This window comes from Populus alba, chromosome 14, assembly GCF_005239225.2.
Source record: "Populus alba chromosome 14, ASM523922v2, whole genome shotgun sequence".
NCBI classification, from domain to species: Eukaryota; Viridiplantae; Streptophyta; class Magnoliopsida; order Malpighiales; family Salicaceae; genus Populus; species Populus alba.
Genome location: NC_133297.1, coordinates 21,078,616 through 21,150,704, shown reverse-complemented (window position 1 = coordinate 21,150,704; position 72,089 = coordinate 21,078,616). Strand labels below are relative to the sequence as shown.

Here is a 72,089-nt window from a genome sequence, read left to right as displayed (position 1 = left end):
AAAGATGTTAATCCAAAATCACAATAATTTTCCTTCTAATTTATCAATTTTCAATAAGAATCACCTTATTTAACACTTATTTATAGATTTCTGGGTCAAGGGTTTATACTCGGTACTCGCACTTTGCCGCGAGGCCAAACTATTTTTCTGTGTGTAAAAGATAATGTTTAGGTTCTGAAATGGGGTAAAGAAAGATAATAAAAAACCAGTCATCACAAACTTGTAACCATGCTAATTAGGGCTGAGCCAACTCGGGAAATCCCGCCAAACCTATAGCCCATATCATGTAATTGAAATAACCCAATAAAAAATAAAGAGAATTATAAAGCCCTTTTTTTTTTGTCAAAAATTCATTGAATCACCTAATTTGGAAAAACCATAAAGTCTAATTCTCAATCAATTATATTTTAAAGGATGAAATTGAGAAAACAATTTCAATTATAGAAAAATGATTTAAAAAATAACAATTAAAAGAATGAGAATCAAAATTAAAATAAAAAATAAATTTATATTTTATTGAAGGGTGAAATTGAAAAAAAAATTTAGTAAAAGGATAAAAACAATAAAAAGAATGAGACTCAAAATTGACCTAGAAAACTAAACAATATTGTAATTAAAGGGTGGAATTGAAAAGAATAATGAATTTTACAATAGGGCCATGAAAGAAATTAGAAATCCAAAGAATGAGGACTAAATTAAAAAATATAATTTTGGTAAATTGGGATTCAAGGATGAAATTAAAAACAAATAAAACTTTTACAAAAAAACCAAGACCGAAAATGAGAAATCAAAAGAATATGGAGTGAAGTTGAAATACCAATAACCATGAATATCTAAGACGATCAATAATAGCTTGGGGTTATTCTCGTTCATCCACAAAATATGCCATCATCTTTTCAATAGCTTGCTCCCCTGTACCCCCTATGCATTGTAGCTCCATTTCCCTAAAGAAACCAAATAAAATAGAGTGGATGAAAGCACACAATGCACCCCTATCATTCTAAGGAGCGGGTCTCATCATCATAAGGAACATTCCTATGTAGGGTTGTCTAGGATCGATCTCCACTCATCAACAAGCAAGGCCATAAGCCTTTATTATTGACCTTGTTCTCCATCAGAATCCTATTCCAGTAGTTTAAAGCCAAAAAAGTCAAGGATGAAAGGGAATTAAAATGATAGAAATGTTGTACATTAGATAAACGATTCTTCATTATGTAAAAGTGTGTTAAATACGCATCTCCCCAAAGATTTTGTAGTCACAAAGATGAACTTGGATAATTATGATGGTCTATCTGATCCGAGGGAGTACATTTAGTGTGCTAGAAGTAGTCTTGAATTGACTATTCAATACACCAATGCCATGTGAAAAATTATCCCCACCACTTTTAATGGGTTCGATTGAGCCTGGTACCATAGTTTAGAACCATGTTTCATACTTATATTTGTTGACTATATTGTAAACTAATTGCTCATTTTAGCACTAACAAACTTGTGTAAAAGAACTCCACAAGACTTTTTGCCATCACCCAACTAGAAAGAGAGCACCAAGGCATATTTAAAATGATTCAATAAAAAAGATATTGAATGTGGAGAACTTACTAGAACATGTGGTAACAAAGGTTATCATTAGTGGGGCATATAATTTCTCCATATAGGAATGACTATGCTTTAGTTGATAAGAGTCTCTTTATTGTGAAGCAAACGAAAGAAAATTATATTTGCATAGACAAAGTTAGTGTGCCTAGAAATGGGCATCCACACTTTCATAAATAAAGGGAAAAGTCTCAAAAACATTATAGACATCCCTTTAATGATGCACAAATATTTAAAAGTAATCCCAAAGATCTTGTATGCAGCAAATTAATGCATCCAAAATTGATGAAGATTCTAGTGAATGTGACCAAAACAAAGGCTTTATCTATAATAGAAGGAAGAAATTGTGTGCAATACTAACCACCAATGAAAGGAAACACAAGAAAGAGAGACCTAAAAAAGTATTGCATATTAGCGTGCATAGAAATAGGCATTTGTGCTTTCATAAATGAAGAAAAGAGTCTCCAAAACATGATAAATGTTCCCCTTATAATGCATAAGTATTTAAAAGTAATCCTAAAGATCTTGTACATAATAAATTAATGTATCTAGAATTGATGATGACTTTGGTGAATGCAACCAGAGCAAAGGCTTTAACCACAATAAAGAAAAAAGATTATATGCAATACCCAATACCAATGAAGGGAAAAACAAGAAAGAGAGACTAAAAAAGTATTGCATATTTCACAAAGATAAAGGGCACGATAAAGAAGAGTGTTATGCTTTAAAAAAATAATGAGGTTCATAACTAAAAGTTATCTTTAACAACATAAGAAAAGAAGACAATAGCATAAGAAATAATGAGAAGAATATGATGCTCCCTACAAGTCTCTCCAAGAAATCAATATGATTTTGGAAGGAATCTCAATAAGTAGAGATTCTAATGGAAGTAAAAAAGCTTATGGATGGTAGTACTCTTATCAAGGATATAAAACCCTTGGCATTGTGTTCACTCTTGAGGACCCGTGAGTTAAATTTCCTTATAAAGGCATCCTAGTTATCTCCATCATTATTTTTAACTACTAGGTACATAAAATGTTTATTGATGATGAAAGTATTGTGAACATCCTTTTGATGGATGTTATGGTGAAAATGAGCTTGGACACATCTAAGTTGATTCTAGTGAAGACTGATTTGATAGTTATTAAGGAGAAATTAGTGCCAATGGAAGGTGTCTTGGATCTTCTAGTGATAATTGACATGTACCTTAAGTGTTGTATGCTTTAAGAAACATTCATGGTGATCAAATTGAACCTAGCATTTAATGTCATCCTAGGTAGGCCCCTTTTCCTTAAGATCAATATGGTGATCATTACTAAGTACCTCACCATAAAGTTCCCTATAGATAAAGAACTAGCTATATTAAAAGGAAGCCAAATGATCTTCAGAAAATGTACCTCAACATGTTTGAAGGAGGAAAACACCTTATAGGTAAACCAAACATCGCTTGTTAAGAAGAAGGTTAAAGTGAGAATAAAGGTCATCAAAAGCTTGAAAGAAGTTAATCTTTATACAAATGTATTCACTAAGATCGGTTCCACTTTAGATTCAAAGAAATAAAAAACTCTAATAGAGCTTTCTCATATCTAGAAGCATAAATTTGCCTTTGCAACATCTAATATGCCAAGCATCAACCTATAAGTTGTCTGCCATTACCTTAGTATGAGTCCATTTTTCTCCCTAGTTTTTTTTTTAAAAAAACTATGGAGAGAAAGATAAAAAAAAAAAAAAAAACTATTTCAAAAGAATTAGATAAATTATTAAAAGCTAGGTTTATCCAATAGGTTATGTACCCCAAGTGATTGGGCAATGTAATTATGGTTGAAACTTTTTCCTGGAAAGTTGCGCTCTTGTTGAATTGGACCCTTTGTCGTTTCTAATATTTTTCGTTATGATGCAGTTGAAATTACAAGTTTAGAAACCAACAAAGTACTCAAGATCAATGGGCATCGCTTGAAACCTTTCTATGGAGGTTGGACGGTAGAACTCATCGCTTCTACGAAGTTAGCTGAACCAATCTATGAAGAATGAACATGCAACATGTCAAGCCAATCACTTAAAACAAAAGCCCTTACTGGGAGGCAACCCAGGACAAAAAGAAAAAAAGTATAGATTTGCTTTCTTTTTCCCTTATCTTTTATTTTTCACATTTTACTTTATTTTTGTCATTCTCCTATATTCCTTTTCTTTTATTTCAACATTGAGGACAATTTTGTATTTTAAGTGTGGGGGGTATTGGGAAAATATTGGTTTTCTTATTATGATTTTCTTTGTTGTTCAAAAAAAAAAAAAAAACAAAAACAAATTTTTATGTTTGATCTTTTGAACTCCTATTGATTTATGAGAATGTAAGTATTACATATGAGAATTAATTGAGATAGATGAAGATATAAATCGAATGAAGGAGTGTGCATGCAAGTTTTAAGGTTTAATTGGTTTAGGGATTGACTTTGAGAATATGCCATGTTGACTTTATAGTGTTATACTAGTGCAAGCTTTTGAGCCTTCAACATTATATTCTTTGATTATGCATTTTTTCAATGATATGTATCTCTAAAACTTGCTTCATATCTTGTTGAGATGACATTCACAATACATATTACATGAAGATGATAAAGGCATTAGAAATTTTAACCATTTGAGCTAAAAAAGCAACGTAAAGCATATTATCCTTAGTGAGCCCCTTTTGAGCTTGTTTATACTTTCTTTGCTCTATCCATGTAAAAGCCTTAACTTTATATATGTTTTCCTTTTCCCCTAGCCAAGGATTAGTAGAGCATATACTTTTGATATCTCATGGATTTATGGTTGGAAATTATGTGAAAAGAAAGAAGTGATGCTTGATGAAAAGATGGGCAAAATTGCCAGAGTTAATCACCAATGCTTAACTTTATATATTTTTTTTATATATAAAATGCCTTGATATTCTTTGTTTTATGTTTTGAAGGCACTTTTGGATGAAAGATGCAAAAAGGAGTAAATTGGAGGTAATTGACAGATTTGATCTTCAGTCGATGTTTTGTGCAAAGTGTGAGCTTTAGAGGTTGAAATGAAGTGATTTTAGTGGCATTAAAAAGCTAACATCTATACCTTTTTAAACATCTAAGGCAAGAAAATAAAATAAGGAATAGCATGGAAATCACAGCCCTCAAAGTCAAATCTCGCAATCTGCTAGTGTTGACCTTTGGTCATTCTGACTTGAATATCTAGAGCTACAGAAGTCTAATTGATGCAAACTCATTTTTTTTGGATTTATGACTCATAGGCCTATCAACGTTCAAAATTGCAACCAAACACGATGTCATATGAGGGAGATATGATTTTTTAAAGATGACAATTGAATTTTGCTAGCAAACAGGTTTTGTGAAGAAACGAGTCCAAATTACGTTCCGAAGCATCTAAACCGATATCCAAGTTTTTATTTACTCCTAGAACTACTTTTGTTGTGATGAAGAAATTTCTCCAACCAGTTTTTGTCTTTGCATTATATATGTTCTAGTTCTGCTCTATTTTGTACTTGTTCTAAGAAATTTTACTTAGATGAATCTCTTATGTGCCATTATGCCTCCAAGTTATCTATCTTCATGATTAGGTCTACCTAACTCCAAGTTTTCTTAATTATCTCAAAATCATTTTCTTCAAGTTTGTGTCTATGATTGATTTTAAGTCTCTATATCTCCATGATTATTATGATTAATTTTCAAGTGTGTTTATCTCCATGTTATTTTACATTTTACTAACAATATCAAATTTAAATTCAAGACAAAGCGATACAAAGTATTTTATCTCATTGAAAAAAGGTATACAGGGCGATGAACATACAAGCACTACAACCTTATCCCACGAGGTGAAAACAACAACATCAACATAACCAGATACAAGCAAGAAAAACTAAAAGCTAATTTGCTCCTCTAGTGGAAGGTATTTCTTGTGGATTGCAACTTCATCACAATTAGGGAAATTCTCATTGTAGTTAGGAATAATACTAAGATAAAATGCATATAAGAGGTTCATAGTGTTTCTTTTGGACCTATTATTAAAATGAACATCTCTCATTAAAAGCAACAACTCATCATCTACATTATCAAGAAATCTTCATCAATCATCTTTAGGGGTACTCATTTGCAGAACCAAGATAAACCCCAAACAGATTTGCATGATGTGTCAATCCTTGCCATAAAGTGCCTCCTCCTTTAGAAGCCACCCTCACTCCTGCTTGCCTCGACGCTAAGGGGTCTCACCCTTGCAATGCTGTGGAAGGGTTTGGTCTTAAAAGAGCTATTTATGGCTCTCTCGCTCCAGCTCATGTGTTGGTTAAGGATTGCTTTAAGGATGAAGTTTTTTAATACAACCAAGTTGATTACTCTGGTTCAAATGATGGGTTTGAATTTGGCTCAAGATTCTTTCATTCTCCTGCTTTAACCTCAGCTCAGAGACCACCGATTACCAGACTTGTTAGTGTTATTGAGACGTTTGATGTCAACCCACCTCCAACTGAGTCGAGATCTAAAGGTGATGGGCTAAATACTAGCAATATATGAGTTCTCAACTCTGCTGAGGGTGATCCCTCCTCTGATTGTAGAGTTTGTGGAACAAACTTAGCTGAACTAGTGGTATCCCTAATTCAGGTATTCGTCAACCAATTATTGGCAAATGAAGGGATTTGTTTTCTTTGAATCGTAAAACTGAGAAGTGTTCTCCACTTGTGCATTTTCCTATGTTCAATAATGCGAGCAATTGTCCCATATTAGAGGAAGATTTGGGTTGTCATTATGATAGATGGAAATTATATGTTGTTGGTTATATTGCTAGGAAATTCCCTAGCTATAAAGCATTGACTAATCTTTCTACTACAACTTGGAAATATGTTTCTTCTTTAACCATACATGATTCCGGACGGCTGATAACACAACCAAAAGATTGATGTCTTATCCTAAGTGCAGGAGTGTCGAAGTAATAAATAACTTAGCAAGACCGGGGTCGAACCATAGAGAGGTTAACTATATAAATTATAAATAATAGTAGTAACAACAACAACAATAACAATAATGATGGTGGTGGTGGTGGTGGTGAGTTAAAGAGGACTTTGAGATGTAAGATTAATGTGAAGATTAAACAATGATAAAAATAATTGTCAATGTTATAGGATCCACTAATGGTATTTCAAATAAGTATAATATAAACTCTTTTTATTACTCAACTAGAAACCACACAAAATTGAGGTTCCAATCGGATGGTTTGTCATTAATAGCTCATTATAAATTATTAACATGATTATATTAATTATCTTATTTAAGTAACACTAAATTTTTAAATATTGTCAAGAACTTAGATGCTAACTTATGTTAACAACAAATCAAAATCCTTTCATAGCACAGATGTAGGTTATACCATATGGTTGGCTATGAAAGTGCCTAGCATTTGTTATACTGAGTGTTATACAACACAAATTTAGATTAACCATTTAACATGCAAGGTAATAAGAATTAATAAGATAAAAATGATAAGACATGTTAATAGCAAGTTGTTTATGATATAATCATTGAAGTACATATTGAGTTTATATTATATTTATCCTAACTCCATTAGTGAAACTTTTTCACCTTGACATAATAAACTTAGCTAAACATAATTAAGAAGAGAAACATAAATAAACAAGAGGAGAACATGATTATATAAGTATAGTAAAGCAAATGAAAAACATAAACAAGAGATTAAGGAAAATATTACATGGAAAAAAACTTGAACATTACAAAATACAAAGAAAAAGAGCAACAACAAGATCTTTATCTGAACAACCAAGATGCTTAAATGCATGGCAAATTCCTCCTTTTATGGGCTAAAATGTGGAACTATTGATTTGATGACTAATTGTTGAGTGGGTGGCCACATCTTAACTTGGTGACAATCCTTATCTTCTTGTCTGAACAAAATATCATTGCTAACATCAGAATTTGAATAGATTTACATCGTGAAAGTTTTAGGACATTGTCTCAGCTTTCCAAAAAAAAAAATCGGTGTATTTGGACTTCTACAACTCGAGATATGGGATGAACACTTAATAGTGTCTGGGTTTTAGGACAAATTCAGACTTCTCTGTTGTTGCTACAATTTGAATTTGAAAATGGCATTTTTAAATCTTAGACTCCCATGAAAGTTTTAGGCCTATGTCTTATCTTTCCATCCATATAGAGCACACCTAAATCCAAGTTCTACAGCTCTAGTTATGATCCAATAACCGAATGGTTTTTGGACTGAACTAGCATCTCTTTTTTAAGCTTAGCCCTCTCTTTGTCTTCTCAATTTCAGTAGTTAAACTCATCAATCAATCCCTTGATTTATGTGATAGGCCTGCATTTAATATGAACATTTACCATAAATTAAATGTATCTTATATTATTAGACATGTTATTATAAAACATGCTCTAGCTAAAGAGTTATTGATACTTCAAGTGCAAAATGATGATATAAAACCTTAATAAAATTGCACTTTTAAGTACTAATCACACCTCTCAACCAACTTATTACTAGTCCCTAGTAATCGAAGCATTAAAATAGAAAAATAATTTGCAAGTTCCACAAAGTAAGGCATTCATCATTCAACTTTCATTAATCTATCCAAATAAACAAACTCTCATTAAATTTATATATCTGCTTCATACTGTTGAAACAAGATATTAATAAACCTTCTTTTTATGTGCTCAATGTATGAAAACATAGATGATGGGGCTTTTATTGGAAGAAAACAATATTATGTTCTAATGTTTTTCTAATGTTAAAATTTCTTGGGCTGGGATTATTATATTTTTTTCTTTTTTTTTTAATATGTATACATATAACTTAAAAAACAATGTATATTTAACCCATGTAATGAGCTTTTAGCTGATGACTCCCAGACCAATTAGTCTTAGGGCATTGGCTGTTAAGACACCCCTACGAGCTTAGTAACTCGGGTTGCAGATATTGATACATAGATAGTGCAATGTTTGATTCCCTTAAGCTTTTCTCCTTAACCCATGTAACAAGCAATAGGCCACTAGCTCCCAAGTTAGTTGACTTTAGGGTATTAGGTGTTAAAACACCCCTTCGGGCTTAATTACTTAGGTTAGGGAGGCTACAAAACCAAACTTATCTACGTTTTTATTATCATCATTTTTTTTTTTTTGCAAATTATATACTATCACTTTCCCTTAGCTGTTACATTTAACAAAATAACATAAATAATGTAATAATTCAATGTGCAACCCACAATCATATGTTAAAGTGTGTGTGTGTGAAAATGAAGGATTAAGAATACTTGTTAAATGAGTATATGAGTAGAATTAATTGACAATAATGCGAGAATTTGTAAACTTGAATATTTCAAGAAGTATTCTGATAGACCTTGCTAAGAATATTTACTACAATGCGTCTTAAGAGTCACTTTAACAAAAGAATTCCTTTACTCTATAATCCTAGTAACAATAGTTTTGCAAATGGTTTATGAAATAGAAACCACAGTTAGTTAAATTTGTTTTTTTTTTCAATATCAACAATTACCTTTTTCCCTCAACTAAAATGAGACATTATCCTCAATCTCATAACCTACAAAAATAGAGTTTAGAAGACATCACCTGAAACAACGAATACTGACAAACCTGAAACACACTTAAACAAATATAAGAAATAACAAAATAAAATAATTTGTTATTAATAAAACCAAAAGATACAAGGTTTCACAAACAAAGGCTTAAAGCCAATCTAAGCTTTTTACAGCTTTCCTTAGTTGACTAATTTATGTGATTCATGGAGGGATCAATTATAGGGATGAAAGACTATAGTTGGTCAATCAATTGTTCAGCAGTAGCAGTAGAGATTATGATTTGCCATGCTGAAGATGTTAGAAATTTCTGTTCCATGGCATGATCAGGAAAAGATAACAAATTATCATAAAAACCATTAACATTTAACAAACCTATGGGTTTATGGTGAATGTGCAGTTGGGCCTAAGAGGAAATATGAAAGATATCTTCCAATGTGCATCAATATGGTTAAACATTGCATTCATTCGATCTGACATTGTGGAGACTTGTAGTTCGTCTCCAATTGTTTTTCCAATTATGTCCCCTTTTACTAAAGCTTTGGGGACGACCCTCAAAACTTGATTACCTCCTAAAAAAGTAGTTGTTGACACACTCTCCATTAACCCAAGGCTGCCTCTCCCATACACTAAATGAATCTTTCTCTCAGCTAGTACCTGACCAAGATGATTTGCTGATTCTAAAAACTCTATTTTCTTCTCAGGACTAGATACATCGAAAACATAAAAATTTCTTATGTGATGACTTGAGGAGCCTGCCATTTCTACACACTTCTATATCTGTTGAACGTATGGGTTGAGTAGAAATGAAGGGAAGGGAGATAAGATTTTATAAATGAGAAATTGAAAATGTAATCATATCACCTATATGTAGGCCAGTTGGAGTCTCACACTCTCTCTCTCTTTATTAATTTATTTATTTTGAAAAAGCATGTGTATGTACAGGTATTTGTGATTGTGGCTCACATCTTCCTTTGGTTTTACGTCCAAGAACAGCTTAAATGCCTTTTATAGTTCGGGGATAGGCTTCCCATCTAGTTTTCGTAAAAAATGGCAAACAGGGTTGTTTTTAGTCAGATTCCCAAGACTATGTTGAGCATGTTCTTTATGGAATTGTGGCCATAAATCATGAATTGCACGATGCACATCTCCATAAGGGTGTGTCTCAAGAGTCAATAGAAGATTATCTAAAGGCCGCTTGCTTAGGCCATCCTTAATGAATTGTATTTTATCTTAATGGTTTACAGATACCATTCCTAAAGAATGACATGTTGCATTACAAGTCCATCTGGCATATCTGTGACAGACTTTCAGTCATTTTGCACGATGTTTCTTCGCAAAAGTGCTTTTACTTGTTACATGCATGTATGAAATGAAAGAATTGGGGGACTCACCTGATAATCAGACCTTTACTTCAATCAGCTAGCGAATATCTTCAAGAATTCCATGATTCATTAACAACCTCAATCATTCACACCTAGCACGGTAAATTTTTGCAATCGCATTTGGAGGCAAAGCGGGAAAATATTTTTTCAATTTTTCAAGAGTGGTGTCCATTTTCAAATGAGAATTGGAGAAGAGGTGAAAAAAAAAGAGAAACATCAAAGAATTTCACAAATATATACACATATATTAGTTATCATAGGAAACTGAAAGAACCGACTTAATAGTCACGGAGTACCGTTATCCGCCATTTGACAAGGGTGAGAGACTAGCAAAACAAAAGTCACAAAAAAGAAACAGAAAAACAATGTGAGAAAAAGAATCAATTTTTATATACAAGATCACCCAATTCAATAGAGTCATTTTCAACTGAAAAATTATCAAACTTTTAAACGATGTCCATTTACCTTGAAAACATCACCATTATTTGGATTCTCGATATCATAGGCCCCATATGGATACACATGTTTCACAATAAAAGGACGACTCCATCTTGAACTTAGTTTTCTAGGAAATAAATGGAGTCGAGAATTATAAAGCAAGATTTTTTAACCAACATTGAATGTTTTTCTCAGTATTTTCTTGTCATGAAGCTCTTTGATTCTTGCTTTATGAATTCTTGAATTTTAATATGATCATTTCTCATTTCCTCAAGCTCATTTATTTGTAATTTTCGCAACTGACTAGCATCATCAAGGTTTGAATTGAAAGCTTTAATAGCCCAATAAGCTTTACGTTCAAGTTCCACAGCCAAGTGCCAAGGTTTTTCATAAACTAGTCTATAAGGTGACATACATAATGATGTTTTATAAGCAGTTCGATAAGCCCAAAGTTCATCATTAAGTTTTAAAGACCAGTCTTTCCTATTAGGGTTCACTGTTTTCTCCAAGATCTGTTTGATCTCCCTATTAGCAAGTTCTACTTGTCCACTTGTCTGAGGGTGATAAGGGGTGGCAACTATATGTGTGATTCCATATTTCTTCATTAAAGACTCAAATGACTTGTTGCAAAAATGTGTTCCATCATCACTTATCATGGCTCGAGCGATTCCAAATCAACTTAAAATATTTTCTTTCAAAAACTTTATCACTGTTTTATCATCATTGTTTCAACTTGGAATTTCCTCTATCCATTTTGAAACATAATCTATTATGACTATTATGTACAAGAAACCAAATGATGGAGAGCTCTCAGTCAAATATAGCTAGAGAGAGAAACTAGAGAGAGATGTTCTCTTTCATTTTGAAATTTTCTCCTCTTGATGGTACGTTGTAGCTCTAGAGTTCCCGATTGCAGCCTTTTTCTTCATTGACCACTTACGTGGCCACCTATAGAAAGCACTATGAGTCTCTCCTCTATTCGATTCAATTGACACAACCATAAAGAGTCTGTTCATGAGGGGTCTCGCTTTAAACTAAATTTCTTAGGTACAATCTTGGTATCACCTCCTCCTACCCTAGCTTCAGAGTGTTTAGATTCTTCATATCCAGTGTCCCCATCATCTCTAGTGGCTGCCGATCCTGATGAGTCCAGTGTTGACTCCTTTGGCGGTGAAGAGTTCTTTTCTAATGTCGCTTCCGTGATCTCCTCTGTCACTATAGATACAATCAGTTGGGTTTTCAACTTTATTGCTGGTGTTCAAGGTCTATCTACTTCTCTCCCCTTTGCCTTAGGGTACTGGACTAGCATTGTAGCTTCGATTCTTGGTTTATTTATTTGGGCTTTTCTGATGATGCAAGGCGACGGGGTTGGGCATCTCTTACCCCGTTTCCTTAGTTTTATCCCTCTCTGATGCTATATCAAAAGGCTCTATGCCCTCTGACCACCATGAGGCTCTTCCCCTCATGTAGTTTGTATGTTGACGCTATCGTGATGCTTGGCTGGTTGTTGATCTTTTGGTTGCTGTTACTGTTCCCTTTGTTTTGTCTCTGGTTCCCCTTCTATTGTTTGGGTTGCTGGAGTGGATGATCTTTTGCAGTTGCTATATCTATGTTTTATTGCATGGAGTTTTCTTGTACTAGATCCTCGTGTCCAATTTCTGGTTTGTTATCTATTTGCATGCTGCTATTTGTCACTGCTCTGATGCTTGTCTTCCGAGACATGGGATATGCTTAGTGGACCTGTGAGCACTATATTGGGATGTTGGTAAGCTGCTGTTTGGTTTTTTCATCCTTTGTTCCTACTGATTGATTTCGGTATAGTCTACTTTGCTTGCCATTATAGTCTCTGGTTGATGCCCATCTGGTTGGTTTGAATTGCTGAAGCTATGGCTGCTCTGCTCATGTACAGTAGTGGGTGAGACTTTGGATATGTGTGGAGTCCCGCTACATGATGGATCCCTATGCCTGCTATGTAGTTCTTTTTTGGAGAGGTTCTCTCCCCATCTACTTGGTCAACTTGGCTGTAGTCTCTTCCACTTTCTGGCTTTATATAGATGCATATAGCTGGATTGCTGCTATATGCAGCCTGATGTTCTCTTCGATTGCATGGGCAGTTGGTAGACTTTGTCCTTGCTTGATATGCTTTGCTTCTTGAAGCTGGCTAGAATTCTGGTTTGCTAGAGTTGTGATCCTTCTTCGACCTGTTACTCCTGGCCTAATGCCATGAGTTTCTCTTCCCCTCAATATTCCCCTGTTATTGGGAATGTTGGTTGTTGTTTTCCTTGTTATGTAGGTTAGTATGCTTGTTGCTGCTATATGCAGCTTGGTATGTTGTGCTTCTAGAAGCTGGCTGGAATTGGGTGCTGCTCCTTATAGCTTGTTGCTGGACTCTGTTCTTGATATGATATGGTTTGCCAGGGTGCTGAGTGCTGGTTAGCAGACCTGAGTTTGCTGGTTGGGTTGTTGGGTGCTACTGGTTTGTTGCAAAGGTTTTCTTTGCCTGTTGTAGGGCATTGTTTGGGATTTGTCTAGGTAAGGTTCTCTTCCCTTATCCGCACACTATGCCTCTTATTTCTCTTTAGTTCTACTGCAAGTCTGATTCGACTAGCCTCTCTCGATCGTTGCTATGGATATCAACAGTTTGGGGATGGTCAGCTGGGGATGATGTGCGGATGTTTTCTCATTGCTTGCATTGGGTTGCAATTGCTGATTGTAGCCTGTGATTGTTGCCAATCTGATGGGTTGGAAGGAAATTGTCTCTCTAATGTTGCCGGTTTTTAGGACTCCAGGCTGCTGCTTCTTGGTCTACCAATGGGGATCAGTCAAGGTGAGGCTCTCTCCCTAATTACTTGATCTCATCTTGTTGATGGAAACTAGAGCAGATGTGTAGGTCCTGCTGTTGTCTGCCTGTAGTGGGGATCAATTAGCGTTAGGCTCTCTCCCTAATCCTTTGATCTCCCCCGGTCATTGGATGCACAATCGCTGCACTAGATTACTGGAAACCATTTCTATATAGGACATTGTCGTAGGTCTCCTGCTGCTTGTCGGGATAGGTGTGGCGTTGTTGTCCTCCTCTTGCTGGGCACTTTGTTGCTGGTTCATACGTGGTTGTGGTTAAGGGTCGACTTCACTGGTATCCTTGTATGTTGGTTGGAGTGTATACCTGCCATTGCAACCCCATTTTGTTGCTTCCCTTACTCCTAGGCTCGTCTGCTGGATTGGAATTTGGATGTTGGGTTTTCTTTTGGATCTCTAACTTTATCTGCTAGTTTGGGCTCTCATTCAGCTGGCCTCTATTGATAGCTGCTTTGAACCCCAACAGGTTAGGTGAGGCTCTCTCCCTACATGCTTGGGCTACTAGTGATATATGGATGGTTTCGGGATCCATTTAGGTGAGGTTCTCTCCCCAAAGGTATGGTCCCCTTGCTTGTTGTTGTGCTAAGCAGCTGGATTGCTTTTAAGGATGGCCAGTTTGAGCTACTGGTTGGATCATGTTAGAGGTTCTACTTGGTCTTGCTGCCCATTTGCTGGGTTGGAAGGCGAGTTATTGGGTTCCTAAGTAGATGCTCTTTGTTTGCTGGTTAGTTTTAATGAATGTTTTATTGCTATATGGCTTTGTTGCTTGTATAAGGGAGCCTGTTCCCTTTGATTTGATCAAGGGAGTCTGTTCCCTTTACTTTCTGTTCCGCGAGCTTGTCTTGTTATGGTTTGTTCAAGGGAGTCTGTTCCCTTTGCCTAGATATATATGTATATATGTACTGCTAGTTCCCAGCTAGTTCAGCAAGCTTGTCTTACTATTTTTTGATTTATACAATTCTTACATTTGATCAAAAAAAGAAACCAAATGATGGAGGAAATGGACCCATGAAATCTATACCCCAACAGTCAAAGATCTCAATGACAAGAATAGGATTTAAAGGCATCATGTGACGTTTTGAAATAGATCCCAACTTTTGACAATTTTCACAAGTCTTGTAGAATTCATTTGAGTCCTTGAACATGATGGGCCAGTAAAATCCACTTTGTAAGATTTTTTCAGTTGTCTTTCTTGATGAGAAATGACCCCCACATGCCTTAGAATGACAAAATTTAATGACACTACTTACCTCATTGTCAGGAATACATCTTTGAAATATTTGATCAGGATAATATTTGAATAAATAAGGGTCATCTCAATAAAAGTTCTTTACTTTGTTCAAGAACTTTCTTTTGTCCTGGGTACTCCAATGAGCTGGCAAATGTCTTGAAACAAGAAAATTAACAATATTAGCAAACCAAGGCATTGTAGAGATAGAAAATAAAGATTTATTAGGAAAGTAGTCATCGATTGGTGTGATGTCAAATCTGGAATCTGTTGTCAATCTTGACAAATGATCTGCGACAATATTTTCGGTGCCTTTCTTGTCTTTGATTGTGATATCAAATTCATGAAATAACAAAATCCATTGTACCAATCTAGCCTTAGAATCCTTTTTTGAAAGAAGATATTTCAAAGCTGCATGATCACTAAAAACGACAACAGGTGAGCTAACAAGATAAGATCTGAAGTTGTAACATGTAAATACTGTTGCAGGTAATTCTTTTTTAGTGATAGTATAATTCATTTGAGCATTATTTAAAGTTTTACTTGTAAAGTAAATCACATAAGGTTTCTTATCTTTTCTGTCCCAAGATAGCTCCTACGACATAATCACTAGCGTCACACATTATTTCAAAAGGTAATGACCAATCAGAAGGTTGAATGACAAGAGCAAAAGTAAGCAAGCTTTTAAGTTTAACAAAGGCTTTTTCACATTGTTTAGTCCATTCAAAAACATTTTTCTTTGTTAAAAGGTTACATAATGGTTTAGATATTACAATAAAATCTTTGATGAACCTTCTGTAAAAACCAGCATGTCCTAAAAATGATCTAACATCTTTAATAGATTTTGGTGTAGGCAAGTTAGTAATTAACTCGATTTTAGATTTGTCAACCTCAATTGCTTTCGATGAAACAATGTGACCAAGTACATGTTTCCAAATGATAACTTCATCAGTCCATTCCTACAATTAATCAATGCATTAGAAGTTGCAAGAAACAGACGTCCTAAAATAACAGGAATTAAATTACTTGCTTCAACAGGTTGTGTATCCAAGACAATAAAATCCATAGGATAAATGAATTTATCAACTTGTACTAACACATCTTTAACTATTCCTCTAGGCACTTTTACAGATTTATCATCAAATAAAAGAGTTACAGAAGTTGGTTTTAACTCACCTAGATTGAGACTTTAAAAGACTAAATATGGAAGCAAATTCACACTAGCTCCAAGATCAAGTAAAGCTCTTTCAATTTTATGTTCTCCAATAAATCAAGAAATTATAGGACAACCAGGGTCTTTACATTTCAAAGTATTATTGTTCTGAAAAATGACATTTGTTCTGCTAAAAAGGCTTTCTTTTCTAGATGAGAAACTTGATGTTCTTCGTGGTGGGCTTTACCTTGTCTATGGTAAACCTCTCATTCTCAAGCAGATGACAAGTTTTTTTTACTTTTCCAGTGAGGAGATGATGAGGGCTCCTGTCTGGGTAAGATTTCCAAACCTTCCCCTTTGTTGTTGGTCTTCTATCTGTCTGTCCAAGATTGTTAGTGTTCTAGGCAAACCCATCCAGTGTGATCACATGACCTCCATTCTCTCTTGCTTGTCTTATGCAAGAGTTCTTGTTGAGCTGGATCTTCGTGAAGACACTCCACACTCTATAACAGTGTCCTTACCCTCTGACTCGGTGCTTCAACAAAAGGTAATCATGAGTCTCTACCAAAATTCTGAAATTTTTACAATGCTCTTGGCCATACTAGGCTCCTATGCTCCAAAGCTACATCTAGTACCACCAAGGGAGGTTTCTCTCAGGTTAATCACACCAACAAAGGGGGGGTCTTTAGTAGACTGGGTCCTTATATCCAGCACACCATGAACATACCACTTCCTTGGAAGAGCAATAACATAATCAATCAGTTAAGGTTCCTTCAGTAGCTACATTGCCATCTCCTGATGTGGCTTTTCAGCTAGTTGGTCCCAGTGTTGCTCCTAATGATGGATGGATCACAATGGTGCCTAGGTGCAAATTCAATAAACATGCTTCTAGCCCCCCCAAGGAGAAGATAATGACTCATAGGGAAGATGATTCTGGTAAAGCGCCCTGTCTTAATCTTGCTATCCCAGTATGTGCAAATACAGCTTACCATTTGATTAGTACAGGAGGTGTTGTTGCTTCTGAATGCACAAAAGTTATTCCTACTGTATGTGCAGATGTTGTTACCCCTGAATGTGTTGTTGCCGAATTAACAGTTGTTTCTTCTAGCTTGAGGACCCCCAATTGGAAGAAGGTATATTGGCCTCTCGGCCTTCAGACCCACCATTGTTGGGGAATCTGGTCAGGACCACTAGGAAGCATAATAGCAAGAGGACCAATACTGGTAGTAGAAGGGACAACCCTTCTCCTGCATCTCTATGATAATATACAGTTGGAATTTCAGGGGACTCAATAATCCCCTGAAGCAACATGAGGTGGTTGGCCTCATGAAGAAATTCCATATGAATATTTATGGATTACTTGAAACTAAATTGATTCCTTCTATGGTAGCCAGCCTACATCGGCTGAGACTTCATGTAACAACCCGACTTTCCAAGCCCAAAACACAGTAAATTTTTTTATTTTTTTTATATGCATTCAATCCACTTGGTGCCGGCAATCAATGAATCTAAATCCTCACATCATCAAAATACAATCCATACAATCAACATTTCATTTCAAAGTGAAACTTACACAAACACGTAATATTAAGGTTGCTTGATTTGAAGTTCATATTAAAAATATATACATAGACATGAGTTTGTAGTCTTATCCTACTAATAGTCATCACAATTTTAAACAAAAAGGATCTAATAAAAGTTATACATTCAGTACATTGATCCATACAAAATACATTGTGATTTAAAATACATCTACATAATTCCTTGACCCGTGTATCTCGTTGGTGTGAAGTCCCTGCAGCAGTACAAACATTTAAGAGAATGCAAATACTTAATAATAATAATAATGGTAACTAACGGTTTGGCAATTAAATAAAGCATTAACAATTATAATTTCTTCATGTATTTGCTATAACAACTAGTAGTACATTTAGATACTCAAGTTTTCGGATGCCATTCGCCAAAACTAGCCATTCATTTGTCCCAGCCATCCATCCGGATTCCATGGCGAAAGCTGCGTTGCTGCCGATCCCAAAAATCGGCAGCAGAAACTGCATTGGTGCCGATCAAGGAATCGGCAGCGAAAACTATGTCGCTGCGATTTCTGTATCGGCAGCGAAGACTGCGTCGCTGCCGATCCAGAATCGGCAGCGGAATCTAGATCGTCGCTGCCGATTTCTGTATCGGCAACGAAAACTGGGTCGCTGCTGATTTTTGTATCGGCAGCGAATACTGTGTCGCTGCCGATCCAGAATCGGCAACGAAAACTGCGTCGCTGCTGATTTCTGCATCGGCAGCGAAGTCACTCTTTTATCCCGGCCATCCATCTGTTTGGATGCCATTAGCCGAAGCTAATCAGTCCTTCATCCCGGCCATCCATTAGCCAAAGCTAATCATTCTTTGTCCCGACCATCCGTTTGGATGCCATTAGCCGAAGCTAATCATTCCTTCATCCCGGCCATCCATTCGGACGCCATTAGCCAAAGCTAATCATTCTTTGTCCCGGCCATCCGTTTGGATGCCATTAGCCGAAGCTAATCACTCTTTTGTCCCAGCCATCCATTCGGATGCCATTAGCCGAAGCTAATCAATCTTTAATCAACATTTAAGCATTCAACAATCTAATATCGGTTCTAACAATATGATAGTACTCAAGTTAAAATATTTCAAGATTCAACGTAAGAAAAAGAAAGGTGCAAGTCACCTACCTGCTCCACTTGTGGGTCGTTCCTGTCTTGATGATGGTCCAATCCCGACCGCACCACCTAAGACATCAATGGTCACAAATCAGCACAATTGTATTTATTTTACTTTTGAATCATATTCATCATCACACTTATTTCAAGAGTTCATATGTTCACATTCAAGTGTTCCATATTTTACACCATCATATCATGAAATTGTTACTAGCATTTAAGTCATTCCTGCCTAGGAGGCTTATTGTAGCAATCGGCAGCGAGAACTGGTTCGCTGCGGGCTGCCAGTTCGGCAGCGACAACTATTTCGCTGCCAGCATCCCGTTCGGCAGCGAAAACTGCATCGCTGTTGGTGCCACAGTTTCGCTGCACAACGCACAACTCGGCAGCGAATATCAATTCGCTACAGGAAGTTCAGTTTCGGCAACGAAACAAAATTACGGTGCATAACACACAATTCGGCAGCGAATATTAATTCGCTGCAGGAGGTTCAGTCGCGGCAGCGAAACAGAATTTCGCTGCACAATACACAATTCGGCAGCGAATATCAATTCGCTTCAGGAGGTTCAGTTGTGGCAGCGAAACAGAATTTCGCTGCGCAACACACAAATCGGCAGCGAATATCGATTCGCTGCAGGAGGCTCGGTTTCGGCAGCGAAACAGAGTTTCGCTGCACAACACACAAATCGAAACCATCAATTTCAGCACATAGTTCTTCAACAAAATTCCAACAATAACATCACAACAGAACACATTAAATTTCAGCAACAACATCACAATAAAACACATTAATTTCAGCAACAATCATCACAGCAGAACACATTAATTCCAGCAGCAACATCACAGCAGAACACATTAAATTTCAGCAACAATCATCACAGCAGAACACATTAATTCCAGCAGCAACATCACAGTAGAAAACATTAAATTTCAGCAACAACATCACAGCAAAACACATTGATTTCAGCAACAATCATCACAGCAGAACACATTAAATTTCAGCAGAACACACACACACATGCATGCTGGCCTACCCCATAGCTAAAGCCAGCCCTCTACCATGATTTGTTAGATGTTTTGAAATTGATTTTATTTCACTTCTGTTTGCTAGTTCTCTTAGTTAATTTCAGTTTCCTTCATAGCTGGCTTAAGTCTTAGATCAATTTTTCTTAGGGTTTTTCTTCTTCATTTTTGTTTCTGATTTTAAGGAGAAGAGGAAAGGGAGTTTCATGACCCATACCTTCTGAATTTAACTAAGTTTGAGGAAGGTTTGACACTATTCTTTTCTCTTCAGCTGCTGGTTCTCCTCCTTCTTCTTCCTCTCACGTTTTCCAGCTCTCGTTTTCCTCTCCTCTATGCAGCTACCCACTCCTCTCTCAAGGTCTTATCTCTCCCTCACAAGTTCACAAGGCAATCTCTACTGGTTTGATTCATGTTTCTGTTGTGAAAGGGGAAGGGAAGAAGGGCATGCAACTACTGGTTTGGGAAAAAGATGGATCATTCTCTCTCCCCTCTTTGTATTTATACTACCCATCAAATGAAATGGGTTGTTGGGGGGTTGGTTTAGGTGTGTTCTTATCCTTATTTGGTTTATCTAAAAACCAGTTTTACCCCTCCCTCTCAGCTCTGCGTCACTGTTGATTGAGAAATCGGCAGCGAAAACTGCATCGCTGCCGATTTCTGCTTCGGCAGCGAAAACGGCGTCGCTGCCGATCCAGAAATCGGTAGCAGAAACTGCGTCGCTGCCGATCAAGAAATGGGCAGCGAAAAACTGTGTCGTTGCTGATTTCTGTATCGATAGTGAGGGCTGCGTCGCTGGCGAATCCAAAATCGGCAGCGAATACTGCATCACTACCGATTTCTGCATCGGCAGTGAAGACTGCGTCGCTGCCGATTTTTGCATCAGCAGCGAAAACTGCATTCATCATCATCTCTCTCTCTCTCTAAATATGTGTGTGTGTGTGTGTGTGTATATATATATATATATTTTTGGGTGTTTACATTCTCCCCTCCTAAATATGAATTTCGTCCTCGAAATTTAAGAAGTTTTACATTCCATCCCTGGTAGTCCAAATAAATTGGGATACTTTTTCCTCATCTCAGCCTCCATCTCCCAAGTTTCCTCTTCTACTTGAGCATTTCGCCATAAAATTCTGACGATGGGGATCTTTTTACTCCGTAATTCCTTCACTTCTTGATCTAGTATCCTTATGGGCCTCAATTCCAGTGTTAACTCTTCCTTGACTTCTATTGGAACCTGGGGTAGAACTCGGGCGGGGTCCACGTCAGCCTTCCTTAACAAGGAGACATGGAACACATCATGAACCTTGGCTAGCTGTGGGGGCAAATCCACCTTGTAGGCTACTGGTCCTACTCGTTGTAAGATTTTGAAGGGTCCGATGAAGCGGGGAGTTAACTTCCCTTTTAATCCAAACCGTAACATGTTCTTCCATGGGGCTACCTTCAGGAACACCTGGTCCTCCGTACTGAACTCGAGAGGTCTTCTCCTCACATTGGCATACTTCTTCTGTCTATCCTGTGTGGCTTTGATGCGATCCCTAATAGTTCTCACTTTCTCCGTGGTGACTTGGACCAACTCTGCGCCATATAACTTCTAGTCCCCTATTTCCTCCCAACACAAAGGAGTTCTGCACCTCATACCATACAAGGCTTCATATGGGGCCATCCCTATTGTGGCTTGGTGACTATTTTTATACGTGAACTCCACCAATGCCATGTGTTCCTCCCAGTTTCCCCTAAATTCTAGCACACAAGCCCGTAATAGGTCTTCCAAGACTTGGATGACTCTTTCTGATTGGCCATCCGTTTGAGGGTGAAACGCAGTGCTCATGTCCAATCTTGTCCCCAAGGCACGTTGTATGCTCGACCAAAGTTGAGAGGTGAACCTGGGATCTCGATCCGATACAATGGACACCGGAATCCCATGAAGTCGAACCACCTCATTTATGTAGATTTTGGCAAGCTTGTCCACCGAGTCGGTCATCTTTATAGGCAAAAATAGTGTGGATTTCGTCAACCGATCTACAATGACCCATATCGCATCATTTCCTTTCCTCCCTTTGGGAAATCCTGACACAAAATCCATAGTGATCATCTCCCACTTCCATTCTGGAATTTGTAATGGTTGTAATGGTCCCACAGGCCTTTGGTGTTCAACCTTGACTTGTTGACATATCCCACACTTTGACACATACTCAGCTATTTCCCTTTTCATATTAGGCCACCAATAGAGATGTTTCAAGTCTCGATACATCTTAGTGCTGCTAGGATGCATGGAGAACTTGGACTCATGTGCTTCTTGTAGAACCATTCGTTTGACTGTTTCGTCATTAGGCACGTACAGCCGTTGTCCCATCATCAAGGATCCATCATTCGCCACTCGGAATTTCATTTCTACCTCGGCCTCCACATTCTTCCTAATCTTGGACCCCACCTTGTCATGGAATTGGGCATGTAGTATCTGTTCTCGATACGTTGGTCGCACCAATAATTGAGCTACTAACCCACCTCCTGCATTAATTCCCAAATCTGCACCCATCTCCTTCAATTCTGCCAGTTGCCGCTCCTTTCCCACTGTTAAGCTTCCCAAGGAGGCTTTATTTTTGCGACTGAGGGCATCTGCCACCACGTTTGCTTTCCCCGGGTGGTATTCTATGGTGCAGTCATAATCCTTAATGAGCTCTATCCACCTTCTTTGTCGCATGTTCAACTCCTTTTGCGACATCAGATACTTCAGGCTCTTATGATCAGTAAAAATTTAGGTTCGAGACTCATACAAATAGTGTCTCCATATCCTCAAGGCAAATACTACAGCAGCCAACTCTAGGTCGTGCACTGGGTAGTTCACCTCATGAGTCTTTAATTGCCTTGATGCGTAGGCGATCACCTTCCCATGTTGCATCAAAACACACCCCAATCCCTTCCCTGAGGCATCACTATATACCACAAAACCCTCGATCCCTGAGGGAAGGGTTAATACTGGAGCAGTGGTGAGCCTCCTCTTCAATTCTTGGAAGCTTTTCTCACATTCTTCCGACCACACCCACTTCTTATCCTTCCTAGTTAGCTGGGTCAAAGGGGTTGCAATCAAGGAAAAACCTTCGATAAATCTCCGATAGTATCCTGCAAGTCCCAGGAAGCTACGTATTTCAGTGACCGAAGTTGGCCTTTCCCATTTCAAGACTGCCTCGACTTTTTGGGGGTCAACAAAAACACCTTCGGCTGAAATGACATGTCCCAGAAACGTCACTCTCTTCAGCCAAAATTCACATTTACTCAGTTTTGCATATAGCTGGTGATCTCTCAAGGTTTGTAAGGTTTGTCTCAAGTGTTCTTCGTGCTCTTCGAAGGAATTTGAGTACACCAGTATATCATCAATGAACACCACCACAAACTTATCCAGGTATGGTTGGAAAACCCGATTCATCAAATCCATAAAGAGGGCTGGGGCGTTTGTCAACCCGAACGGTAGCACCAAAAATTCATAGTGTCCGTAACGAGTTCTAAATGCGGTCTTTGCTACATCCGCTTCTTTAATCTTCATCTGATAGTACCCTGATCTCAGATCTATCTTTGAAAATGCCCTCGCTCCCTTTAATTGGTCGAACAAGTCATCTATCCTTGGTAACGGATACTTGTTTTTCATTGTTATTTTGTTCAACTGTCGATAGTCAATACAAAGTCTATGGGTTCCATCTTTCTTTCTTACAAATAGGACTGGTGCTTCCCAAGGAGAATTACTGGGCCGTATAAACCCTTTGTCTAATAATTCCTGTAATTGAGTCTTTAACTCGTTTAGTTCTGCTGGAGCCATTCGATACGGTTGTTGAGCTATGGGTGGGACTCTAGGAAAAGTGTCTATAGACACCTCTACCTCTCGTTCTAGGGGTAGTCCTGGTAGTTCTTCAGGAAACACATCTGGGAAATCCTTCACCACAGGAATATCCTTTAATCGTGGACCTTCATCATCAGAGTTTAAGATGTATGCGAGGTATCCCATACATCCCTTTCTTAAAAGTTTTTGGGCTGTTACCACCGATATTAAAGCATTCAGTTTGAGAACTCTCTCTCCTTCAAAAATCATTTTCTCGCCTTTAGGTGTTTGGAAAGTAACAGTTTTAGCATAACAATCTATTAGTGCCTTGTATTTACTCAACCAATTCATGCCTAGTATTATGTCAAAATCATGCAGCTCTAAAGGAATCAAGTCTACTTTTGTTTCATACTCGGATAAACTAACCCCCACATCCACATATACAATATTTGTTTCAACCATGTTTCCCATTGGAGTTCCAATTACAAATCCCTTCTCTACTATTTCTACTTCCTTTCTCAATTTAGTGACAATTCTCTTAGCAATGAATGAGTGGGTGACACCCGGATCAAACAACACATGCACATTAAAATCATTCAATAGTAGTGTACCTGCCACCACATCCGATGCAGCCCTGGCCTCCTCCTGTGTCAGGTGGAAGACCCTCCCCGGGGTCCGATCATTTTGTGCCCTCAGCTTCCCTCGACTGGAGTTTGCCCCTGATTGAGAAGATCTCACTGGCCTATTAACGGTGACTGACTGTTGGTGGCTCTGAGTAAGCTGTCTATAGCTCTGCACTTGTCCGGTGTTCTGTTTGGGGAAGTCCCTCTTGTAATGACCTCTACCACCACAGAAATGACACCCTTGACTAAGATACTGGCAGTTCCTCCACCTATGAACCTCTCCTCTGCACACAAAACATCGCCCAGGGGAAACTGAGCAGTCCTCAGGGTGTTTTTGTCCACACTTTACACAAAAAGGATAGTCCACACCCTTGCGGTCACCGGCCCTAGTAGAAATGTTTGCCCTCGAGTGCGACTGTCCAACCATCACTCTCCCACTTGACTGCTGGTGAGGCAGTAATATCAAACTCCCCTTCTTTCCGTACTGCTCAAACACTCCACTTTTTCCTTTCTTCGGGTGCGGTGGTCTGCCGCTGAAATAATCCCCATCTCTCTTTTTGCTTATACCCTGATACCCACCTTGGCTTTCTCCAATACACGCCTCCAGAGCTTGTGCAGCCTCAATCAACTCCCTTACCGATTTAAATCGCAAAGCGATCAATCCTTGTCTCAAATCTTGTCGTAAACCATCTCTCAACTTTTCAATCATATGTTCCTCTGTCGGCACATAATGTGGGGCGAACAAAGAGAGGTCATGGAATCTCCTTTCGTACTCCAATACTGACATATCACCCTGTCTTAATGCCAAGACCTCTTGTTCCTTCACCTTGCGATGATACTTGGAATAAAACTGATTCTCAAACTCTATCTTGAAGTCACTCCAAGTTAGTGTCTCAGTCGCACGCCTCAGCTGAACCGTTTCCCACCATGTCATGGCCCTATCAGACAGTAACTGGGTTGCACAATTTACCCTCAAACCCTCGGGTATGCTTGTTTTGAATCATTGTCTTCTCTACCTTCCTGATCCATCTTCCAGCTATCTCTGCATCTTGCTCCCCCATATACGGTTCACGGCCCATTTCCCTCATACTCTTGACTAGTCGCACCAGTGGCACCACATTATCCATGGTCATGCTAGTCATAGGGGTTGCTGGTGGAATCTGCGTGGTGGGAGTTGTTTGTGCCGCTGAACTAGCCATGCCCTCCATCACTGCTTTAACTATTTGTATAAGGAATCCCACATCTACATATTGTAGGGGCACACCAGTTGGAACAGCAGATGGTTGTGCTTCTGTTCTTTCTCGCTGCTCTGTTGCAACGGGGGGTGTTCCCTCTGTCTGATTAGGCCTCGAGCCTTCCCCCGCCACCGTATCTTCCCCCTGCAAGGTTTCGGGTGGTATTATCGGAGCATGAGATGCCGTATCATCTAAGGGATCTTCGTCTTGCCAACCTTGGGCACCTCGGTTCATGCCCCTCCTTTCTAAGGAGGGCGGCTCAGTTCGTGTCCCTTGTCGGGTGCGTACCATCCTGAAATTCATCGCAACAACACATTTATTAATGATCCTCAGGATCCATACCAAGTGCTCTGATACCAACTGTAACAACCCGGCTTTCCAAGCCCAAAACAGAGTAAATTTTTTTTTTATATATATATATGCATTCAATCCACATGGTGCCGGCAATCAATGAATCTAAATCATCACATCATCAAAATACAATCCATACAATCAACATTTCATTTCAAAGTGAAACTTACACAAACATGTAATATTAAGGTTGCTTGATTTGAAGTTCATATTAAAAATATATACATAGACATGAGTTTGCAGTCTTATCCTACTAATAGTCATCACAATTTTAAACAAAAATGATCTAATAAAAGTTATACATTCAGTACATTGATCCATACAAAATACATTGTGATTTAAAATACATCTACATAATTCCTTGCAAAAGTAGGTTCCCGTGTATCGGGTTTCCTAGACATCTCGTTGGTGTGAAGTCCCTGCAGCAGTACAAACATTTAAGAGAATGCAAATACTTAATAATAATAATAATGGTAACTAACGGTTTGGCAATTAAATAAAGCATTAACAATTATAATTTCTTCATGTATTTGCTATAACAACTAGTAGTACATTTAGATACTCAAGTTTTCGGATGCCATTCGCCAAAACTAGCCATTCATTTGTCCCAGTCATCCATCCGGATTCCATGGCGAAAGCTGCGTTGCTGCCGATCCCAAAAATCGGCAGCAGAAACTGCATTGGTGCCGATCAAGGAATCGGCAGCGAAAACTATGTCGCTGCCGATTTCTGTATTGGCAGCGAAGACTATGTCGCTGCCGAAAGCTAATCAATCTTTAATCACATTTAAGCGTTCAATCAAATCTAATATTGGTTCTAACAATATGATAGTACTCAAGTTAAAATATTTCAAGATTCAACGTAAGAAAAAGAAAGGTGCAAGTCACCTACCTGCTCCACCTGTGGGTCATTCCTGTCTTGATGATGGTCCAATCCCGACCGCACCACCTAAGACATCAATGGTCACAAATCAACACAGTTGTATTTATTTTACTTTTGAATCATATTCATCATCACACTTATTTCAAGAGTTCATATGTTCACATTCAAGTGTTCCATATTTTACACCATCATATCATGAAATTGTTACTAGCATTTAAGTCATTCCTGCCTAGAAGGCTTATTGTAGAAATCGGCAACGAGAACTGGTTCGCTACGGGCTGCCCAATTTGGCAGCTAGAACTGGTTCGCTGCGGGCTGCCAGTTCGACAGCAACAACTGTTTCGCTGCCGGCAGCCCGTTCGGCAGCGAAAACTGCATCGTTGTTGGTGCCACAGTTTCGCTGCAGGAAGTTCAGTTGCGACAGCGATACAGAATTTCGCTGCACAACACACAATTCGGTAGCGAATATCAATTTGTTTGAGGAGGTTCGGTTGCGGCAGCGAAACAGAATTTCGCTGCACAATACACAAATCGGCAGCGAATATCGATTCGCTGCAGGAGGTTCGGTCGCGGCATCGAAACAGAATTTCGCTGCGCAACACACAAATCGGCAGCGAATATCGATTCACTGCAGGAGGTTCGGTTGCGGCAGCGAAACAGAATGTTCGGTTTTGGCAGCGAATATCGATTCGCTACAGGAGGTTCGGTTTCGGCAGCGAAACATAATTTCGCTACGCAATACACAAATCGGCAGCGAATATCGATTCGCTGCAGGAGGTTTGGTTTCGGCAGCGAAACAGAATTTCGCTGCACAACACACAAATCGAAACCATCAATTTCAGCACATAGTTCTTCAACAAAATTCCAGCAATAACATCACAGCAGAACACATTAAATTTCATCAACAACATCACAGCAAAACACATTAATTGCAGCAACAATCATCACAGCAGAACACATTAATTCCAGCAGCAACATCACAGCAGAACACATTAAATTTCAGCAACAATCATCACAGCAGAACACATTAATTCCAGCAGCAACATCACAGCAGAAAACATTAAATTTCAGCAACAACATCACAACAAAACACATTGATTTCAGCAACAATCATCACAGCAGAACACATTAAATTTCAGCAGAACACACACACACATGCATGCTGGCCTACCCCATAGCTAAAGCCAGCCCTCTACCATGATTTGTTAGATGTTTTGAAATTGACTTTATTTCACTTATGTTTGCTAGTTCTCCTAGTTAATTTCAGTTTCCTTCATAGCTGGCTTAGGTCTTAGATCAATTTTTCTTAGGGTTTTTCTTCTTCATTTTCGTTTCTGATTTTAAGGAGAAGAGGAAAGGGAGTTTCATGACCCATACCTTCTGAATTTAACTAAGTATGAGGAAGGTTTGACACTATTTTTTTCTCTTCAGCTGCTGGTTCTCCTCCTTCTTCTTCCTCTCACGTTTTCCAGCTCTCGTTTTCCTCCTCTATGCAGCTGCCCACTCCTCTCTCAAGGTCTTATCTCTCCCTCACAAGTTCACAAGGCAATCTCTACTGGTTTGATTCACGTTTCTGTTGTGAAAGGGGAAGGGAAGAAGGGCATGCAGCTGCTGGTTTGGGAAGAAGATGGATCATTCTCTCTCCCCTCTTTGTATTTATACTACCCATCAAATGAAATGGGTTGTTTGGGGGTTGGTTTAGGTGTGTTCTTATCCTTATTTGGTTTATCTAAAAACCAGTTTTACCCCTCCCTCCTAACTCTGCGTCACTGTTGATTGAGAAATCGGGAGCGAAAACTGCATCGCTGCCGATTTCTGCTTCGGCAGCGAAAACGGCGTCGCTGCCGATCCAGAAATCAGCAGCAGAAACTGTGTCGCTGTTGATCAAGAAATGGGCAGCGAAAAACTGTGTCGGTGCCGATTTTTGTATCGATAGTGAAGGTTGCGTCGCTGCCAAATCCAGAATCGGCAGCGAATACTGCGTCGCTGCCGATTTCTACATCGGCAGCGAAGACTGTGTCGCTGCCGATTTCCGCATCTGCAGCGAAAACTGCATTCATCATGGTCTCTCTCTCTCTCTCTCTAAATATGTATATATATATATATATATGTATTTTTATTTGGGTGTTTACACTTCAGAATTGGAAATTTGTTTCCAATGCAGATGCTACATCCAATGCTCGTATGATTGTTTTTTGGAATCCTTCCATTGTTTTTGTTTGTTTGATTTCTTCCACTGCTCAAGCTCTACACCTTTCTATTCATAGTTTGATTTCTCATTACAACTTTCAGATTACCTTTGTGTATGGATTCCACTCTATTTCTGCTAGAAGATCTTTATGGGAGGATTTGTGAGGTTGGAACTCCTCATGTCCCTGGATGATTCTTGGTGGTTTCAACTCTGTTCTTTCTTTTGCAGACAAGCACAACGGTGAACCGGTTTCTTCTTATGAAACTTCCAACTTTCGTTAATGCTGCCTTAATCTTAGCCTCCAAGATGTGAACTATACTAGTTGTCATTATAGCTGGACCAATGGTACTGTGTGGAGCAAACTTGATAGGGTTCTGAAAAATCCATATTGGTCTTCTCTTCAATGTTTGACTCATGTTCACTTTGATCCCCTTAGAGCTTTTACATATCATTCTCCTTCCAAAGTTAGCCTAGATCATCTTACACAATGCAGATGAAATTTTAAGTTTCTTAACATATGGGCTACCTATGACCAATTCCTTGATGTGGTCTCCTGCCATTGGTCTTTTGATCTTTATAGCACTCCCATGTATATTTTGTGTCATATGTTAAAGCTTCTAAAGAGACATCTTAAGGATCTCAATCAGCTACATTTTAGCCACATTTCAAAACATGTTTCGTGTCTTGAAACTGAGTTAGCGGATCATCAAATATCCATGCATCATGACAGAGATAATTACCTTTTATTGGCTCAGGAAAAGCTTCTTCGTTCTAAGCTCTCACAATTAAAGTTTGTAGAGAAACAATTTTTCAGCCAAAAGATTAAATACAGGTTGAGGTACCAAGTTTTTCCATGCTCTGATGAATCGCAACCATAGAAGGAATTTCATTCCAGCCATTATGACTCCATATGGTCGGCAAAGCTCCTCCTTGGAGGAAGTTGGATTGGTCTTTGTCAACTATTTTCAACAGCAACTTCGCACGTCCAACCTAACCATCCCTCTTGATAGTGCGGTTGTCCAGAGTGGTCCATGTCTTTCAATTAGTTCCCACGATCTCCTGTTATCTCCTGTCACTCATGAGGATATTCGGAAGGCTGTGTTCAGTATAGGAGATGATGACAAAGCTCTTGGACCTGATGGTTATTCTTTCCTTTCTTCAAGCATGCCTAGCACATAGTTGAAGCAGATTTCTGTGTTGCTGTTCAAGATTTCTTCATAACAGGTCGCCTCCTTTGCCAGGTTAATCACTCCATCATTGTGTTGGTACCTAAATTAGCTAATGTTACATCTCCATCAGACTTCAAGCTTATTTCATGCTGCAATGTCATTTATAAAGTCATTACAAAGATTTTGGCTGGCCGGTTTACTCATGCACTTTTAGATATCATTAGTCCCGTGCAAAACGCTTTCTTGGGTGGAAGATACATGAGTGATAACATCAATCTTATTCAAGAGTTACTCAGACATGATGGAAGGAAGCGTTCCTCTCCATGATGCCTGATGAAGGTGGATTTCAGGAAAGCTTTTGACTCTGTCCAATGGGTTTTTCTGGAAAATCTCCTTAGACAGCTTGGGTTTCCAAACCATTTTGTTTCCCTTCTAATGCAGTGTGTATCCACAACCACATATTCTATTGTTATGAATGGTGATCTTTATAGGTTCTTCTAGGGTTAAAGTGGAGTTTGTCAGGGTGATCCTTTTTGTTTTCCTTATCTCTTCATTTGTGTATGGAATACTTCTCCAGGATGCTTAAGATAGCCTCTCAATAAGCTTCTTTTCGGTTTCATCCCAAATGCCAGTCTCATAGTCTTACGTATCTTACTTTTACAGATGACATCCTCCTCTCCTCAAGGGGGTGATGCTCCCTCAATCAAATGTCTTTTTCAACAACTTCATTTATTTGGTCAAACTTCAAGACTGGTCATTAATCCACAGAAATCTTCTATCTTCTTTGGAGGAGTCCGAGATGCTTATAGGCAAACCATCCTTTTTTAATTAGGTTTCCAGGCAATACTCTTTCCCTTCACTTACTTAGGGGTCCCTTTGAGTCCCCACCGATTGTTAGCGCAGTCAATTTACCCCTCTACTATATGCCCTGGAGTTGACAGTTCAAGGCTGGATATTTTGGTTAAAGCATCTATCGTTATACAAGTTCGGCTTGAGCTTTTCTTCAATCTGTTGCTCTTTGGGAAAGTTCACTTTTTGGTTGAACATTTTTCCTCATGCCCAGAGATTGTCCTTACCAAAATCATCAGCATCTGCAGGAATTTCTTATGGACATGGGACACCAGGAGGAAGGGCTCATCATTAGTTGCATGGAAATTTCTTTGCCTTCTTAAAATGGAAGGAGGTTTGGGCCTTTTTTATCTTAGAGCTCATAACAGAAGCTTCCTTGCTAAACAACTTTGGAACATACATCTTAAAACGGATTCAGCATGGATTTGTTAGGTGTATCATTTTTATTTTAGCAATGTTGATGAAATTTGGTTTGTGGCAGGCCTAATCAGCATTCATCATCCACCACTATGAAAATCCATTCTCTCTGTTCGGTTTTTGAGACCTTCTCTTGCATCGTTATGGAAGCACAAGGGAAAGTATCCAACTGCTGACCAGTTAGTCTACTACTACAAGCCCTTTTATAGCTTATGCCTATCAATTCTTAAGACCTGTGGGTTCAACAATATCCTGGTATAGGGTGGTTTGGGAGCACTGGTCCTTACTGAAATATAATTTTATTATATGGTTGGCTGCATTGGGTAAACTCCACACTCGGGATAGATTACGATTCATCCCTATTGATCTAACATGTGTGTTTTGTCATCAGGAAGAAGAATCCCACATGCATCTCTTCTTTTCTTGTGGATGGCCACGTCAGTTGTGGTCTTTGATCAAATCTTGGTTAAGGATAACCAGGAATATGAACTCTTTGTCTAGTGCTCTTTGTTGGCTGCACCCTAAGAAGAGAAATATGGCAGTTTGTATGAGAAGGGTTTTGATAGGCATTGTGGTTTCCTCAATTTGGGAGGAACGAAACCGCAGAATTTTTTATTGGTACTGTCTAGGAATGCTAATGACAATCTTCAGAAGATTCCAAGTCTTATTCTCACACATCTTTCACTTTCATGGAAGGGATCAACTCTCTCTTAAATGTTGGTTGATGGCACTCAAATGAAACTGCTTCTTTCTGGTTGGCTTCTTGCTCCTGCTTCTGTTCTGCGTGTCTGCATGTCCAATGCATAAAGGAATGAGTGAGGTTTTTTGCTGGTGGGCCCTTCTATTCCATTTTGTATAAATACTATTAGTCCTGTTTATGTAATTATCTATAGTTTTTGCAATTCTTGGTTATCTTAGGCACCTTCAAGATTTCGGTTCCTAAATTAATTGTAAGATTGGCTTCATTGTTTTGTTCTCTTATGCTTGTTGGGAGCTTGTTCCCTCAAACTTATTTTTATACTATCGTATATGTTGGTCATCTAGCTTACGTAAATTTTGAATATATAAAATTCTTACATTTGAACAAAAAAAAAGGCTATATTTTTCACATTTAGTTTTCTTCACAGTGCACAAATCTTTTAAACATTTAGCATAAAAAGGTACCTGTTTATATAACATCCAAAAAGTATATTGATCCTTACCTATTTGAAAGTTTCAAAGATTTCAGAGTTGTGATTGACTTTTTCTTTGTTTGGTCATTGACATGAGGAAAATGGAAGTATTGGCGGGGAATCAGTCTTTTCTTTGCAATGTTCAGATTCAACCCCTTTCTTACTGTAAACACCCAAACAAAAATATATATATGTCTATATATATATATATGTCTATATATATATTTAAAGAGAAAGAGAGAAAAGAAAAGATGGTGAATGAATGCAGTTTTCCGCTGCCGATGCAGAAATCGGCAGCGACGCAGTTTTTTCGCTGCCCGATTCTGGATTGGGCAGCGACGCAGTTTTCGCTGCCGATGTAAGAAATTGGCAGCGACGCGCAGATTTCGCTGCCGATGCAGAAGTCGGCGCAGCGACGCAGTTTTCGCTGCCGATGCAGAAATCGGCAGCGACGCAGATTTCGCTGCCGATGCAGAAGTCGGCAGCGACGCAGTTTTCGCTGCCGATTCTGGATTGGGCAGCGACGCAGTTTTTCGCTGCCGATGCAGAAATCGACAGCGACGCAGATTTCGCTGTCGATGCTGAAATCGGCAGCGATGCAGTTTTCGCTGCCGATTCTGGTTTGGGCAGCGACGCAGTTTTCGCTGCCGATGCAGAAATCGGCAGCGACGCAGATTTAGCTGCCGATGCAGAAATCGGCAGCGACGCAGTTTTCGGCTGCCGATTTCTCAATCAACAGTGACGCACAGCTGGGAGGGAGGGGTAAAACTGGTTTTAGATAAACCAAACAAGGATAAGCACACACCTAAACCCACCCCCAAACAACCCAATTCATTTGATGGGTACTATAAATACAAAGAGGGGAGAGAGAATGACCCATCTTCTTCCCAAACCAGCAGCTGCATGTCATTCTTCCCTTCCCTTTTCACATCAAAAACGTGAATCAAACTAGTAGAGTGTCTTGTGAGCTTGTGAGGGAGAGATGAGACCTTGAGAGAGGAGTGGGCAGCTGCATAGAGGAGAGGAAAAAGAGAGCTGGAAAACGTGAGAGGAAGAAGAAGGAGGAGAACCAGCAGCTGAAGAGAAAATAATAGTGTCAAACCTTCCTCAAACTTGGTTAAAATCAGAAGGTATGGGTCATGGAACTCCCTTTCCTCTCCCCCTTAAGATCAAAAAAGCGAAAATGAAAGAAGAAAACCCTAAGAAAAATTGATCTAAGACCTAAGCCAACTATGGGGGAAACTGAAATTAACTAGGAGATCTAGCAAACAGAAGTGAAATAAAGTCAATTTCAGAACATCTAACAATTATGGTAGAAGCTGGCTTTAACTATGGGGTAGGCCAGCATGCATGTGTGTGTGTTCTGCTGGAATGAATGTGTTCTGCTGTGATGTTGGTGCTGAAATTAAATGTGTTCTGTTGTGATGTTGCTGCTGGAATTAATGTGTTTTGTTGTGATGATTGTTGCTGCAATTAATGTGTTCTGCTGTGATGTTCTTGCTGGAATTTAATGTGTTCTGCTGTGATGTTAGTGCTGGAATTTAATGTGTTATGCTATGATGTTCTTGCTGGAATTTAATGTGTTCTGCTGTGATGTTAGTGCTGGAATTTTGTTGAAGAACTATGTGCTGAAATTGATGGTTCCGAGTTGTGTGTTGCGCAGCGAAATTCTGTTTCGCTGCCGCAACTGAACCTCCTGCAGCGAATTGATATTCGCTGCCAATTTGTGTGTTGCGTAGCGAAATTCTGTTTCGCTGCCGCAACGGAACCTACTGCAGCGAATTGATATTCGCTGCCGATTTGTGTGTTGCGCAGCGAAATTCTGTTTCGCTGCCGCAACTGAACCTCCTGCAGCGAATTGATATTCGCTGCTGATTTGTGTGTTGCGCAGCGAAATTCTGTTTCGCTGCCGCGACTGAACTTCCTGCAGCGAATTGATATTCCCTGCCGAGTTGTGCGTTGTGCAGCGAAACTGGGGCACCAACAGCGATGCAGTTTTCGCTGCCGAACTGGCTGCCGCCAGCGAAACAGTTGTCGCTGCCGAACTGGCAGCCCGCAGCGAACCAGTTCTCGCTGCCGAATTCCTACAATAAGCCTCCTAGGCAAGAATGACTTAAATGCTAGTAACAATCTCATGTTATGATGGTGTAAAATATGGAACACTTGAATGTGAACATATGAACTCTTGAAATAAGTGTGATGATGAGTATGATTCAAAAATAAAATAAATACAACTGTGCTGATTTTTTACCATTGATGTCTTAGGTGGTGCGGTCGGGATTGGACCATCATCAAGACAGGATCGACCCACAGGTGGAGCAGGTAGGTGACTTGCACCTTCCTTTTCTCTACGTCGAGTCTTGAAATATTTTAACTTGAGTACTATCATATTGTTAGAACCGATATTAGATTGTTGAACGCTTAAATGTTGATTAAAGATTGATTAGCTTCGGCTAATGGCATCCGAATGGATGGCCGGGACAAAAGAGTGATTAGCTTCGGTTAATGGCGTCCGAAGGGATGGCCGGGACAAAGAATGATTAGCTTCGGCTAATGGCATCCGAATGGATGGCCAGGACAAAGGAGTGATTAGCTTCGGCTAATGGCGTCCGAAGGGATGGCCGGGACAAAGAATGATTAGCTTCGGCTAATGGCATCCGAAAGGATGGCCGGGACAAAGGAGTGATTAGCTTCGGCTAATGGCATCCGAATGGATGGCCGGGACAAACAAGTGATTAGCTTTCGGCTTAATGGCGTCCGAAGGGATGGCCGGGACAAAGAATGATTAGCTTCGGCTAATGGCATCCGAATGGATGGCCGGGATGAAGGACTGATTAGCTTCGGCTAATGGCATCCAAACGGATGGATGGCCGGGATAAAAGAGTGACTTCGCTGCCGATTCTGGATCGGCAGCGACGCAGATTGCGCTGCCGATTCTGGATCGGCAGCTACGCAGATTTTCGCTGCCGATTCTGGATCGGCAGCGACGCAGATTTCCGCTGCCGATTCTGGATCGGCAGCTACGCAGATTTTCGCTGCCGATTCTGGATCGGCAGCGACGCAGATTTCCGCTGCCGATTCTGGATCGGCAGCTACGCAGATTTTCGCTGCCGATTCTGGATCGGCAGCGACGCAGATTCCGCTGCCTGATTCTGGATCGGCAGCGACGCAGATTTTCCCGCTGCTCATTGATTCTGGATTCGGCAGCGACCCAGATTCCGCTGCCGATACAGAAATCGGCAGCGACGCAAATTCCGCTGCCGATTCTGGATCGGCAGCAACACAATTTTCGCTGCCGATTCCTTGATCGGCAGCAATGCAGTTTCTGCTGCCGATTTTGGATCGGCAGCGACGCAGCTTTCACCATGGATGGCCGACACAAATGAATGAGTAGTTTTGGCGAATGGCATCCGAAAACTTGTGTATCTATATGTACTACTAGTTGTTGTAGCAAATACATGAAGAAATTATAATTGTTAATGTTTTATTTAATTGCCAAACCGTGAGTTACCATTCTTATTATTATTAAATATTTGCATTCTCTTAAATGTTTGTGCTGCTGTAGGGACTTCACACCAACGAGATGTCTAGGAAACCCGATACACGGGAACCTATTTTGCAAGGAATTATGTAGATGTATCTTAAATCACAATGTATTTTGTATGGATCAATGTACTGAATGTATAACTTTTATTAGATCCTTTTTGTTTAAAATGGTGATGACTATTAGTAGGAGAAGACTGTAAACTCATGTCTATGTATATATTTTAATATGAACTTCAAATCAAGCAACCTTAATATTACGTGTTTGTGTAAGATTCACTTTGAAATGAAATGTTGATTGTATGGATTGTATTTCGATGATGTGAGGATTTAGATTCATTGATTGCCGGCACCATGTGGATTGAATGCATAAAAAAAAAAAAAAAAATTTATTGTTGTGTTGGGCTTGGAAAGCCGGGTTGTTACACTTACCCTTAGAGATTAACTCATCATCTTTCTTATAAGGTTCAAGAGTGGGTTTTTCAATAACCTTACCACTGTGAAGAGTGATGACTGATTTGACTTGATTCATGTGATAGCTTCCAGAACTACTTGCATTTGCATTGTATTGCCTCTTAGGATTTTGCTATGGTTGAGATGAAAACTTACCTTTCTCTTGAAAACTAAGAGCCAATGTGAATTTTGAAAGAGTATCTTTAAAATCTATCATGCTTTAAGCAAGTTGAGTGTGGATTGTCGCCTGCTTTTCAATAAATGTATGCAATGTTTCCTTAAAATTTCTTCTAGGAGGTGGAGCATAAAGAGATGCATATTCATGAGAATTTTGAAAATTATGGTGTTCTTGAAATAGTGGCTATGAAGTTTGTGCATTATTGTTACCACTCTTCCAACTGAAATTTGGGTGATTTCTCCAACCAAGGTTGTATGTTTGTGAGTATGGGTTATGATTGGGCTTTTGAAAACTGTTTAAAGCATGGACTTGTTCTTGGAGGCATTCCTTGAAAAAAGGCAAAGTTGGACAGTCATTAGTTGCATGTTCATTCATTTCACAGATTTGACACACAATGTCTTGAACAAATTTTAATTGACCGCTCTTTTTAAATTCAAATGCCTCGACTTTCTAGCTAAAGATGCAAATTTAGCTTGGAGGTCATGATATTCCCTAAGATTGTATGACACGACCAAAAGCTTGATGTCTCTTCCCAAGTGCAGGAGTGTCGAAGTAATAAATAACCCGGCAAGACCGGAGTCGAACCACAGAGAGGTTAATTGTATAAATTATAAATAACAAGACAACAACAACAACAACAACAACAACAACAACAATAATAATACTCAGTACGTGGCGTTGTTATACCTGAGAATGATCTAAAGATCGGGTCACAGGTTTCCAGCCTATATACTGACTTTATGAAAAGATCAAAGATATATATTATATAATATAAACAGAATGTAAATAATAATAATAATAACAATGATAATAATAATAATAACAGAAGATGAAGAAATTAATGAGAACTTTGGAGATAAAAGATTAACGTAAGGATTAAACAATGATAAAAACAAATGTCAAGGTTAGAGGATCCACTAACGGTACTTCAAACAAGTATAAATATAAACTCTTATTACTCAATTGGAAACCACACATAAAGGAGGTTCCCATCAGATTATAAATTGTTAACATGATTACATTAGTTTATCTTATTCGAATAAAAGCTAATACTTGTAAATGTTGGCAGGCATTCATGATTATAACTTATGTTAACAACAAATCAAGTCCCTTTCATAGCTCAGGTGTCGGTTATACCATACAGTATGGGCTATGAAAGTACCAAGTATTTGCTTGTACCAAGTGTTATACAACATAAATCTAGATTAACATTTAACAAGCAAAAGTATTAAAAGTGAACAAGATAACAAATATAAAACATGTTAGTATCCAACGTTAAGGTCCATGTTAAGTTTATATTATACTTATTCTACACCGATTAGTGTACCCTTTTCACCTTGACATAATTAACTTAGCTAAACATAATGAAAGAAAGAAACATAAATGAACAAGGTAAGAACATAAATGAGAAAGAAGTTAACTAAGTAAAGGAAAGGAAATTAAGTGCATAAACTTGATATTAATGAAAGCAAAACATAAGCAATACAAAGAGAGAAAGCAAGAGCATGATCTTGATCTGAACACCAAGATGCCTCAATACATGGTAAGTGCCTCCTTTTATAGGCCAAAATTTGGAAACTATTGATTTGTTGACTAATTGATGAGTGGGTGGCCACATCTTGACTAGATAACAATCCTTATCTTCTTGTCTGATCAAGACATCATTGCTAACATCATAATTTGCCCAGAATCCTCAAGAATGTTCTAGGAAATTGTCTCAGATTTCCAACAAAAAAAAGATGAGGTCATTTGGACTTCTAGAACTCAAGATATGGGCTGAACACTAAATAGTGTTTGGGCTGCAGGACAGCTTCGGACTTCTTCGTTGTTCCTTCAATTTGGACTTCAAAACGACCTTTTCAAATCTTGGGCTCCCATGAAAGTTGTAGGCTTTTGTCTTACCTTTCCATCCATATAAAGTGGACCTAAATCCGAAATCTAGAGCTCCAGATATGATCCAATTACCGAGCAATGTTCCGGTTTGGACTGCACCGACATCTCTTTTCTAAGTTTGGCCATCTCTTTGTCCTTTAACTTTCAATGCTTAAACTCATCAAATCAATCCTTTTATTTATGTGATAGTCCTGCATTTAAAATGAGCATTTACCATAAATTAAGGTATCTTATAATATCAAAACTTGTTATTATAAAACATGCTTTAGTTTAAGGAGTTATTGATACTTCAAGTGCAAAATGATGATATAAACCTTGATAAACATGCACTTTTAAGTATTAATCACACCCCCCAACCAGCTTATTACTAGTCCCTAGTAATCTAAAGCGTTAAAATAGAGAAACAATTTGCAAGTTCACAAAGCAAGACATTCATCATTTCAACTTCCATTAATCTATCCAGATAAACAACTCTCATTAAATTTATATTCCTGCTTCATACTTCGTAAACAAGATATTAATAATCCTTCTTTTGTGTGCTCAATGAAAACATAGATGATGGGCTTTTGTTGGAGAAAACAATATTATGTTCAAAATGTTTAAGGTGAACTTCCTTGGTTGGGATTTTTTTTGCTTCTTCTTTTTTTTTTTTTTCTTTTTTTATTTAATATATACACATACAACTTAAAAACACAAATGTATCTTTTAACGCCATGTAACGAGTTTTAAGGCTAATGACTCCCAGACCAGTTGACTTTAGGGTATTAGGTGTTAAACACCCCTTCGGGCTTAATTGCTTAGGTTAGGGAGGCTACGAAACCAAACTTATCCACGTTTTATTATCATCAATACTAATCCTTCTTTTTTTTTTTCTCCTCTTTTTTTTTCTTTGCAAATTATATACTAATCCTTTTCCCTTAGTTGTTACCATTCAACAAAAGAAGCATAATTAATGTAATAATCCAATGTGCAACCCACAATCATATGTTAAAGTGTGTGTGTGAAATGAAGGTTTAATAATACTTGTTAAATGAGTATAGGAGCAGAATCAAGTGATAACAATGTGAGAGTTTTTGTAAACCTGAATATTTCAAGAAGTATTATGATAGACCTTGGTAATGAAACTTACTAAGATGCGTCTCTAGAGTCAATAAAATTGATTCCATACTCTGCCATCCTAATAACAATTTTGTCAAATGGTTTTAATAATAGCAAAAACAGTTAGCAAGTTAGTTTTTTTTTTTTTTTTTTTTGAAGTACTACCCTCTCCCCCAACCAAAATACGAGACATTGTCCTCAATGTTCGAAGGTAGAAAGATAGAGTATAGAAGACATACACCTGAAACAGCGAACAATGACAAACCTGAAATACACTTAAACAAACATAAGAAATAACAAAACAAAATAATATGTTATTAATAAAACCAAAAGACACAAGTTTTCACAGATGAAGGCTCAAATCTAATCTAAGCTTTTTACGGCTTTCCTTAGTTGACCAATCTAGACGACTCATGCAGGGATCAATGACAGGGATGAAAGATTGTAGTTGGTCAATCAATTGTTCAGCAGTAGCAGCAGAGATTATGATTCGTCGTGCCGAAGATGTTAGAAATTCCTGTTCCACAGCTTGATCAAGGAAAGACAACAACTTATCATAAAAACCATTAACATTTAACAAACCTATAGGTTTATGGTGAATGTGCAGTTGGGCCCAAGATGAAATATGAAAGATCTCTTCCAATGTGCCCAGACCACCTGGTAAGGCAATGAAGGCATCAACATGGTTAAACATGGTATTCAGTCGATCAGACATTGTTGGGACCTGTAGTTCTTCTCCAATTGTTTTTCCAATGATGTCCCCATTTGCTAAAGCTTTGGGGACAACCCCCAAAACTTGACTGCCTCCTAAAAATGCAGCCATTGACACACCTCCCATTAACCCAAGGCTGCCTCCCCCATACACTAAATGAATCTTTCTCTCAGCTAGTACCCGACCAAGATGATTTGCTGATTCTAAAAACTCTTTTTTTCTTTCCCAGAACTGGATCCACCGAAAACACAAATATTTCTTATATGATGACTTGAGGAACCTGCCATTTCTACACACTTCTATATTTGATGAATATATGGGATGAGTAGAAATGAAGGGAAGGAAGAGAAGAATTTATAGATGAAAAAGTGAAAATGCAATCATACCACCTATATGTAGGTCAGCTGTAGTCTCACAAAACTCTCTCTCTCTCTCTCTTCTTTATTAATTATTTATTTTGAAAAAGCATGTATGTACAGGTAGTTGTGATTGTGGCTCACATCTTCCCTTGGTTTTACGTCCAAGAACGGCTTAAACGCCCTCTATGGGTCGGGGATAGGCTTCCCATCCAGTTTTCTTAAAAACTGGCAAACAGGGTCTTTTTTAGTCAGATTCCCAAGACTAAGTCGATCATGTTCTTTATGGAATTGTGGCCATAAATCATGAATTACACGATGCACATCTCCACTAGGATGCGTCTCAAGGGTCAACAAAAGATTATCTAAAGACCCCTTACTCAGGCCATCCTTAATGAATTGTATTTTATCTTCACGGTTTACAGATACCATTCCTAAAGAACGACATGTCATATTACAAGTCCATCTGGCACATCGATGACAGACTTTCAGTCGTTTTGCACGACGTTTCTTTGCAAAAAGTGCTTTTACCTGTTCCAGGCATGTGTGAAATGAAAGAAATTGGATGACTCACCTGATAATCGAACCTTTGCTTCAATTAACCAACGGATATCTTTCAGGAATTCCATGATTCATTAACAACCTCAAATCTTGCACACCTAGCACGGTAAATTTTATTAATCGCATTCTGAGGCAGAGCGGGAAAATACCTTTTCAACTTTTCAAGAGGTGGTGTCCATTTTAAAATTAGAATTGGGGAAAATATTCAAAGAAGGGAGAAAGAGCAGAGAATTGTACAAATATATACAAATATCAGTTTATTTGGGAAACTGAAAGAACCGACTTTAAGAGTCACGGAGTACCGTTATCCGCCATTTGACCGAGGTGAGAGACTAGCAAAACAAAAGTCACACTAAAAAGCAACAAAAAAAATGTGAGAAAAACAAAATAATCAACCTTTATCAATAAGATTATTCAAACCAATGGATTCATTTTCACTAGGAAACTCATCAAAGTAAGCTTTTAAACGATGTTCATTTACCTTCAAAAACATTGTCATTCTTTGGATTCTCAATATCAAAGGGCCCCATAAGGATACACATGTTTCAAAATAAATGGACCGCTCCATCTTGATCTTAGTTTTTCAGGAAATAAATGGAGTTGAGAATTATAAAGCAAAACTTTTTGACCAGTATCAACTTTTTGACAATTTTTCACAAGTTTTGCAGAATGCATGTGTGTCCTTGAACATGGTGGGCCAATAAAATCCATTTTGTAAGATTTTTGCAGTTGTCTCTCTTGATGAGAATTGACTCCCACATGCTTCAGAATGACAAAGTTTAATGACATTACTTACCTCATTGTCGGGAATGCATTTTTGAAATATTTGATCAGGACAATTTTTGAATAAGTAAGGGTCATCTAAGTAAAAGTTCTTCACTTCGTTCAAAAACTTTCCTTTGTCTTCGGTACTCCAGTGAGCTGGCAAATCTCCTGTTGCAAGAAAATTTATATTTTTAGCAAACCAAGGCATTGAACTGAGAGAAAGTAAGGATTCTTCAGGAAAGTAATCATCGATTGGTGTGATGTCAGATATCAAATCTGTTGTCACTCTTGACAAAAGATCGGCATCAATATTTTCGGTGCCTTTTTCATCCGTGATTTCTTCCTGAGAATAAATCATTTGCAAATCTTCATATTCATCCAACTCAATTTTACTCAAAGTAGATTCAAGTTGATCATGAACTAATTCTTCAATATGATCTACTTCTTGTAAATCATTATCATCTCCAGGCTGCTTGCAAACGTTGAAAATATTCATCTCTAATGTCATGTTTCCAAAAGATAACTTCATGAGTCCATTCCTACAATTAATCAATGCATTAGAAGTTGCAAGAAACGGACGTCCTAAAATAATAGGAAATGAATTACATGCTTCAACAGGTTGCGTGTCCAAGACAATAAAATCCACAGGATAAATGAATTTATCGACTTGTACTAACACATCTTCAATTATTCCTCTAGGCACTTTTACAGATCTATCGGCGAGTAAAAGAGTTACAGAAGTTGGTTTTAACTCACCTACATTGAGACTTTGAAAAACTGAATATGGAAGTAAATTCACACTAGCTCCAAGATCAAGTAAGGCTCTTTCAATTTTATGTTCTCCAATAAAGCAAGAAATTGTAGGACAACCAGGGTCTTTATATTTCAAAGCATTATTGTTTTGAAGAATGGCACTTACTTGTTCGGCTAAAAAGGCTTTCTTTTTCACATTCAGTTTTCTCTTCACAGTGCACAAATCTTTCAAAAATTTAGCATAGGAAGGAACTTGTTTAATAGCATCCAACAAAGGTATATTGATCCTTACCTGTTTGAAAATTTCAAAGATTTCAGAGTTGTGACTAACTTTCCTTTGTTTGATCATGGCATGAGGAAATGGAAGTGCTGGCGGGGAATCAGCCTTCTCTTTGCAATGTTCAGGTTCAACCCCTTCCTTACCCTCAGAGATAGACTCATCATCTTTCTCACAAGGTTCAAGAATGGGTTTTTCAATAACCTTACCACTACGAAGAGTGATGACTGATTTGACTTGATCCATGTGTTGGCTTCCAGAACTACTGGCATTTGCATTGTATTGCCCTTTTGGATTTTGTTGTGGTTGGGATGGAAACTTACCTTTCTCTTGGAAACTGAGAGCAGATGTTAATTTTGCAAGAGCATCTTTAAAATCGGTCATGCTTTGAGCAAGTTGAGTGTTGATTGTCTCCTGCTTTTCAATGAATGCATGCAATGTTTCCTCAAAATTTTTTCTAGGAGGTGGAGCATAAGGAGGTGCATATCCATGAGAATTTTGAAAATTATGAGGTGCTTGAAACGGTGGCTGTGAAGTTTGTGCATTGTTTCTATCACTCTTCCAACTGAAATTTGGGTGATTTCTCCAACCAGGGTTGTACGTTTGGGAGTATGTGTTATGGTTGGGTCTTTGGAAACTGTTTAAAGCATGGGCTTGTTCATGGAGGCATTCCTTAAAAGAAGGCAAAGTTGGACAATCATTTGTTGAATGTTCATTGGTTTCACAGATTTGACACACAATATCTTGAACAGATTTTAATTGACCACTTTTTTTCAATTCAAGTGGTTCGACTTTTCTAGCTAAAGATGCAAACTTGGCTTGGAGGTCATGATCTTCCCTAAGGTTGTGCATACCTCCACTAGATGTATGAGGTTGAGTTTTACTTGGTGCCTCATAAGTACCTGTGGTGTCCCAATTTTGAGCATTTTCGGCTAGCAAGTCTAGGTACTCCATTGCTTCATTAGGGTCTTTATCTTCGAAAGTTCCATTGCACATCAATTCAACCATTTGTCTATCTCTAGGTGTTAAACCTTCATAAAAATGTGAAACCAATCTCCATGTTTCAAAACCATGATGTGGGCAAGTATTAAGCAAATCTCGATACCTATCCCAACATTGGTAAAATGTTTCTCCTGGTTTTTGAGTGAAAGTGATGATTTGTCTTTGGAAAGAGTTTGTTCTGTGAGATGGAAAAAACTTCTTTAAAAATTGTTGTTGCATATCATCCCAAGCACGAATGGATCCGGTCTCAAATTTTTGTAGCCATGTTTTAGCTTTATCTTTTAATGAAAAAGGAAAAAGCTTTAATCGAATGGTGTTCATGCTACAATTTGAGTCATTATAGGTATTACAGACCTCCTCAAATTCCCTTAAATGCAAGTATGGATTTTCTAAGTCTAAGCCATGAAAAGATGGTAAAAGTTGAATAATGTCTGGCTTAAAATTAAAATGACATGCATCAGGAGGGAAAACTATGCATGAGGGTGCACTTGTTCTTGTGGGATTCATGTGGTCTCTAAGTGTTCTCATACGGTTATTCTCATTATTCTCATTATGAAGTGATTGATTATCTTCTTCGGCCATATTTTTCTGAAAATGATGAGGATACCCTACAAAGTCTACCACTTAATGTACGTGACCAAACTCTCATGCACGTGTAAGAAGAGAATAAAAGCAAGAAAAGAAAATAGAAGAAAAAGAAACAAAACAAAACAAAGGAAACAAAAATAGATAAAATGAAAAGTGAAAAGAGAAAATAAATTAAATATTATAATTTATACAAGAATTTACCTCCCCGACAACGGCGCCAAAAACTTGACACGACCAAAAGCTTGATGTCTCTTCCCAGTGCAGGAGTATCGAAGTAATAAATAACCCGGCAAGACCGGGGTCGAACCACAGAGAGGTTAATTGTATAAATTATAAATAACAAGACAACAACAACAACAACAACAACAATAATACTCAGTACGTGGCGTTGTTATACCTGAGAATGATCTAAAGATCGGGTCACAGGTTTCCAGCCTATATACTGACTTTATGAAAAGATCAAAGATATATATTATATAATATAAACAGAATGTAAATAATAATAATAATAACAATGATAATAATAATAATAACAGAAGATGAAGAAATTAATGAGAACTTTGAGATAAAAGATTAACGTAAGGATTAAACAATGATAAAAACAAATGTCAAGGTTAGAGGATCCACTAACGGTACTTCAAACAAGTATAATATAAACTCTTATTACTCAATTGGAAACCACACATAAAGGAGGTTCCCATCAGATTATAAATTGTTAACATGATTACATTAGTTATCTTATTCGAATAAAGCTAATACTTGTAAATGTTGGCAGGCATTCATGATTATAACTTATGTTAACAACAAATCAAGTCCCTTTCATAGCTCAGGTGTCGGTTATACCATACAGTATGGGCTATGAAAGTACCAAGTATTTGTTGTACCAAGTGTTATACAACATAAATCTAGATTAACCATTTAACAAGCAAAGTATTAAAAGTGAACAAGATAACAAATATAAAACATGTTAGTATCCAACGTTAAGGTCCATGTTAAGTTTATATTATACTTATTCTTACACCATTAGTGTACCCTTTTCACCTTGACATAATTAACTTAGCTAAACATAATAAAAGAAAGAAACATAAATGAACAAGGTAAGAACATAAATGAGAAAGAAGTTAACTAAGTAAAGGAAAGGAAATTAAGTGCATAAACTTGATATTAATGAAAGCAAAACATAAGCAATACAAAGAGAGAAAGCAAGAGCATGATCTTGATCTGAACACCAAGATGCCTCAATACATGGTAAGTGCCTCCTTTTATAGGCCAAAATTTGGAACTATTGATTTGTTGACTAATTGATGAGTGGGTGGCCACATCTTGACTAGATAACAATCCTTATCTTCTTGTCTGATCAAGACGTCATTGCTAACATCATAATTTGCCCAGAATCCTCAAGAATGTTCTAGGAAATTGTCTCAGATTTCCAACAAAAAAAAGATGAGGTCATTTGGACTTCTAGAACTCAAGATATGGGCTGAACACTAAATAGTGTTTGGGCTGCAGGACAGCTTCGGACTTCTTCGTTGTTCCTTCAATTTGGACTTCAAAAAGACCTTTTCAAATCTTGGGCTCCTCATGAAAGTTGTAGGCTTTTGTCTTACCTTTCCATCCATATAAAGTGGACCTAAATCCGAAATCTAGAGCTCCAGATATGATCCAATTACCGAGCAATGTTCCGGTTTGGACTGCACCGACATCTCTTTTCTAAGTTTGGCCATCTCTTTGTCCTTTAACTTTCAATGCTTAAACTCATCAATCAATCCTTTTATTTATGTGATAGTCCTGCATTTAAAATGAGCATTTACCATAAATTAAGGTATCTTATAATATCAAACTTGTTATTATAAAACATGCTTTAGTTAAGGAGTTATTGATACTTCAAGTGCAAAATGATGATATAAAACCTTGATAAACATGCACTTTTAAGTACTAATCATTGTACATACCTCCACTAGATGTATGAGATTGAGTTTTATCTGGTGCCTCATATGTGTCTATAGTGTCCCAATTTTGTGCATTTCAGCTAGCAAGTCTAGGTACTCCATTGCTTCATCAGGGTCTTTATTTTCAAAAGTTCCATTGCACATCAATTCCACCATTTGTCTATCTTTAGGTGTTAAACCTTCATAAAATTGTGAAACCAATCTCCATGTTTCAAAACCATGATGAAGGCAAGTATTAAGCAAGTCTCGATACTTATCCCAACAATGGTAAATGTTTCTCCTAGTTTTTTAGTGAAAGTGGTGATTTGTATTTTGAAAGAGTTTGTTTTGTAAGATGAAAAAACTTCTTCAAAAATTGTTATTACATTTCATCCCAAGCATGAATGGATCCTGACCTAAGATTTTGTAGCCATTTTTAGCTTTATCTTTTAATGAAAAAAGATAAAGGCTTTAATCTGATGGTATTCATACTACAATTTAAGTTATTATAGGTGTTACAAACTTCTTCAAATTCTCTCAAATGCAAGTATGAATTTTCTAGATCTAAGCCATGAAAAGAAGGTAAAAGTTGAATAATGTCTGGCTTAAAATTGAAGTAAGACGCATTAAGAGGAAAAATTATACATGAGGGTGCACTTGTTCTTGTAGGATTCATGTGGTCTTTAAGTGTTCTAACTCGGTTATTCTCATTATGAAGTGATGATTATCTTCTTCAGCCATATTTTCTAAAAATGATGAGGATACTCTACAAAATCTACCACCTAATGTATGTGACCAAACACTCATACACGTGTAGAAAGAGAATAAAAGGAAGAAGAAAACAAAATAAAATAAAACAAAACAAAATAAACAAAAGTTAGATACAAGAAAAGTGAAAAGAGAAAATAAAATAAATATTATAATTTATATAAGAATTTCCTTTCCGACAACGATGCCAAAAACTTGACAGGGCTAAAAGATTGATGTCTTATCCCAAGTGCAGGAGTGTCGAAGTAACAAATAACCAAGCAAGACAGGGATCAAACCACAGGGAGGTTAACTATATAAATTATAAATAATAATAATAATAATAGCAACAACAACAACGATGATGATGGTGGTGGTGGTGGTGATGAGTTAAAGAGGACTTTGAGATGTAAGATTAATGTGAAGATTAAACAATGATAAAAACAGTTGTCAAGGTTAGAGGATCCACTAATGGTATTTCAAATAAGTATAATATAAACTCTTTTTATTACTCAACTGGAAACCACACACAAAGGAGATTCCTATAGGATGATTTGTCATTAATAGCTCATTATAAATTATTAACATAATCATATTAATTACTTTATTTAAGTAACACCAAACTTTTAAATATTTTCAAGAATTTATGATGCTAACTCATGTTGACAACAAATCAAGTTCCTTTCATAGCATATATGTAGGTTATACCATACGGTTGACTATGAAAATGCCAAGCATTTATTGTACCGAGTGTTACATAACACAAATTTAGATTAACCATTTAATAAGCAAGGTATTAAGAATTAATAAGATAAAAATATAAGACATGTTAATAACAAGTTGTTTAGGATATAATCATTGAAGTTCATATTGAGTTTATATTATACTTATCCTAACACCATTAGTAAAACCTTTTTCACCTTGACATAATAAACTTAGCTAAACATAATGAAGAAAATAAGCATTAATAAACAAGAGGGGAACATGATTATATAAGTATAATAAAGGAAATGAAAAGCACAAACAAGGATATTAAGGAAAATATAACATGGAATAAAACTTGAACATTACAAAAAATAAAGAAAAAGATCAAGATCAAGATCTTGATCTGAACAACCAAGATGCTTAAATGCATGACATATACCTCCTTTTATAGGTCAAAATTTAGAACTATTGATTTGATGACTAATTGTTGAGTGGGTGGCTACATCTTGACTTGGTAACAATCCTTATCTTCTTGTCTGAACAAAACATCATTGCTAATGTCAGAATTTGAATAGATTTTCATCATGAAAGTTCTAGGAAATTGTCTTAGCTGTCTCAACTTTCCAACAAAATAAAAATTGGTGTATTTGGATTTCTAGAACTCGAGATATGATCTAATAACTGAATTGTGTTCCAGTTTGGACTAAACCAGTATCTCTTTTCTAAGCTTAGCTGTAAATCCTGAGAAAAAAAAAATCAAGGCTGGATGAAATTAAAGAAAATAAACTAAACTAAAAAGAAGTGGGGACAAAAAGAATACACTTAAAAAAATAGGGCCTTTAATGCAAATAAGAATAATTACAGAGCATAAGTACTCTTCTTCTCACCAAAAACAGATTTGTAGATAATGTAAAGAAAGAAAAGAGAGAGTTTTATATTCATTTTTACAAATCAAGAGAGAAACACCAAAATTTCGAAAAAAAAAACCATCCAAGATTAAGGGTTATAGGTAGAATAAACACTAGTGGGAAAGGGATTAACAAGAAAAGAAGAGGGGAGGGCCGACTGTCATTAGAAATAAAAGGAGGGATCGAAACTTTGATTCGTACCAGGTAAGGTATTCTAAATCTGCTCTTATGAGTCATTTCAAGTTGATTATAAATTGATGCCTGGATGTTAATTTATAGATTTTAGTTCTTAGACTTAAATTGAGGAAAAAGTATGAGTTGCTAAATTAAAGAACTTCATGTGTTATGTGTAAATGGAAAGACTAACGAATCTGGATAGTTTCGTCTCTTGACTTTCAAAGAGATTTCAGGTAGGAGGATGAAGGAATTAGGATCAGATTCCTCATAGAAATTGTAGTTTTGAATGTTGGCTAACTAATGAAATTGGTCTTGCTCAATTTGGAGTTATAGAACTCCAGCTATGGGTCACCAAGCGAGATAGTAACAGTTCAATGTCTAGACAGTAATAGTTGGACAGTGACAATTCAATGTCTAGACAGTGACAATTCAATGTCTAGACAGTGACAGTTAAAAAATGAGAAAGTAACAGTTCAAAAATGAGACAGTAACAGTTTGGATTTAAGCATAAATAGTTCAAATATATATATATATATAAAAGAAATGATAACTGCGGTTGCACAAAGAATGACAATATTAATGGGTGAAATAAGAAAAACATAAAATATTAAAAAAATGACTGAAAGAAAGACTTATTGGTTATTGATATGTTTATAATAAAACATATCCTTGAGTAAAGAGAACTTATGGGATAACCTGTGAATTTTAGGAGAGACCACAGGCGTGGTGCAACAACAGTAGGGGAGTACGAGTAGAGCTTCTATTATAGGTAGGTAAATAGCACCTATACTTCCTAGTTAATTTCATGATTTATTTATATTATCAATGTGAAATGTGAATTACTGAATGTATTGGTATTCAAGGTGAAGAGTTATTGTGTGAATTGCCAAATGATGAAATTATCACTAAGAAAGGAAATATAAGAAGTACGATTTGAGGCGTAAACTATCATACATTTAGTGTATGTTAGCATTCCGGGTAAGGGGATCTCCATGTATGGACTAGCATACATTTAGTGTATGTTAAGATACCGGGTAAGGGGATCACCATGTATCGGCTAGCATACATTTAGTCTATGTTAGGATCCCAGGTAAAGGGATCACTATATATTGGCTAGCATACATTTAGTGTATGTTAGGATCCCGGATAAGGGGATCTCCTTGCATCAACTCATATGGGGTGATGATGATGGTACCAGTGAAATTGGTATCGGTAATGTGATAAGCAAAAATAATCATGTTCGATCTCATAAAGTCTGGAATGAAGGTTGAAAGTGGTAGAGGGAACAATTAATAATAATTGGATAAGGAAGGGATTCTAATAAAAACTAGAAGGGAGAAGCAAATGAACTATGAATGCATATTACCCTGTTAAAAATTGTTAGATGTTCATGTTGTCATATTTATTGTAATATTCACCTTTCAATAATATGTATCTTGTTTCAGGATCATCACATGCACGACAAGAGTAGATCCTAGCTTATGTTCCCTTCTTGTAATCTAGGTTCTAGGGAGTATACCCTTGTATTTTGTAAACATGAAAATGTTTGTATAACTTAATTTGTATAATTAATGTTTAAACTTGATTGAATGAATTTAACCATGTTGTTCATATAATCATACTTCATGCCTATGTAATTATATTTATTTATTTTTATCTATCCATAATGATATTTGGTTATATAATGCATATCGTAAATATTGTGGTTGATAGGTGTGAGTATAAGTGTGGAAATTGAAACCCATGATAATTGGGTTGGGAATTAAGTTATGAGATGCGAGCTATTAGAAGTGTAAATAAATTCCATGTCAATAACTTGGGACCTTCCGGTATAGGGGGGAACTCTGTCAAAATTCCGATAGATTTTAATACGAAGACCATGAACATATATATAATATATATACAAAAAAAAATTATTCTGTTTTTTTTTCGATTGACATGAGATTATCGTTTTATCCCGGAATGGAGGATGTTACACACATATTGCAATAGTCAAATTTGGTGTCCAGATCATCGTCAACCAAATTACAGCCTCTAGTTTTGGTGAAAGCAAAATAATGAATGAGTTTAGGGCATCTAATAGTGTTGCGATTAAACATGAAAAGATTATGCCAAGTGCTAAGGGGAGGCTCAGAACTGGTACTAGTAGTGGCAGTCAAAGGGACATTGGCATCCTTAGGAGCCTCAGGGGTGGATAAGGCTAGAGCAGCAATATATGAGGGGGAAAGAACAGGGGCTAGTTAGGTGACCGCAGGGGGTGCATAAGGTCTAGGAGGAGTTGTAAACACTAGAGTGGTGAAGAATTTGGATCCCCCTTCATAATCCTCTTTAGATTAGTCAAAATTAACTTCCTCGTCATCAAAGTCATCATCATCAGAACAATCCTCAACAAACACATGATTGATGCTAGGGGATGGATCAACATGATATGTGGACATAAGACTAGGTGAGGGAAAGAGGGTATGAGGATTAGGGCAAGGACTATCAGGGGTTAAGGTAACATGTGGGCTATGGTTTGAATTTGAATTTGGGGGAACTATAGCATGAATAGTACGGGAAAGAGACGGGGCTGCTAAGGCAAGAACAATGGAATCGTTGACAAGTTGAGAAGCAGCTTGCAACTTTTTTTGTTTCAGTTGGGATTTATGGGACCCAGCCTTCTTCTTTTTGTTCGCCATAACCAAGATGAGACAAGATTTACAAATCAAAGAGACAAAGACACAAACAGTGGTATGAGATCAAAGGACATGAGGGGAAAGCTTCAAAAAGAAGGAGAGCATCTCTCTCTAATTTCTCACTCTAGATCTCACTACTTACTATACTTTTGTTGTGGATAATTCTTTTTTTGATCAAATGTAAAAATATATATAGATCAAAAGGAATACATTACTGGAAACCAGCAAGTCAGCTATACAGGCATATACAGAATCAAGGAATAGACTCCCCGGAATCAAGGGGCAACCCCTAGGAACATATCCCAAGCTAAGCTACCAAACCAAGCCGATAAGAAAGAACAAAAGCAGAAAAACACCCTGCAACAAAAAATAAGAATAAAAAGGGGGGGAATAGGCTCCCAAAAACCAGAAGAGGCTAAGGGAACAAACTCCCACAAGCCAAACCAGAACAAAACCCAAGAAAATTAGAGCATCAAAACCCAGGAGCAAACTAGTGCCATTCCAACAGCAACCTCACAATTAGCCAGCAAGCCAAAAAAGGACAAAATCGGCTGCAGCAACAACCACTGAGGCATCCAACCAAAACTCCATATCCAGCATGACAAATGAAGGGGAACCAGTTAAGGGATAAACTAAGCAACCAAGAGCCACCACTTGTAACAATTAAGGCCCCCTAGGACAGTAATAAAACAAAAGAAAAATAGCCAATTAAAGAAATCATTCCCGGCCAAAATAAATGCAGATGTAGAAACTCATGCAGCCCCATGCAAGACTAAACAAAGATTCCTTGAACTGAAATAAGTGGCAGAAACCTCATGCAAGCCTATGCTAACCCACAAAGACCACGAAGAAACAAACAACTCCAGCCAAGGAGACCATTGTCTATGATTGTCCAACTACGAAGAAACCTTCCACTTTCCAACTAAACTACATTGAAGACGATTAAATAGACTCCAAAAAACCACAAAAACATCTAATGTATTTCCTTATGAGGTTAGAAACTGCATGGTGCTGGAGAGGGCTGTATAACCCTTGGCCATTCCAAGCAAGAGATCATCAAAGAGGAGCGGGAGGCAACCCCTTGCCCCTGCCAGATGCGCCACTAGTGTGCTGCTGAGCCTTTCTCCTTGGAGGCATACTAGTTGTATGGGATGTGGGATGACTTGGAGCACCTGATACAACCACATATTTGCCTTTGTTAGTCCTAAAGCCAAGGATGTCATTAGGAGCTGGTGTTGATGTGGTGTGAGAGACAGAAATTGAAGGTGAAAGTTGGTGATCCTGGTGAACTATACGAGAAATCCCTTAGGCCGGGCAAGGTTCAACATGGGGTTGTTTTGAGGGTGAAGGCTTATGCCTAACCCTTTTGCTCTAAACAATTTCCCAACCACCAGAGTTAGGAGCAACAACTCCACTCCCAAATACAAGCTCAACCTCAACTGACATTTGTGTAGGAGCACAAACAGTTGGCAGATTTGCCTCTGAGTAGTCAACTACAGGAGTGCCTTCTTGAGGTCCCAAATAGTTGAGAACAGAGTCCCAGCCTTTGGTACCTTTAGGGACAGTGGCAGATTCATGAGTCTGTTGTTGACCTGAAATAGTAAAAGGCAAAGATTTGGTGCAAGTTGAGGTAAGGTGGCCAAGGGTTCTGTAGTGGTTGCAAAATCATGGTAGAGTTTCATAAATTACTTGCTGATAGAGTAAGCTGCCATTTGGCAAAGTAACTTCAATGGAGAGAGGTAGATCAGATAACAAGTTAACTTCTACCAATACCCTGGTATATGAGAGTCTTGACATAGAAGAGGTAAGCATGTCATTTTGAACAGATTTACCATGGACATTGGTGATTTTAGATAGACATTTAAGAGACCAGCACTTGAATGGGAGGTTAGGAAATTTAACCCAAACTAGAATAGTGTGCATATCAGAAAAAGAAAAATCAAAGTATTCTGACATTGCCTTGAGAATGAGAGATCTGCCATAGACTAAATAAGCACCCTCATATAAGACATTCAATTTGTCAGCATCATTTGCAAACTTAAAAATCAACCAACCAGAATCATGAATTGTCAAAGATGCCTTATAGTGCCATAAGTTATCAATAAGGTTTTGCAAGGCTTTAAATCCAATATAATGACCAGCAATATAACCAACAAGACACATCTTCCAATAGTCACATTTAGTGTATAAATCATCATCTACCAAATTACAGCCTCTAGTTTCAGTAAAAGCAGAGTAATGGATGAGCTTAGAGCAACTAGTAGTGTTGTGATTAGACGCAAAAAGATTACGCCCAGAACTAGGAAAAGGTTCAACAGGAGTTAGACTTCCACTTACAGTAGTTGTCAAGGAAACATTGTCATCCAAAGGTTCTAGAGGAGATGTCATGACACATGGTAAGGGAGCAACAGGGGTTGACTGGGCACCTACAAAGGAGGTAATAGAGGTTGACTGGGCACCTATAGGGGAAGCAACAAGGATGCAAGGAGCCATGACCACGGAAGAGGTGAAGATTTTAGAGCCCCTTTTAGAATCCTCCGAAGAAGAGTCAAAATCCACCACCTTATCTTCCAAATCATCATCGTCAAACCAATCCTCCATAAAAACATGGTTGATACAAGGGAATGGATTACCATGATACTGATGCTTAGAACCGTGTGGGGAGGAGATAATATGATGGCGAGGACAAAGGCGTTGAGTAACTAGGACAATAGGTGGGCTTTGATTTGAATTTGAATTTAGGGGTACTATAGCGTGTATAGTGTGGGACGAGGTTGCTAAGGCTAGAACAGTGGAGTCATGAACAAGCTGAGAATCAGCCATTAACTTTTGTTGTTTCAATTGAGATTTATAGGACCCAACTTTCTTCTTTTTGTTAGCCATAACTAGGAGAAAGCCAAGATTCAATAGATTAAAGGAACAAAGAGTGTGAACAGTGGCAGGAGATTACAAAACACGAGAAAAACTTCAAGCTGAAGGAGAGCATCTCTCTCTAATTTCTCTCTCTAGGACTTCCTGACTGACTTTATTGTGGATAATTCTTTTTTTTTTTTTATCAAATGTAAGAAATAATATAGATCAAAAAAAGCAAGACAAGCTTGCGATACAAGCTGGAAACCAGCAGAATAAAATAAGCATCATAAAAGGGAACAGATTCCCTCAGAGAGCAACACAGGAAACCATTGGAAAAATAAAACAGCAGTGAAAAAAAAAAAAAGGCTAAGAGAGAAACCCAAATATACAATGAACCCAACCCAACATAATGAGAGACAAATCAAACGGCGCTGAAAGACCCGGACAGAAGCTGGAGAGATGGGCATCCACGGTATAAAGCAGCAAGCCAATAGAAATGAAGCAGCAAACCGAGACAGAATGAGTCACCCGTAGCTATGGTACCCGGAGCCATAACAGCCAAGCCGATGAGCACAAGAAGAAGCCATACAAGCCATGCAGAGATACCAGACAAATGCAGAACGGTTGGGTAAACATGTCACTAGATTAAAGCCCCCACGTGGAAAAGGACCACAAGTTAAGAACCAACCAATTAGGAGACATGCAAAACTATGCAAGACCATGCAGAGATTCCAGCAGTCCCCGACCAAAGCCCCCGACAACCATAAAGAGGATCGACTAAAGCCACCTCCTCAACCAGCAGCACAAAGGGAAGACCCCTCCAAGCACGACAACAAACTCACACAACAGGTCAAAAGCCAACATGAAGAGATGAGTGATCCTGACTGAGAGCTCCACAAGCAGCAGCACAACAGGGGAGACCCCTCCATACACGACAACAAGCTCACACAACAGGTTACAAGCCAACATGGAGAGATGAGTGATCCTGCTCATGGAAATGGAACACCAAGAAGAACAGGGTCTGAAACTTGCGGAATAGAGAAGGGAGAGAAGTGCTTTTGCAATCAAATAATCGTTTGTTCCTCTCCTCCCAGATAATGTAAACAAGAATACCAAGTGATGCCCGCCTCATTCTGCCATGAGCATTATTTCCAACTCGACTCAGTCCCCGAATGGCACTACTTAAAGAAGACATGCGTCTTGTTATATGCAGCCAATTCCTAATCTTTTTCCAAAGAGAGGATATCCAAAGGCAGCTGAAGAAGAGGTGATTGTGTGACTCCTCTTCATCCTGGCAGAAAACACATGTCAAATCCGTTTGGAGGAAATGAAGTCTGTCTTTGGTTTGAAGTCTTCCCAATGCTGCCAGCCATAGAATAAAACTATATCTTGGCATAGACCACGGCTCCCAGACTATTTTCCTCTAGTACACAGGATTGCTTTTAAGCCGCAAGAATTCATAAGCGTTGGCTGTGAAAGATCAGTAGAGCTGCACCAGTTTTCCATCAAGGAGAGAACTTGGGACTGGCCACCACCCATTTCAACGAGTTTGTCCCGAAAATTGATAATTGATTTCCATAAAGGAGAGGAACTCGGGTGAGCTTCAGTGTCCCAAAAAGATTGGGAACATATATAGTAATGATGGATCCATTGAATCCAAATTGAATCAGCCTTAAGATGAATATTCCAGATGTGTTTAGCTAGAAAACTGTTATTTCTAGCTTTGAGATCAAAGAAACCGAAGCCACCTTCATCCTTAGGAAGATAAACGGTGCGCCAAGCAACCAATGCAGATTTGCTCCTGGAGACAGAGCCAGTCCACAAGAAGTTGCGGCAAAGACAAATGATTTGCTTAATAACAGTATCCGGAACCGGGAAAATGTTCAGCCAGAATTGAATAATGCCATATAAAACAGACTTGAGCAACTCCAGCCTCCCTACATAACTGAGATGCTTGCCCATCCAGCTTTGAATAGCAGAGTCAAGTGTATGGATGAGAGGAGAATACTGGCTGGCTAGAAGTCTGTGAGGGCTGAGGGGGACGCCTAGATATCGGAAAGGAAAGGACCCTTCAGCAAATCCCGTGTCTGAAAGTATAAGCTGCCTTACACTATCTGAAACACCTCCGAAGAAAATTGATGATTTGGATGCATTAATTTCCAGCCCCAAAGTCCTCCCAAAGATATGCAATTGCTGAAACAAGGTGGATACAGAATGATGATCTCCCCAGGAAAGCAGGATAACATCATCAGCAAATGCAAGATGACAAATGCCCAACAAGTCACATTTCGGATGAAACCGGAAACCAGGAGAGAGAGTTGCAATTTGGAGCATCCTGGAGAGATATTCCATGCAAACAATAAAAAGATAGGGGGATAAAGGATCTCCTTGTCTAATACCATTCATTCCAGGAAAAAACCCATAGATATTGCCATTGACAGCCACTGAATAAGAGACAGTTTCGACACATTGCATTAACAAGTGAACGAAACGGTTTGGAAACCCAAGCAACAGCAGAAGTTGGCGGAGGAAAGGCCATTGAACAGAGTCAAAGGCTTTTCTGAAGTCTATCTTCATGAGACACTGAGGCGAAGCTCGTTTTCGTTCATAGTTTCTGAGCAGCTCTTGAACAAGATGGATATTATCTGCCATCAACCGACCTCCGAGAAAGGCATTCTGCAATGGGCTTATAATAGGCACAAGAGCATGGGATAATCTCATGGCTAGAATCTTGGCAATCACTTTATATATCACATTGCAGCATGAAATCGGCCGAAAATTTGAAGCTAAATTGGCGTTGGCTGATTTAGGAATAAGAGTAATGATGGAGTGATTAATTTGCTTGAGGAGGGCACCAGTCGCAAAGAAATCACTCACAGCAGCCCCACCAATAACATTCCAGGCCTTTTTGAAAAAGCAAGCAGAGAAGCCATCAGGCCCTAGGGCTTTGGTGTTATCTATAGCAAATAAGGCATTCTTGATTTCCAATTCGGTAACAGGAGCCAGAAGTGAGGCATGCAAAGCTTCATCCAGGATCGGACCATGCTGAACAACGTTAAAGTCAAGTGGAAGAATTTCCTTTGGAGAGCCAAGGAGCTGCATGTAGAAGTCAACAAAAGTGGCCCCAACCTCGTCAATGGAAGTGGTGATAGTGCCATCATGTCGTTGAATTGCAGGAATACAAGACTACCTATGTTTCCGATTCATGAGGGAATGAAAGAATGAAGATCCTTTGTCACACTCCTTGAGAAAATTGCATTTAAGCTTTTGGGAAAAGAATAGCCTTTCAGCTTCTTTGAGATGAAGGAGACCCTGCCGAAGTTGCTTGTCAACTGCTTGAAGATGAATATTGTCACGGTCCTAAGAGAGAAGGGTTTGGTGTGTATCAAGAGTAGCCTCGGCTCGCGCTACCCTCTCGGAGATGTGACTGAAATGCAGTTTATTGAGATCCCTCAAAGTTCTCTTGAGGTTTTTGAGCCGCTTGCAAAGGATGAACATAGGGGATCCGTAGACTCTATAAGGCCAATGAGTTGCAACCAGATCTAAGAAAGTAGCATGGTTAGTCCACATATTAAAGAATTTGAAGCTTTGCTTACCCATCAATTGCCTAGTAAAGAAAGCAACCGTGGCAGGAGAATGATCGGAAAAAGCCCCAGGATTATCGAATTGAACATGGACTGATACATTAGCAAGAGACCAAAGGGGATTGACAAGGACACGATCCAATTTGCTCCAAACTCTACCATTGGACCATGTGTAGTGGCACCCAGAGTAGTTTAAATCTGTTAGACCAAGATCAGAGCAGCATTGTCTGAAATTAGTAGTCTCATAATTGGACACAGGTTCCCCATCATGCTTGTCGGGTTGAGAAAGAAGAGAATTAAAGTCACCGAGAACGAGCCAAGGTGAAGTAGGACTCCAGCTCCTCAAGTCGTCCCAAAGAATTCTCCTATCGATAACTGTGTTGAAACCATAAACAAAGGAAGCATAAAGTTTGAACTGATGGACCAAACTATAAATGAGAACATGAAGGCCTTGAGCTGAAAAATCAAGCAATTCAACATTGACAGTTGCCGGATTCCAGAAGACCACAATTCTAGCAGTTGAAGCCGCTGCCGCGTTGGAAACGAATTTCCATTTTTTCAGCCTGAATTGCTGCATCGAAGACACTTTAGATGGCACCAATTTAGTCTCCAAAAGACCACAAACATCTAATTTCTCTTTCCGCATGAGACTGACAACCTCATGCTGCTTCAGAGGGCTGTTCAACCCTCTGACATTCCAACTTTGAATTAACATAAAGGAGGGAAAGGGGCAGGCAACCCCTCGCCCCTGCCAGGATCATCATTGGTGTGAGGCAGAGACTTTCTCCTTATGGGAATGTCAAGTGGCTGAGATGCAAGATGTCCTGTTGCAATTGGCATAACAACCGATTTCCCCTTATCAACTCTATGACCAGCTACATTTGCAGAGGCAACTGAAGGAGGCGGAGAAGGCAGGCGTGCCCTGTGAACAATATGAGAATTCCCTGGCCTACCCGAGGGGTAGCATGAGTGGACCCGGATGAATTCCTTGATTGGGAAGATTTACTCTTTGCTTTTTTCCTCCTGACCAACTCCCAACCACCATTGTTAGGCAAAGTAATTCCATTTTCAGGGACAATCTCATCCACTACTGGCACCGGATTAGGTCCGCAATTAGCAGGCTGATTGGCTTCTGAACATCCAGCTACAGAAGTGCCTCCTTGAGGTCCCAACCGGTTAAAGACAGTATCCCTGCCTTTGGTAATATTTGGATCAGGAGCAGCTGATTCCTTAGCCCGTGGTTTGCCGGGAACATTAGAAGGCTGGGATTTAGTGCAACTTGAAGTAATGTGACCCAGCTTCCGACAATGCTTGCAGAATCGTGGCAGTGTCTCGTATACAACTTGCTGATGTAGTATGCTACCATTAGGTAAGGTAACCTCAATGGAATAAGGCAAGTCAGAAAGTAAATTAACTTCCACCAACACCCTCGCATACGATAGTCTTGCCATAGACGCAGTAAGCATATCACTCTGAATAGGTTTGCCTAGAACACTGGCGATTTTAGATAGGCATTTAATAGACTAGCATTTAAGTGGGAGATTAGAGAATTTAACCCAGACAGGGATAGTGTACATATCAGAAGATGAAAAATCAAAATATTCGGGCATGGCCCTGAGAATCAGAGGCCTTCCAAAAACTAAATACACCAGATAGCACATTCAGTTTATCATCTTCATTAGCAAATTTAAAAATCAGCCATCCAGATTCATGTATAGTCAAGGATGCTTTACATTTCCATGTGTTATCAATAAGATTCTGCAATGCTTTAAAACCAGTGTAACGTCCAGCAATATAACCCACAAGACACAGCTTCCACAATTCACATTTGGTATCAATATCATCATCAATTAAGTTACATCCATTAGTATCCGTGAATGCAGAATAGTGAATGAGTCTAGGACAACTCACAGTATTACGATTATTGACGAAAAGATTACGCCAAGGATTAAATGGAGGCTCAGAGGAATTAGGAATTTCCCTTACTGGATTAGCTGAAGGAGAAGTCCCCCGCATTGGAACAATAGGGACTGACATGGTACATCCAGGGGCTGGATCGTGAACTGGCATGGCACATCCAGATGATGTAACTGGAGCTGACACGGCACACAAAGAAGAATCAACTGGAAGAGATGTGGCACATGGCTGGAGAGCAGCTGTAGGAGACTTGACACCCACAGGGAAAGCAGCTGGAGGTGGAATGATGTTTGTGGGACATTCAATAGGGATGAATTGAGAGCCTACAGGTGGAGTGCTAGTACTGGTTGCCAATGGTGAAGAAGTGAAGAATTTGGATCCATTCACATAATCCTCCCGACAATAACCTAAGTCCGCTTCCTCTTCAATCTCCTCGTCATCAGAGTAATCATCCTCAAAGATATGATTAATGCTAGGCGAATGCTCACCATGATTAGGAGAGACCTGGACGGGAACAGAAGTAGGTACGACAGCAGGCACAGGTGATTTGTGGGGTGGATTTGAATTTGGGGGAACAGTGACATAAACAGTGTGAGGAAGAGGAGGAGCCACTAATGCCAAAACAGATCTATCATTAATTAACTGAGAAGCTTGTTGTTTGAGCTGCAATCTGTGGGACCCAGATTTCTTCTTTTTGTTGGCCATATTCAGGAGATCGACACAAAGAGGAAAGCAAACAGTGGCCAGAAATCTAAATCACGAGGGAATAGCTTCATACGAAGGAGAGCATCTCTCTCTAATTTCTCACTCAAGATTTCTGACTGAGAGCTCTTTTTATTGTGGATAATTCTTGCTACTACTAGTTGTGATGTTTTTTTTCTTGTCTGAGATGTCTGCAACTTCATCTGTTTCTGATTCCTACTCTTTTGTTAGGGTGCTGGGAATGGTTGGTTATAAAGATTTGTTAAGGTGTCTCTTATAGAATTTTTGCCTGCTATTGTGGAGAGTCTCCTTTACAAGTCTACTATCTTTCTTCTGGACAGTTTGTCGTATGGCATGCTGATGTTCATACTGTTTTTGTAAACACATTTTGTTTTCCTTTTTGGTTTATGTTCTGGGTTAACCTTGGCACTAACCTTGCCTTTTGGTCCTTTGGTTTCTTGGTTAATGACACGACCAAAAGATTAATATCTTCTCTCAAATGTAAGAGTGTCGAAGTAATAAATAATCCGACAAAACCGGGGTCGAACCACAGGGAGGTTAATTGTGTAAATTATAAATAACAATAATACAACAACAACAATAATAACAATAACAGTAATAGTAATAATAATAGTAATAGTAATAGTAATAATAATAATAATAGTGGTGGTGGTGGTGGTGGTAATATTAATAGTAATAGTAGTAATAATAATAATCCTAATAATAATAATAAAGAAGAAGAAGTTGATGAGAATTCTGAGATGGAAGATCAATGTGAGAATTAAACAATGATAAAAACAAGTGTTAAGGTTAGAGGATCCACTAATGATATTTCAAACAAGTATAGTATAAACTCTTACTACTCAACTGGAAATCACATATAAATGAGGTTCCAATCGGATATTATCGAAGAAAGCTTAAAAGATTGTCAAGTTGGTGGTGAATGACACAACCAAAAAAATGATGTCTTCTCCCAAGTCCAGGAGTGTCGAAATACTAAATAACCCAGCAAGACCGAGGTCGAATCACAAGGAGATTAACTATATAATAATAATAATAATAATAATAATAATAATAATAATAATAATAAGAGGACTTTGAGATGTTAGATTAATATGAGAATTCAACAATGATAAAAACAAATGTCAAGGTTAAAGGATCCACTAATAATATTAGAAATAAGTATACTAAAGAAAGAGCTCTTAGTGCTCTTAGTAGAGAGATAATCAAGAGAGAGATGCTCTCAACCCTTTTCCTATTCTATAGCTCCTGAACTCCTTTTTGGACTCTTTCTCCTTTGGCCTCCTTATGGCCATTGAGAATCCCCTCTTTTGGTATCTCTTCTCTTAGTTTAAAATCCAAGAGAATTTTCAAATTATTATTATCTATCACCTCCCGATTTTGGTCCACGATGTGTTGTCTGCACATCCTAATTTCCAATATCTCACCCACAAAACCCTCACTGATAGGTCTTTTGTTGAAGATGACTCTGGATCTCAGGTTGAATATGCTCCCCTTGCTATGGGGTCTTTTCTGGTGGAGAATCTTCAGTGTGTTTTAGTCGACTCCTCTCTCTCAAAGGATGATCATGCTAGTGGGTTGTATCTCTCTGGCATGGAATTGATTTATGCTTTCATTAACTGGGTTGCTACTCCATATAGGGTGCAATTACAGATTTCCCTAATTAGGGTAAACTCTACTGTTCGTCCAAGGTTTGCACATTCAGTTGAAGGAGCTCAAGTTAGCGATATAGCCAATTTCTCTGGTTTAACATCATCTACTGCGAACAGTGCCAAGGTCCTTAGGCTCTGTGCTAAAAAGGTGACCACACCTCACTCACATTTGATGGGGTTTGCTTTTTTTTTTTTTTTTGGTTCTTCTGTTCAGCGCTTTTCATCAGGTACTTTCTTAGAACCAGTCTTAAGTTATTGGAGATGTTTTTGGCACCTTGTTTCTTGGCATACAACTGTGTATTCTTTTGCTCGTGTATATGGAGGTTGTAGGGTGTACCCTATTCCTCCTTTTTGATGTATCATCTGCTAGATTTCTAGAGGGCTTTGTACCCACTGCATAATCATAAGGCTACAACCTCATGGTGTTACGATTGCGTGATGTTTGCTGCTACAACTTGTAAAGTCAGTTCTAGTGCTGCCGGCTCTAGCTCCGTTTGTTGTATGTGATATCTGTATGCTGGAGCTCAATTTACTTGCTTTCAGTTTTGTGCTTTATGGGCTGTTTTCTACTAAGATGTAGCTATGAGTGTTGATGTTATAAGCAGCTTGGATTGCAATGTCTTACCCTCCCTGAAGCTGGCTATTCTTTGCTGTAATGCCGACTATCAGCCTTGACTCTACCAGAAATCTAATGGAATGTGTCAGTGGCTACCATTACTCCTGCAGGCTATTCTATTGGTTAGCTTATGTTGTGTTGCCATGTTTGCAATAGAGGAGCTTCATAGAGCACACCACTGTGGAGTATATAAGGTTTGCTTGACGTAGGCCTACTGATACTGTCCTTTAGACTCAGTATGTTGTTGGCCGGCTGCAATGCTGGGCTAGCTAGAATGGGTTGTCATTGTTGTGGTTTGCAGATAAGTTGGCTTTTTATTAGTCAGTTATGCTGCTGAATAGGTTCTTCTGGTTTTGACTTGCAACAAAAGAGCTTGTGTAGCTGCACTATACAACTTTGTTATGCTAAGCAATTGATGATGGATGATGCCTACATGCACCGATTGTGGGATGTTTCTTGTTGCTGGTTTGTTAGGATTGCTGGAGCTAATGAGTGGCTCCTGTTTTACTGCTCTATGTAGCTTGGCTGCTATGATCCTTCATATTTATTTGAGGTTGATGGTTTGGTGTTGTTATATGCAGCTCGCTATGTTACCCTCTACTAAGAGGGTCTATGGATTTTGTATGTGCTGGATTTTGGGTGCAAGTTTGGCCCTCAGTGAAGCAGTCTTGCTCTTTATAGCTGGCTGCTGGATTTTATGCTGGCTTTTGCTAGTCTTAAAGCTGCAGCTGGGTTTACTACTCTATCTTTACAACTAGAGTAGGGTTGCCTTTGAGTATGTTCTTCTGGCTTGCAACAGAAGAGCTTGTGTAGCTGCACTGTGCAGCTCTGTTATGCTAAGCTTCATGCACCGGTTGCAGGATGTTTCTTGCTGCTGGTTTGTTAGGATTGCTGGAGATGATGAGTGGCTCCTTTTTGCAAACCTGCATGGAAAGTTGGAGGACTTTTGGGTGCTGCTCCACGCAGCATGGTTTGCTGTCCCTAGTATGATATGGACTGCTTTGTCTGCTAGGTTGACCTGCTATAGATTCTCCTGCTGGTTTGGTTGGCTGATTCTGGGGAAGTCAGTGGTCCAGGCTGTCTTGATGTTGTTTTTGGTTGCTTATTGTTCAGTCTTGTGGGACCATGTTCCCCTAGGCCTTATGGTTTTCTATTTTGCCTACATGGGGGCTATCCATTCTTCTGTATATGGGATCCCATTCCTTTTCTCGGATTGGCTGGTGCTAGGGAGAATGTTCCCCTGTACTTGTCTTTTGTGTTTACTATGGTTTGTTCTAGGGAGTCTATTCCCTATGCTGATATATGTAATGTTCTGCTGGTTTCCAGCTTGTACTGCAAGCTTGTCTTGCTCTTTTTTGATCTATATATCTCTTACATTTGATAAAAAAAAAATAATAAGTATACTATAAACTCTTTTTATTAATCAACTGGAAACCATACACAAAGAAGGTTCCAATTGAATAATGTATCCTTAATAGTTCATTATAAATTTTTAACATGATTATATTAATTATCTTATTTTAGTAATATCACACTTTTAAATATTGTCAGGAATTCATGATGTTAACTTATGTTAACAAAAAATCAAGTTTCTTTCATAGTACAAGTGTAAGTTATACCATACGGTTGGCTATAAAAGTGCCAAGCATTTGTTGTACCAAATGTTATACAACACAAATCTAGATTAACCATTTAACAAGCAAGGTATTAAGAATTACTAAGATAAAAATGATAAGACATGTTAATAGCAAGTTATTTAGGATATAAGCATTGAAGTCCATATTGAGTTTATATTATACTTATCCTAACACCATTAGTGAAACCTTTTCACCTCGACATAATAAACTTAGCTAAATATAATGAAGAAAAGAAACATAAATAAACAAGAGGAGAACATGATTATATAAGTATAGTAAAGGAAATGAAATGCATAAACAAGAGATTAATGAAAGCAAAACCTAAGCATTACAAGAATATAAAGAAAGAGAACAAAACCATGATCTTGATCTGAACAACCTAGATGCCTAAATGCATGGCAAAGGCCTCCTTTTATAGGCCAAAATTTGGAACTATTGATTTGATAACTAATTATTGAGTGGGTGGCCATATCTTGACTTTGTGACAATCCTTATCTTCTTGTCTGAACAAAACATCATTGCTAACATCAGAATTTGAACAAATTTTTGTCATGAAAGTTCTAGGAAATTGTCTTAGCTTTCCAAAAAAAAATGAATCGGTGCATTTGGACTTCTAGAACTCAAGATATGGGCTGAACATTGAACAATGTATGGGCTGCAAGACAAATTCGGACTTCTCCGTTATTTCTACAATTTGAACTTGAAAATGGCCCTTTTGTATCTTACACTCTGTATAGAAGTTTTAGGCTTATGTCTTAGCTTTCCATCCATATAGAACAGACCTAAATCCAAGTTCTACAGCTCTATTTATGACCTAATGACTGAACAGTGTTCTAGTTTGGACTAAACTAGCATCTCTTTTTTAAGCTTAGCCCTTTGTCTTCTCAATTTCAGTAGTTAAATTCATCAATCAATCTTTTTATTTATGTGATGGCCTGCATTTAAGATGAATATTTACTATAAATTAAAGGTACCTTATATTATTAGATATGATATTATAAAACATGCTCTAGTTATGGAGTTATTGATACTTCAAATGCAAAATGATGATATAAAACCTTTGATAAAAATGCACTTTTAAGTACTAATCAGCAGCACCATAGTTTTTGGCTGCTGATTTTTTATTCGAAAGCTGCCCAGTTGACTATTGATTTCTAAATCGGCAGCGGCATAGTTTGGCTGCCGATTTATGAGTCTGTAACAGCGCAGTTCTCACTGTCGATTTTGAAAGTGACAGCGGCATAGTTTTTGGCTGCCGATTTCTAAATTGGCAGTGGCAAAGTGTTTGGCTGCCCATCTCTGAATCAGTAGCGCCACAGTTTTTGGCTATCGAATTGTGTATTCCATAGCAAATCATGTTTTGGCTATGGAATTATGTATTCCACAGCGAATCAGGTGATCGCTGCCAAATTGTGTATTCTGTAGTGATTCATGTGTTCGCTATTAAATTTGTATTGTCCACAGCAAATCAGGTGTTCACTTCCAAATTGTGTAGTTCGCAGCAAATCACATGTTCGTTGCCGAATCTGTGTTATCCGTAGCAAATCACTTATTCGCTGCTGAATATGTGTTGTCCGTAGCGAATCAGGCTTTCGTTGTCGAATCTATGTCGTCCACATTGAATCAGGTGTTCACTATCGTATTTGTGTCATCCGTAGCAATTAGGTGTTCGCTACTGAATTTGTGTTGTCTGTAACGAATCAGGTGTTCAATATTGAATTGTGTATTCCGCAATGAATTTGCGTTCACTGCTGAAGTTGTGTTGTCTGCAGCAAAAGTGTGATTCGCTGTCGAAATCGAGTTACCTGCAATGAATTAGCATTCGCTGCCAAAAGCGTGTTGGCTGCAGTGATGTAGCATTTGCTGTCGAAATTATAATGGCTGCAGCGAAAAAGTTTTCTCTGCTGAAATGTGTGGCCGGTAGGGAACCAATTTTCGCTACCAAAGTATGTGTCCTGCAGCGAACTAGTTTTTGCTGCCAAACTATATAGCCTAAAGCGAATCAGTTTTCTCTGCTGAATTGTATGGTTAGCGACAAATCAGTTTCGCTGCTGATTTTCTGAAATAAACCCCCAAGCATAAATGACTTAAATGCTTGTAACAATTTCATTGTATGATGGTGTAAAATGTGGAACACTTGAATGTGTACATATGGACTCTTGAAATAAGTATGGTGATGAATGTGATTTAAAGATGCAAATGTACTGATTTGAAACCATTTATGTCTTAAACGTTGTGGCCAGAATCGAACCATCGTTAGGACAAGGACAACCCACAAGTGGAGCAGGTAGGTGGTTTCTACCTTTTTCTTGTATGATGTTTATGTTTTGAATTGATTTACGTATGATGATATTTTATTAAATCCTTGTTGAATGATGAAACAATGATGAAGTGTTTAATTGAATTCTTGATGATTGTTGAAACGACTATGAAATGTCGATCGAGTTCTTGATGAATGTTGAAACAATGAAAAAACTGTTAGTGTTCTAAAATGACCCATTTGTGGTGGATAAATTATTGTGTGATGAATATTAAATCGAATATGAGATGTTGATTGGGCTATTATGAAGTTGGGTTGTTAATTAATGGTAGTATGAGTATTATGAAGAATCTATCATTTTAATTCATATTGAATATAATGGTGACAAATGTATTATGAAGGATCTATTGTTGTATTTTTATTGAATGTAATTATGACGAATAGTTGTATGGGTATTACAAGGGATCTAACATTTCATATTATTGAATGTAATTGTGATGAATGTATTATGAAGAATCTATCGTTGTATCATATTGAATGAATTTGTCATGAATGGTTGTATGAGTATTACGAAAGATCTACTATTGTATTATAGTGATTGTTAACTATCACGAATGGTTGTATGAGTATTATGACGGATCTATTATTGTATTGTATTAAACATTAACTGTCATGGATGGTTGGATGAAAAATATGAAGGGTTTAGTCAGTCTAGTAGAGCTAGTCAGAGAATCTAGAGAGAGATGCTCTCCTCTTCCATGGAGATGATTCCACTAATTATGCTGATGAAGTCTAGATATCGGCTCTATTCTAAGTTTATTCTAGCTCCTTGTACTGTCTCCAAGATTTGATCCTCCTTTCTCATTCATTTCTTTCTCCGTTCTATTATTTTTCAAATTCTCGATTCCCCCCTCTCTCCTTTTTTTTCCCGCCTACGCTTCAATTCAAATGGCAAAAAACAAGAGGAAGATTATAGGTTCTACAACACGTGGAAAATCCAAAATGCATTCTTCATTTCCTAACGATCATGATCGATCTACTGTTCTTGAACTCCAAGCTCCCTCGGCTGTTTATCCTTGCTCATCTTCATCTATTTCTCAGCTTGAGCTTCCTCCACCATAATATGCTTCGTTTCCTACTACTCTTCCACCCATACCTAAGGTTGCTCCTATTCCTAACATCTTGGAGACTATTACTGTAGAAGATTACTCATCAGAAGAAGGCTCGGAGGAAAACCTTTCAAAAGAGGAACAATTATATTTCTCTTTCATTGACGATGACGGTGAAGATATGCTTACCTCCACCCCCTGGGCTTCACCACCAGCTGGCCTTATCCCTCCTCCTACCTCAGAAGGTTGTTCCACTCCAACTGAAGATATAGGAGGTGGAACACCTACAACCAAGGCTATTGTAGGTACATCTCTAGCCTCTGCCCCTGGTAACAAAATATGAACAGACCTTTTTTCTACTAGTAAACTGTTCGCTCCCTGTACAAAGCTTACAAATTTCTCACTCAACCATCTCACCAAGTCCGATGATATTTCACCTGAGGATTTTCAACCTTAGTTTGAAGTCTAGAACTTATGTGTAGTGGGATATGTAGCTGGAAAAAGCCTAGGGTACAAGACTTTTAATGGAATATCTCTTCTGTTTGGAAATGTGAAGCGTCGCTCACCATCCATGATTCTGGATGGCTAATCTACAGATTCAGCCATGAGAAAGACAAACTCTCTGTCCTAAGTGGGGGTCCATACCTAATATATGGGAAGCCTCTCATCTTGCATCCAATGACTAGATTCTTTGACTTCTCCAATGAAGAGATGTCAAGAGTCCCAGTGTGGGTTAGATTCCCAAATCTCCCTCTCTACTGTTGGTCTCCCTCTTGCTTGTCCAAGATAGCTAGTGTTCTGGGTAAACCTATACAAAGTGATCATATGACTTCTACGCTTTCCCGCTTGTCATATGCTCGTGTGTTGGTTGAAATTGACCTTCGTGAAGACCTTCAACAATTTGTTGAAATATCTCTGTCATCTAGACCTACCCTCCATCAGAAAGCTACCTATAAAGCCCTACCCAAATTCTGCACCCACTGTAATGTCATTGAACAAACTACATTGCTCCAAAGCTATTGTTAATGCAGTTGAGGCCACTGTGGTCAAGGCTCCAAATGTACCCACTGGGAAAGGGAGTGTTTTTTACCATCTGGGTCCTCAAATTCTGCCTGCACCACTAGGTAAAGGAGAAAACTAATATTCCATTAACTATAGGTTCTTTCATAGATCCTGTAGAAACAGTTATTCAGGATGCTGAGTTGGGCCCTTGTGTTGCTTCCGATGGTTGGATTACAGTGGAGCCTAGGCAAAAATCAAACAAACACACTCGTGGCAACACTAAAGGAAAGGAAGTCATTACAACTGAAGTAATGCCTGATATGAATACAAGTACGAAACTATCTCCCCCTGTAAATGTTAATGTGTTTGCTTCACTAGATGCATAGGCATCTCCGAGTACAGAGGTGGATTCAAGGAACACTATATGTTTGGTAACCTCTAACCTGGATGACAGTTCTCCTAATGAAGACTTTGCATTGAAGAAATTGGTAACACTAAACAGGAAACATAATAATATGTCTCCTACTGTTGATAACAATAAATGGTTGCTTATCTTAAACTATACAAGCACATGGTCATTCTATGGTCCCTGAGTTTAGTAGGATGAATTTGCTTGCTTGTTGATGCATGGCTCATGTATTCAGGTCTTTAATGGTTATTTGCTTTATGATTGTGGTCTGCCTTGGTGATCTTGTTTTTTTCAAGTTTTGGTTGCACTAAGCTTTGTTTGCCTTTTAGGCGGATATGTCGGACTGATACATTAGCGGTCCTTATATCAAGTTTGGTGGGAACCGAGTCCCCCAGTTCTTTTGGGAGTTTGGCTAGTATGCTAGAACGGTTTATTTTGTTTCTATAAGGGAGCATGTTCCCTTAGTTTTTAAGGGGATGTTGATCCTCTTATATTGTAATTATGCTCTGCATATTTGTCAGGCTTCATTTTGTTGGCTTGTTTTATATTTCATCAAGCTTTGTCCCTCCTAAAGGAGTCTATTCTCCTTGGCTGCTGTTTGTAATTATGTACTGCTAGTTTTCAGCTTGTTTTTTATCTATACAATTCTTACATTTGATTAAAAAAAAAAAAGGGTTTATTTTTGTGTTGTACTAAATACTAAACTGTTATGGAATGTTTGTTGGTGTATTACAAATGATATAATATCTTTTTATAGTGATTACATGAACTACCTCTAGAATGATTGACGAGTTAATGATTAGCTTTGGCTAATGGCATCCTAAGTGGATGGTCAGGACTCACAAATGGCATTCTAAGTGGATGATCGGGATTGACAAATGATTAGCTTTGGCTAATGGCATCTTAAGTGGATGACTGGAACTGACAAATTATTAGCTTTGGGTAATGGCATCCTAAGTGGATGACCGAGATGAACAAATGATTAGCTTTGGCTAATAACATCCGAATGGATGACCAGGATAAATTATTGATTAGCTCCGACTAATGGCATCCAAAATGGATGATCGGGATGAACAAATGATTAGCTTCAGCCAATGGCATCTGAATGGATGACCGAGACAAATGATTGATTAGCTTCGGCTAACGGCATCCGAAAGGATGACCAAGATAAATAATTGATTAGCTCCAGCTAATGGCATCCAAAGCGGATGATCAGAATGAACAAATGATTAGCTTCAGTTAATGGCATCTGAATGGATGACTTGGACAAATGATTGATTTGCTTCGGCTAATTGTATTTGAATGGATGACTAGGATAGATAATTGATTAACTTAAACTAATGGCATCCTAAGGGGATGACCAGAATGGATAAATGATTAGATAAATTATTGATTAGCTCCGGCTAATGGCATCTAAAGCGGATGATCGAGATGAACAAATGATTAGCTTCAACTAATGGCATCCGAATGGATGAATGGGACAAATGATTGATTAGCTTTGGCTAATTGCATCCAAAGTGGATGATCGGGATGAACAAATGATTAACTTCGGCTAATAGCATCTTAATAGATGATCGGGAGAAATGATTAATTAGCTTCGGCTAATGGTATTCGAATGGATGACCGGGATACATGATTGATTAGCTTCAGCTAATGGCATCATAAGGGGATGAATAGAATGAATAAATGATTAGCTTCGGCTAATGGCATCCAAATGGATGACAAATGATTGATTAGCTTCGGCTAATGGCATTCAAATGGATGACTAGATAGATGATTGATTAGCTTCGACTAATGGCATCCTAAGGGGATGACCAGAATGAATAAATGATTAGCTTGGTAAATGGCACCCTAATTAGATAACCAGGATGAATAAATGACTAGCTTCGGCTAATAGCATCCTAAGTGGATTACCGAGAAGAACAAATGATTAGAATGGCACCCTAATTGGATAACCAGGATGAGTAAATGACTAACTTCGACCAATAGCATCCTAAGTGGATGACCTAGATGAATAAACAGTTGGCTTTGGCTGATGGCATCCTAAGAGGATAGTTGGATTTGAGTGTTATGAGTTAGTTTTAAGAAAGGATGCATTCATGTATACTACGTTTTGTATATATTAAGTATATGAAAGAACTACGATTGTTATTCTTTAAACAGAGAATAACATTAGTCCGGCTAACGGTATTCGAGATGAATGATTGAGTTTGAGTATTGTAATTGGCCTTGGTAATTGATGAATTATTAACAGTGGTATTTACATAAGTAAGGAGAAATAAAATAATTATGCTCTTTTGGTCCATGAATGAAATGTAACATTAATATTGTTTTACTATGTTTTCTTAAATTGCCTA

The 72,089-nt window shown here is 38.2% G+C and overlaps 1 protein-coding gene across 1 annotated transcript; it reads right to left on the bottom strand.

Annotated features, from left to right (window-relative positions):
* Positions 1 to 11,873: 11,873 nt before the first annotated feature.
* On the bottom strand, positions 11,874 to 44,248 carry LOC140954481 (uncharacterized). The gene is made up of 6 exons (XM_073404192.1): positions 44,095 to 44,248; positions 43,796 to 43,877; positions 43,387 to 43,571; positions 42,604 to 42,792; positions 42,242 to 42,378; positions 11,874 to 15,068 (listed from the first exon to the last, which is right to left on the bottom strand). Exons 1-6 carry the CDS (start codon positions 44,246 to 44,248, stop codon positions 14,823 to 14,825), a joined length of 993 nt encoding a protein of 330 aa, XP_073260293.1. The 3' UTR covers positions 11,874 to 14,822.
* Positions 44,249 to 72,089: the final 27,841 nt, after the last annotated feature.

Coding starts and splice junctions, on each gene's coding strand:
- LOC140954481 (XM_073404192.1), bottom strand. CDS start 44,248: ATGGTTGAATTGATGTGCAATGGAACTTTCGAAGATAAAGACCCTAAT. Junction 43,572..43,795: donor CAAATTTCAGTTGGAAGAGT/GATAGAAACAAT, acceptor TCTCAGTTTCCA/AGAGAAAGGTAAGTTTCCAT. Junction 15,069..42,241: donor AATGCATTCCCGACAATGAG/GTAAGTAATGTC, acceptor TGTCATTCTAAG/GCATGTGGGGGTCATTTCTC.